Source organism: Chanodichthys erythropterus, chromosome 3 (genome assembly GCF_024489055.1).
Source record: "Chanodichthys erythropterus isolate Z2021 chromosome 3, ASM2448905v1, whole genome shotgun sequence".
NCBI lineage: Eukaryota > Metazoa > Chordata > Actinopteri > Cypriniformes > Xenocyprididae > Chanodichthys > Chanodichthys erythropterus.
Genome location: NC_090223.1, coordinates 38,286,796 through 38,358,884, shown reverse-complemented (window position 1 = coordinate 38,358,884; position 72,089 = coordinate 38,286,796). Strand labels below are relative to the sequence as shown.

At 42.2% G+C, this 72,089-nt stretch overlaps 2 long non-coding RNA genes and 2 gene segments (V, D, J or C); 3 read left to right on the top strand and 1 right to left on the bottom strand.

Annotated features, from left to right (window-relative positions):
- The first annotated feature begins 21,942 nt into the window (after nt 1-21,942).
- LOC137013802 (uncharacterized) lies at nt 21,943-22,680 on the top strand. The gene is made up of 3 exons (XR_010893765.1): nt 21,943-21,979; nt 22,127-22,217; nt 22,643-22,680. It is a non-coding gene; the product is annotated as an uncharacterized lncRNA (long non-coding RNA).
- A 20,416-nt stretch (nt 22,681-43,096) lies between these two features.
- Nucleotides 43,097-43,710, top strand: LOC137004568 (immunoglobulin heavy variable 3-30-3-like). The segment is given in 2 exon segments: nt 43,097-43,139; nt 43,301-43,710. Coding segments are annotated over 2 exon segments (453 nt in total).
- A 1,096-nt stretch (nt 43,711-44,806) lies between these two features.
- LOC137004562 (immunoglobulin heavy variable 3-21-like) lies at nt 44,807-45,263 on the top strand. The segment is given in 2 exon segments: nt 44,807-44,864; nt 44,953-45,263. Coding segments are annotated over 2 exon segments (369 nt in total).
- A 25,960-nt stretch (nt 45,264-71,223) lies between these two features.
- LOC137012079 (uncharacterized) lies at nt 71,224-71,497 on the bottom strand. The gene is made up of 2 exons (XR_010893537.1): nt 71,461-71,497; nt 71,224-71,314 (listed from the first exon to the last, which is right to left on the bottom strand). It is a non-coding gene; the product is annotated as an uncharacterized lncRNA (long non-coding RNA).
- Between the last annotated feature and the right edge of the window lie 592 nt (nt 71,498-72,089).

Here is a 72,089-nt window from a genome sequence, read left to right as displayed (position 1 = left end):
TCAGGCAGTATTAAGATGGCCTCGTCCATCATCAGTAAAGGAACTACAACGCTTCCTGGGGTTTGCCAATTTCTACCGCAGATTCATACGTAACTTCAGTCTGACAGCAGCTCCACTCACCTCCATGCTAAAGCGGGCAAACGCACAACTGGCCTGGTCACCTGTATCTATCGCCACATTTCAGAAACTAAAGGATCTGTTTACCACTGCACCCATTCTGCATCACCCAGACCCAGAGCGAGAGTTCATTGTTGAGGTTGACGCCTCTAGTACAGGCATAGGGGCGATCCTCTCCCAGAGACAAGGCAACCCTCTCAAGTTATTTCCGTGCGCCTATTACTCTCGCAAACTCACTCCACCTGAACAGAACTATGACGTCGGAGATCGCGAGATACTGGCCATGAAGGCCGCTATGGAGCAGTGGCGGCATTGGTTGGAGGGGAGTAAATATCCATTCACAGTGCTCAACGATCACCGCAATCTTGAATACCTGAAAACTGCCAAACGTCTCAACCATCGCCAGGCTAGGTGGGCATTATTCTTCACTCGTTTCCAGTTCACAGTCACATACCGACCCGGGTCCAAGAACACTAAGGCCGACGCTCTATCTCGACAGTTCGAATCCTGTGCCGACCCATTACCCAACGAACCAATTATACCTACCTCGATCATTGTCGCACCCATCCAGTGGGACATCATGTCCGAGATCACCGAAGCCCAGAGGGCTGAACCTCCACCTAATGACTGCCCAGCAACACATACATACGTACCAGCCCCTCTCCGCCAACGGGTAATCCAGGAAGTGCATACCGCACCCAGCGCCGGGCATCCAGGAATCGCTGCGACCATCCACCTTGTGTCCAACCAGTTCTGGTGGCCATCTCTCGCCTCGGATATCACCGCTTACATCCATAACTGCATCATCTGTCAAACCACCAAGTCATCCCGTCAATCACCTGCCTGCCTATTACAACCACTCCCCATTCCACAGCGTCCCTGGTCCCACATCGCCGTCGATTTCATTACGGACCTGCCCAATTCACAAGGACATACTACTATACTCACTGTTGTTGACCGCTTCTCCAAGTCCTGCCGGTTTATTCCTTTACCAAAACTCCCCACAGCTTTGGAGACCGCTGAACATCTTTGCAATTTCGTATTCCGCTTTTATGGCTTACCAGAGGACATTGTGTCGGACCGGGGACCTCAGTTTACATCACGACTATGGGCAGCTTTCTTCCAAAGACTCAACGTTAATATCAGTTTGACATCCGGTTACCATCCAGAGGCCAATGGGCAAGCGGAGAGACTCAACCAGGAACTTATACGCTATCTACGGTCATACTGCCATCAGAACCAGGCGGACTGGAGTCGCTACCTGTTCTGGGCTGAGTATGCACAAAATTCCCTACACAAACCTGCCACCGGCATCTCCCCTTTCAAATGTGTCCTGGGATTCCAGCCACCTCTCTTCCCTTGGTCTGGAGAGCCCACCGATCTACCCGCCGTCGACCACTGGCTGCAACGGAGTGAGGAGGTATGGAACGAGGCACACGTACATCTGCAGCGGGCCATAAGACGATCCAAGGAACAGGCGGATCGCAACCGTCGTCAACAACCTCACTACGAACCCGGCCAATGGGTATGGCTCTCCACAAGGGATCTCCGTCTGCACCTCCCCTGCAAGAAACTAAGTCCCAGGTACGTGGGTCCATTCAGAGTCACACGACAGATCACTCCAGTATCATACCGTTTAGCACTTCCACCAGAATACCGTATCTCACCCACTTTCCATGTGTCTCTGCTCAAGCCCGCAGGTGGTCCGAGAGGAGAGGAGGTCCTAGAGGAGACCCGTGATCAGAGGCCCCCTCCAGTCATCATCAAGGGCGAGGAGGTTTACCAGGTTCAGGAGCTCTTGGACTCCAGACGCCGGGGCAGAATGTTGCAGTACTTAGTGGACTGGGAGGAGTTCGGCCCGGAGGAATGATCATGGATCAACTCCGACGACATACTGGACCCCAATCTCATTGCTGAATTCCACAGGACTCATCCGGAGCGTCCGGCCCCTCGTCCTCGAGGTAGACCCCGGCGTCGACCACCTCCTCGCTTCAGGAGCTGCTCGCAGGGAGGGGGCTCTGTCACAGAAACGGTCTCTGTGGCTCCCTCCGATCACCACCTGAGGGCACCATCTCCGGAGTACATTTCCCATACCCCGTACCTGGGCTGATTAGCCACGCCCACACTTCCACCTGCTGCTTATTCCCAGGACTATAAATGACTCTCAGCACCATTCATTATTCGCGAAGTCTTGATTTGCTATGCATTCATTTCTGAGCGTTTTCCCCTGTGTTTTGATTCTCTCGTGTATGACCTTGGACTGCCCTGGACCTCCGCTCTCTGTCTGCCGCCTGCCTTGTGACTATTCTGCCTGGACTTTGATTACCCTTGTTTTGTCTGCCGCCAGCCCTGATCTGTTGCCTGTTACCGTTTCTGACTCTGCCTTGCCTACTATATTGCTGTTGCTGTTTTCTGACCCCTGCCTGTACGACTACGATATTCAAATAAAGCTGCGAATGGATCTTCCCGAGTCTGCCTCGTTACATAAGTGGAAGGAGGAGTTCATGCAAAACTGATGGGTTTTTTTTTCCCTTCTTAAGCTGCAATTGTAAGATGTCTGTATTCACTGACAGCACAGATCCAATTACTGAGGCGGAAAATCAATTGACAATGACAATATTAATTCACTCACTCTTGCTAATATTATTTTCACATGGTCTGTAAATAATGCCATACATCAGTGGGATTACATTTCATTTACTGTTGTCTGCTTTAGATTCTGGAAATGTCTCAGGTTGTGGTAAAAAGACCTGGTGAATCTTTTCGGTTGGTCTGTACCGCCTCTGATTTTTTTATTCTGTGCTGCAGCTGTTGTGAGAGAAATCCCTGCAAAAGGACTGGAGTGCATTGCATTCATCCATGTAACCAGTTCTCAAATCTTCTATTCCCAGTCAGTCTGGGGAAGGTTCACAGTGTCCAGAGATGACTCCAGAGGTCAGCTGTACCTACAGATGGACAGCCTTAATAATGAAGACACTGCTGTGTATCATTGTGCTATAGCACAGTGACTGAGTTCAGGGTCAAAGCAATACAAAAAACACTTCCTCACTCAAGTATATTGCTGATGCTGGACAACTCAACTCTAGTGTTTATGAAACAACCAGTTCTGGTTCTCGAAACTGATTGGTCAAACAGACTGAAAGTGCTGATATACAAACCATGATCATTGAGGCGTTTCACCATTTTTATCACCCTGCTTGGTTGCGTGTGAGTCTGTGCATTAGTGCTGCAGATGTTTCTGACTCTTTCTGCAGGTTATATTATTACACCAGTAGGTGGCGACAAGTGACTGTCTTCATGAGTGAGTGACTGATTCATTCAAAAACTGATTCCCTCAGCAACAAAACAGCTAGTTTGAGACATGCACACAATGGTTCTGCTATGGTGTTAACTATATTTGGTAACACTTTAGAATGATCCTTCATTAATGAATAACTACACAGGAACAAACGAGTAATGCATTATTAGCACTCTAGTAACTACTATTATAAAACTCTGATTAATGAATTAAGTAATAGTGCTCAGTTGAAGGAGGTAGTTCACTATTAGCTAATCAGTAACTACTGTTTTTTATCATTCCTCCCAGAGAACTACTAAGAACTACTATATACAGTTTCATAATTAACATGAATGATGCATAATGTATAATTAATTCTAAAATGAAGATCATGGTAATGCACTAGTAATGACTGAAGTATTACCAAAAACGAATTATTTGGATCAGTATTCTAAAGTGAAAAACATGATAACTCTCTAGTAACTACTGAAGTCATTGTAAACATTTTTATTTTTTTGTACATTTTTGTACCGTTTTGTACAGTATAATTCCTTATGATGTTTTTGGTAACACTTAAGTAATTACTAGTGGATTACCATGATCTTCACTTTAGAATACTGATCCAAATAAGTAGTAGTTCCTTTAGAAGGATGTAGTAACTCTTGAGTTATTACTATCCAGTACTTTACAAAAACCTCAAAAGTTTACAATGACTTCAGTAGTTACTAGAGAGTTATCATGTTTTTCACCTTAGAATACTGATCCAAATACGAATGACTAATTCCTTCTGAAGGATTTGGTAATTCCTGAGTCATTGCTAGTGCGTTACCATGACCTTCCATGAACTTTAGAATTAATTATACATTATGCATCATTTATGTTAATTATGAACCTGTATATAGTAGTTTTTAGTAGTTCTCTGTATAAATAAACAGTAGTTACTGATTAGCTAATAGTGAACTACTTCCTTCAGCTGATCACTATTACTTACTAATTCATTAATCAGAGTTTATTGTTAGTTAATAGTAGTCACTAGAGTGTTAATAATGCATTATTAATTTGTTCCTGTGTAGTTATTTATTAATGCAGGATCAGTATTCTAAAGTGTTACCCTATATTTTCTCTAATCTGTAAGTTATTAACTTGTTTAATAAACTTTTGTGTACAAGTAAAAACAAACAAACAAAAAATGAAAGTAAAATATGTTTTTTCCTATACATCAGCATGGCTGAGATTAGGCCTAATATGTATATTAGATGTTTTCTTTGGATAAAATGTGTCAGTAGCAAGATATTTACACAATAAATATGAATAAACTTGTATCTTGCTTCTCTTTGAGACATTATTTTATAAATCAAGAATACGTCAGACAAATAAATTTGCATCATTATCATACAAACTATTGACGGATACATTTTTACGTCAATGCAAATCTCCACCCTTCTCTCGTGTAAACAGGAGCACAGAGACATAATAAAGGCTCTTAGTGTTTTACAGAGCCACAGTGCAGTGAAAATACAACCAGAATCATGGACTGCATTTCCATACTGCTGGTTTTGGCAACTGCACCCTGTGAGTATATCTTCAGCTCAACACAAAAAACTAATAAATCAAGTTCAATTTGAATTACTAAAAATGCTTTAATGATTGTAGGTCTTTTCTGTATTGAGCTGAATCAGCCTCCTGTCATGGTAGTAAAACCAGGAGAAACATTTACCATCGCCTGTAAGATCACTGGATATTCAGCTTTAGGCGGTGGCTACACAAACTGGATCAGACATTCAAGTGGAAAACCGATGGAATGGATTGGATGGTTCCACACTTCCAGTAGCAATGGTGTCATAGATTCACTGAAAAATAAGATTAGTTTCTCATCTGAATCCTCCAGCAACGCAGTCATTTTAACAGGACAAAACTTCAACACTGAAGACACAGCTGTGTATTATTGTGCTCGCCATACACTGTGCCACAAACTGCCACAGGACCTGCACAAAAACCTCTCTTAATGAAGACATTTTCAATAAAAAGGTTTATTTGTTGACATAATATTAGACCCTTCAGACTTTTAGTAGAGCTTATGAAAAAATACCAAAGTTTGTATGCCAAGATGGATAGATAGACTGACAGACAAATATTTTGCACATGTAGGTCAGGTGCACTCTAAAAAATGCTGGGTTAAAAACAACCCAAGTTGGGTTGAAAATGGACAAACCCAGCGGTAGGGTTAAATGTTTTCCCAACCTGCTGGGTAGTTTTATTTAACTCAACTATTGTTTAAAATTAATTAAAATAAACCCAAAGTATGTTTTGGAAATGAACATTTATTAATGTTCAATGAATAATTATTAAACAATAAACATTTATTAAATTGCTTATTAATAAATTTATATTAATAAACTATTAAACTATTAAATTTATATTAATAAAATATTAAAGCTTATTAATAAACATTCACCTTTTGTCTATTATAATTGCATCTGGTTTTTAATTTCCCAACTATTTTGGGTTCATTTTAAGCTAGCCATATAGCAATTTTTAAACAATAGTTGGTTTAAATAAAACTACTCAGCAGGTTGGGCAAACATTTAACCCAACCGCTGGGTTTGTCCATTTTCAACCCAACTTGGGTTGTTTTTAACCCAGCATTTTTTAGAGTGTGATGTATTAGCGTGTGTAAATCAGTTATCTTTAAAGGGATAGTTCACCCAAAAATGAAAATTTGATGTTTATCTGCTTACCCCCAGCGCATACAAGATGTAGGAGAATTTGTTTCTTCAGTAGAACACAAATGATGATTTTTAACTCCAACCGTTGCCGTCTGTCAGTCGTATAATGCATGTCAATGGTAACAAAATCTATGAGAGTAAAAAAACATGCACAGACAAATCCAAATTAAACCCTGCAGTTCGTGATGACACATTGATATCCTAAGACACAAAACGATTGGATTGTACGAGAAACCAGACAGTATTTATATAATTTTTTACCTCTAATATGCAACTATGCCCAACTGCCTTGAGCATGTGCACGGCATCCGGTGCATGAGGTGTGTATGTGCTCTGCTGTAGTTTAAACATGGTGCCTGTAGTACAACAGTTGTTATACAAATGGAAGAAAACCACTAAAAAACATGGTTTTATTACATCAAAACTTCATTTTATTTTGTTACTTTTCATAAGGGCAGCTTTACAAATAAAAAGGACACATACATCAGTTGGATGTGGAAAAACCATAGGCACAGCTGATGGTTTAAGTCATACGTGATCCTCTCTTGAATATGTAAAAATGATCGCTACAGGTTCAGAAGTTGGGAATACGTGGAAAGTCACCACTCCCGAATGAGTTCACACAAGAGAGTGTAATCTTTTAGTTTTAAGACGGTTTGAACAATCCGGATAAGCGCAAGAAAGTACCATTTTGATTAGCCGTTGTACCAACAATGTTTGTGCACTGTGTAAACAATGAGTGACGTTTACACACAAGAGATCACTTCCAGCGCTTGCATAAACTACGGCAGAGCGCATACACACCTCACGCACCGGATGCCGTGCACGCGCTCAAGGCAGTTGGACATAGTGGTGTATTAGATATAAAAAATTATATAAATACTGTTCAGTTTCTCGCACAAACTGATTGTTTCATGTCTTAGGACATCAATGTGTCATCACGAACTTCAGGGTTTAATTTGGATTTGTCTGTGCATGTTTTTTTTTACTCTCACAGATTTGTTACCATTGACATGCATTATAAGACTGACAGACGGCAATTTGTTTGACTACATTAATGATAAATTTAAAGCTATTTATTTTGCCATTTTGGAGTATTTTTATTTTCTTTGTATGGAAAAAGCAGCCACCTTTTCTGTTCAACAGAAGACAGTAAGTCATTTCGGACGACATGAGAGTAAATGATGACAAAATGTTAATTTTTGCTGAACTATCCCTATAATATTCAATACTCAATGCAAATTCTTCAGTATTTATACACCCAGCCCATTCTTGGCTCTGTATATTTCTTGTGCTCCCACAAAGTAGAGAAGAAGAACCACTCATAAAATTAACATTTCAATAAAGCATGTTAAAGCTTATATAAAGCTTCTGTTCCTTGGTGATGTTTTTAATATATATATAAAAAAAAGCTAGGTCTCTAGAGTCTCTCTTTGTCACGGTGCACACAAGAACAAGATGGTAAGATCCAAGTGCAGCGATGTTTATTACAGGAAACTCCAAGCATGTAATCCAGAGCACAGGCAAAGGTTAAACTCCACAAAAACAGTCCAATACAGAAAGCCAGAGAAAACAAAAGTGCACGTAACAAAATACAACAAACCACAACCAAGGACAGACACAACTGAGTATAAGTAGACAGACACTAATGATGAAACAAAAAACAGCTGAGTGCAATGAGTGGGATAATGAGTCCAGGGGTTAGTATGGGAATTGTAGTCCAAGGGGTGAAAACAAGAGTCCAGGATGGAGTGCCCTCTAGTGGCTGACTAGGGCACTCTCACTAGTGATCATGACACTCTTAACAAAATAACACTGCAGAGTCTAAAGACACAGCTGTAGTAGTAGGATTCTGTCATTACTAAAACACAGTCCTGTACCCACTCTCACCAGAACACATCACTGTTGATCTGTTTGAAGAAACTCAGAAGTTACACGCACCTGCCAACTGTAACAACATTAAAAACTGTTATATCAGGAGGTGGTACTATTGTCCCTGAAATGAACCTCAATGGCCTCAAGCTCCACAGACTCCACAGTTTTTGCTAATTCAGGATTTCAATGCAAATGATCTGATGTCCGTTCCATATTTAAACAACTACACTGTTGAGTGGAGGACTCATCACCAGTTCAGCCTTGACATAAATCATGTTCACTTCATATCTCTTGCTGTTGCTGGCCGCAGTGTCTGGTAAATATATTTATAGGACAAAATAAACTCTTTTCTTAGTATAAATAAATACATGATCCTGATTATTTGTACATTTCATGTTTATCCACAGGTATTGACTCTCAGGTTGTGCTCACACAGTCTGAACAGTCAGTAGTTGTGACTCCAGGTGGTTCCCACAAACTGACCTGTGCCTGCAGTGGATTCACTCTTAGAAGCACTTACATGTATTGGATCCGTCAGGCACCTGGAAAAGGACTTGAATGGATTATTTATTATTATTCAGATTCTGATAAGAGCTCAGCTCAGTCAGTGCAGGGCAGGTTCACAGCATCTAAGGACAGCTCTAATTTCTATCTGCACATGAATCAGCTGAAGACTGAAGACACTGCGGTGTATTACTGTGCAAGAGAGACACTGTGGAAACACTAATACAGACAGCTGTTCAAAAACTCAGGTGGGCATGGTTGAGTTAAACAAGCTGAAAAAGGGGAAGAGCCTCTGAAGTGACATAAGGACAGTCTACAGTGTTTTGAATGTACATACATTAAATACAAAAACCTGTTAATATTAAAATGATTCCTTATTTAGAATCATATTTGCTCAACTCAGTAAATCTAAAGTAAAGTCAGTTTCCCACAGTATGTCTCAGTATGTAGCAGATCTGTTCAGTCTAAAACATATATTTTCTTATATTAATAATGGAATGGATTCTTTGTTCTATTAATCCTTCTGCCACAAAACTTCACTACCTCTACTAATAAATGCATTGTCAAGATGGAGCTCATTTTAACAAAACAAACAAACAAACAAACAAAAAAACAAGTAATTATTAAAATAATTCAAATATTAAACTTAACATGCACCATGATGCAACAAGTGCACCTGTAATGCAGCATCCTTTAAATACATCCTGATTAGCTGCAGATCCAGAAGGCAGATACATGTGGAACCACAACCAGTTCTTGAAACTCCTTATGCCCACAACTGACACACTAATACCTGTTATACTAATCCAGAAAGAGAGGAAACAACAACAATATACTAAAAACAAATATTCACTCTAAACTGGAAATTTGTTTAGAAATTAGACATCTAAAAAAATGAACCATCAACGAGGTGCTGGTGAATTTCCAAAAACAACTGTTTTTGTAGATTGTTAACCACAGACCACACTCTGTGATCTGGATGCACCTCAGAAACACTAAATCAATAGCAAATAACACACCATGAATAAATTACAGAACAAAGGCATACACTGATAAAGTAATGTATCTTGTATCACTCTATGGAAGTAAAATAATGCCAAATGTTTTTGAAATAAAAAGCTTGTTGAATTGCACTATTTGAAAAAAATATGCATTACATTAGCTGTACTTGCATTTAGATGCACTGTATTTTTAAGGCTTGCATTTTTATGGGCTGAAATTCAACATGGTCGTATATTTAGGCTGTGAATATTTCAATTAAAAATATTTCACACACATTTTCATTATTAAAAATTCAATAATTCATATTCACATTTTAGATTTCACTTCCAAAATATTCATTCTGTTTAAAAATACAACCTATAAAATTCAACTAGCAATTTTCAGTCCATTTTATTTCGCTTTACAAATTCGCTTCCACAAATTCAGTGGCTCAAATTCGGCAGAAAATTCAACATTTCACATCCGGGAACTGCAGGAAGAGCAGTAGAGTGCCGATGCATCATCTCTATCTGCTGTTGGTCTTCTTCACCAGCAGGTGCCGCTAGCGGCTGTTTAAGACGAGATCACGGCTAGTAAGTCATCATTCATTCATAAAAACAGATTTACAGAAATGGAGCAAGCGGTAAGTGAATGTGTGATGATTATCAGGGCCAGTATAAATGCAGAAAAGCTGATAAAGACACAAAAGCTGCATTTATGTTTAATTCAGTGTATTTACGCTTACTTTCCCAGTGTAGCTACAGCTTTCTCTCCAGTGAACAAGATAACGTTATTGCCCGATGCTGGTGTACAGATCAAACGTTAAATCTGAGATAGACATATATTTCTCTCTGTTGTTTAGTTTCCTTAACTTTGTATCGCAGCGCTGTGTTGTAATACTAGGGCTTCCCTCATCCGTCATAGCTGCCATCAGGACATATAAACTCTTAACACAGCTTAATGGACTCGTACAGTGATATAAAAGACCAAACTCGCACCTCATTTGTGATGTAGGTTAGACTATATAGGCTCCAAGAAAGCAGATACTGGCATAAAGTTGATTTGACGCTGAACGTTTGATTATGATATTCGCAAATTTAGGGACCGTCTCTAAAGTTACGACATTCTGTATTCACGTTTCTACCTTCTACCAAACTCTTGTAGACACACATGCACATATACATATTCAAACACACCCCACTCAAAGTACATGCATATATACTATTTCTTTTTTTTTCTTTTTTACACGTTCATCACACAATTTTTTTTTTACTTTGTTCATTTTTTATTTTACCTGATCATAGATTATCCTGCTTATACAAATTTTAAATTAAATTTAGAAATAAAATTAACTAAGTAGAACTAATTGTGTGATGAATGTGTAAAAAAAAGAAAAAGTATATGTGCATGTACTTTGAGTTGAGTGTGTTTGAATATGTGTGTGTGTGTGTGTGTGTGTGTGTGTGTGTGTGTGTGTGTGTGTGTGTGTGAGAGAGAGAGAGAGAGAGAGAAGGGTGCATCACTCTTCGACCTGGCACCTATAGATGAACACTTCACAGGTAGTTTTGGTGATTGTAAATCATTCTCATCAAATGCTATTGAGCTTTAAATTATGGCATTTTTTTGTATGATCCAATACAGTAGTGAAATACATAGCAATCTTTACATATTACTTGACAGATTATTTGGAAACACTTTACAGTAAGGTTCATAATGTATTAACTAATGTGAACTATCCATGAGCAACACATTTGTTGTTGTATTTGTTAATCTTTGTTAACGTTAATAAAAATACAGCAGTTCATTGTTCATGTTACTTCACTGTGTATTAACTAAAGTTGACAAATACAACTCTTGATTTTAATAATGTATTAGTAAATGCTGGAATTAACATTAACAAAGATTAGTAAGTGCTGTAGAAGTGCAGTTCATTGTTCGTTCATATCAACTATTTAATATAAAGTGTTACCTTTTATTTTAATAAACATCAAAAATCTAAAAGGTTTGCGTTATACCTGACACCTAGATGAACAATTTACAGTTGGTTTTGTGACTAAGTCATTCTCTTTAAATGCTATTGAAGGTAGAAACGTGAATATATAATGTTGTAACTTTAGAGACAGTCCCTAAATTTGCGAATATCATAATCAAACGTTCAGCGTCAAATCAACTTTATGCCAGTATCTGCTTTCTTGGAGCCTATATAGTCTAACCTACATCACAAATGAGGTGCGAGTTTGGTCTTTTATATCACTGTACGAGTCCATTAAGCTGTGTTAAGAGTTTATATGTCCTGATGGCAGCTATGACGGATGAGGGAAGCCCTATTATTACAACACAGCGCTGCGATACAAAGTTAAGGAAACTAAACAACAGAGAGAAATATATGTCTATCTCAGATTTAACGTTTGATCTATACACCAGCATCGGGCAATAACGTTATCTTGTTCACTGTAGAGAAAGCTGTAGCTACACAGGGAAAGTAAGCGTAAATACACTGAATTAAACATAAATGCAGCTTTTGTGTCTTTATCAGCTTTTCTGCATTTATACTGGCCCTGATAATCATCACACATTCACTTACCGCTTGCTCTAATTCTGTAAATCCGTTTTTATGAATGAATGACTTACTAGCGTTGCTTTGGTCTTCCTAAACAGCCGCTAGCGGCACCTGCTGGTGAAGAAGACTAACAGCAGATAGAGATGATGCATCGGCACTCTACTGCTCTTCCTGCAGTTCCCGGATGTGAAATGTTGAATTTTCTGCCGAATTTGAGCCACTGAATTTGTGGAAGCGAATTTGTAAAGTGAAATAAAATGGACTGAAAATTGCTAGTCGAATTTTATAGGTTGTATTTTTAAACAGAATAAATATCTTGGAAGTGAAATTTGAAATGTGAATATGAATTATTGAATTTTTAATAATGAAAATGTGTGTGATATATTTTTAATTGAAATATTCACAGCTTAAATATACGACTGTGTTGAATTTCATCCCATAAAAATGCAAGCCTTAAAAATACAGTGCATCTAAATGCAAGTACGGCTAATGTAATGCATATTTTTTTTTCAGTTAGAGCAATTCAACAAGCTTTTTATTTCAAAAACATTTGGCATTAATTTACTTCCATATCACTCTTTCTTATCCTAAAACAAGTTTTGAAGTCAGGCTAAAAACAATAGTCTCTATTTCAGCAGTTGTCTGTAATTCGTCTGATGGGGCTCTCAACAGATGAACACTAATAACCCCCATAAATCACATTAAAATCAGATTGCTTCACATTAAATAAATAATTCACCAAAAATATAACCAAAAAGCAAAACATTGTGTCATACTTCACTGAACAATAAAATGCAGTCTCTTTCCAAACCTATATGATTTTTTCCCCCCCCGTAATTACTACATTAATGATACATTTAATGCTATTTATTTTGTCATTTTGGAGTCTTTTTATTTTCTTTGTATGGAAAAAGCAGCCTTTCTGTTCCACAGAAGATAGTAAGTCATACGGGGCAACATGAGAGTGAGTAAATGATGACAAAATGTTCAATTTAATAATTCACCCTATACACAGGTGGTATGTACACATGTACCAATATGCAAATTCTCCAGTATTTATACCCAGCTCATCCTTGGCTCTGTATATTTCTTGTGTTCCCACGATGCAGAGAAGAAGAACCACTCATAAAATCATGTTTTATCCGTCTGTACTCCTAATGATGTCTGTCATGCCTTGTGAGTCCAATTCTTCAAGGTTTTTTGAGCAGAATTAAACTGTTCACCATTGATACAATCATAACCAAAAGTTCCTTTTCAAAATTAACGTTTTTGTGCTTAATTTGCAGATGTGTGCAGGACTGTTGAACACAGCCAACCAAGCTCACTTTCAGTAAAACCTGGAGAATCTTTGACCATTTCCTGTAAAGTATCAGGTTATGATCTCAGTGATGGCTCCAAGGCACCTTCCTGGATTAGACAAGCTCAGGGGAAGATCCTTGAGTTCATTGGCATGATCCATGCTGGTGGTAGCACAGACTACAAGGATTCACTGAAAAATAAGTTCACCATCTCCAGAGACACATCTACAAGCACAGTATATCTTAAAGGACAAAACCTGCAATTTGAGGACACGGCTGTGTATTATTGTGTTCGGTATACGGGCACTGTGATGAATTCCAGTTTAAAGCTTGTGCAAAAAAACATGTGCACAAACACTGAACATGCATGATTAAATAATTATTAAGTAAAGTCATGTACTTATAATTATAAATTATATATATATAAAAAAATACACATCAGATACACATCAAACAAATAACTAAATAAATATCAGAGTTCAAAATACAAAGATTTGAATTTATTACTCTCTATGCCTTATGTGGATCCATACATATATCTGATTCAGTAATATGATGCCCATATTTAAATACAATACACCTCTAACTGAATATTTAAGTGGATTATGCAAATTCATCTTCCTCTTGAACCTTCATAATCAGTTCTCTATCAGTGTGCAGCTCAATAATTCAGTACAACAATATGGAGCGTAAAGTTTTGGGATTTACAGTACTGTTACTGGCTTCTCAATGTATGATTCAAGTCTTTATCGCTCAGAATATAATGGTTTATTTTTATCTGAATTTACACATATTTATCCTGTTTTATTTTGCAGATTGTTGGTGTCAGACACTGACTGAGTCTGAAGCTGTAGTCATCAAACCTGGAGAATCCCATAAACTGACATGTACTGCCTCTGGTTTGGACTTTGATAATAATGGATGGCTTGGATCAGACAGAAGTCTGGAAAAGAGCTGGAATGGCTGGCATGGATCAAATATGATGGCAAGGAAATGTATTACGCCCAGTCTGTCCAAGGACGGTTCACCATCTCCAGAGACAACAGTAGGAAGCAGGTGTATCTGCAGATGAACAGCCTGAAGAATGAAGACACTGCTGTGTATTATTGTGCCCGAGAGACACAGTGACTGAAATGACTGCAGCGCTGTGCACAAAATCTGCCATTTCAATAAAGTTAATAAACATTTCAATAAAGTTGGTTATTCTGTTGCTTGATGTTTTCAACATTAAACTAATAAGGTCTCTAGAGTCTGTGTTAAAATAACACTGCAGAGGTTAAAGACACAGCTGTAGTAATAGGATTCTGTCATTACTAAAACACAGTCCTGTACCCACTCTCACCAGAACACATCACTGTTGATCTGTTTGAAGAAACTCAGAAGTTACACGCACCTGCCAACTGTAACAAAAAAATAAAAACTGTTACATCAAGACATGGTACTATTGTCTCTGAAATGAACCTCAATGGACTCAAGATCCAGACACTTTACAGTTTTTGCTAATTCAGGGTTTCAATGCAAATGATCTGATGTCCGTTCCATATTTAAACAACTACACTGTTGAGTGGAGGACTCATCACCAGTTCAGCCTTGACATAAATCATGTTCACTTCATATCTCTTGCTGTTGCTGGCTGCAGTGTTTGGTAAATATATTTATAGGACAAAATATACACTTTTCTTAGTGTAAATAAATACATGATCCTGATTATTTGTACATTTCATGTTTATCCACAGGTATTGACTCTCAGGTTGTGCTCACACAGTCTGAACAGTCAGTAGTTGTGACTCCAGGTGGTTCCCACAAACTGACCTGTGCCTGCAGTGGATTCACTCTTAGAAGCACTTACATGTATTGGATCCGTCAGGCACCTGGAAAACGACTTGAATGGATTATTTATTATTATTCAGATTCTGATAAGAGCTCAGCTCAGTCAGTGCAGGGCAGGTTCACAGCATCTAAGGACAGCTCTAATTTCTATCTGCACATGAATCAGCTGAAGACTGAAGACACTGCAGTGTATTACTGTGCAAGAGAGACACTGTGGAAACACTAATACAGACAGCTGATCAAAAACTCAGGTGGGCATGGTTGAGTTACACAAGCTGAAAAAGGGAAGAGCCTCTGAAGTGACATAAGGACAGTCTACAGTGTTTTGAATGTACATACATTAAATATAAAAACCTATTATTAAAATGATTCCTTATTTTGAATCAAATTTGCTCAACACAGTAAATCTAAACTGACTAGTCTGTTTCCCACAGATCTGTTCAGTCTAAAGCATATATTTTCTTATATAATGACTGGTGTCTTTTTCCCCCTAATAATCCTTCTACCACAAAACGTCGTTACCTACTAATAACAATACATTGTCAAGATGGAGCTTATTATAACAAAACAACAACAAAAAACCCTGGAAGAAATTATTAAAATAATTCAAATATTAAACATAATATGCACCATAATGCACCAAGTGCACCTGTAATGCAGCATCCTTTAAATACATCCTGATAAGCTGCAAATTCTGAAGGCAGATACATGTGGAACCACAACCAGCTCTTGACACTCCTTGTGCCCACAACTGACACACTAATATCTGTTATACTAATCCAGAAAGAGAGGAAACAACAACAATATACTAAAACAGGAAATTCTAAACAGGAAATTAGTTTAGAAATTAGACATGTAAAAAAATGAACCATCAACGAGGTGCTGGTGAATTTCCAAGAACAACTGATCTTTCCACCATAGATTGTCACCATCAACCACAGGCTAGACTCAGTGATCTGGATGCATTCCTGGTACTGTTTTCAGATTACTGCATTAAACTACAGTGTAAGTCTACAAACCTCCAACTATGCAAATAATTTTGTGGGAAGGGCAGCGTCTCCCAGACTCCTGAAAGATTGAGTTATAAGCTGAACTTTCAGTCAGTGCATGTGTCCAGTGACTAAAACAGCTGCAGTGTAACCTATAACTGTTTTACTGCCTTTTAGTTTGAGTTGTTGTTGTTGTAATGGAGATGCTGCTGTATGGACTCCTGATGATTAGTGCATGTGAGAATTCTAATTAGCAGATTATTATTGTTATTTCATTTTTTCTAATCCACCTAACATTAATGCCGTTTTTTTTCTTTCTTTTCCTCCAGCTGTTAGTGGTCAGTCTTTGACCTCCTCAGGTTCTGTGATAAAAACACCAGGAGAATCAGTCTCTCTGTCCTGCAGTGTGTCTGGATTCTCAATGAGCAGCTGGTACAGCTGGATCCGTCAGAAACCAGGGAGAGGACTGAAGTGGATTGGATATATAGTGGCACAACTGCATATTATGCTCAGTCTCTTCAAGGCCAGTTCTCCATCACAAAAGACACCAGCAAAAACATGCTGTATTTAGAGGTGAAAAGCCTGAAGACTGAAGACACAGCTGTTTATTACTGTGCTAGAGAGTCACAGTTACACAAAAGACTGCAGGGCTGAACAAAAACTATTCATGTGATTTCTGAGGTCTTGAGAAGACCTCATAAGCATACTGCAATCTTTAAGTCATAAAGCTTGTTAAATCTCTGAGTGTTTTAGTAATTGATTTAATCTGAATAAACTAATATTAATCTGAATAAACTAAACTTTTTTTCACAACAAGGACATATAATTTTACAGAACAAAATGTCTAGATTGCTAGAATAAACACATTCACAAATTAAAATGTAATTGAGCTCTTGTGTGATCTTTCAGCACTAAGTTAAAGGAATATCTTTGAATGATGATCTTTTGAACAAGTTTTCAGTCAAACAGTGCAGAATCATTGATGAATCAATGGTGATAGCTTTGGAAATGTCTGTAACACTTTATTCCCATTTAGACATTCTGTGTAACATTGCACCTACATGTCAACTAACTCTCATTGGAGTATTAGTAGACTTTCTACTTAATATCTGCTAACACTTTATTGTGATGGTTTCTCAACAGACATACTGACTATAAGTAACTCTGTAACATGTCAACTTATTCTGCTAACCATAACCCCTTATTCAAGTACCCCTACAACTACTAATACTCTAATGAGAGTTTTATCTTCATGTTTTCTCTCACAGAATGTAAGAAGGGCTTTTGAAAACCTGTTGACAATCAGACTTATTCATGTGTACTGTTGTAAATGTTAATGTTGAACTGTTCATTTTTCAGTCTGTTGCTGTCAGACACTGACTGAGTCTGAGTCAGTGGTCATTAAACCTGGAGGATCTCACAGACTTACCTGTACAGCCTCTGGATTTAGTGGCCAGAACTTGGCCTGGATCAGACAGGCTGCAATGGCATATATATATATATATATATATATATATATATATATATATATATATATATATTATTATATATATATATATATATATACAGCATTGTCATGGAAACGGAGTGGATCCAATTGCCAGGAGGCGGAGTTGGGAAATGAGAGCCACCTGAGAGCCATCACTACCCAGCCAGCAATGACACGTGGGGCCCAGATGGGTTAACTACAGGTTCCATGGGTACTGTGTGGGCATGGGCTTTGGCTGGGTGAAATCAGCGGGTCCCATGTAGGTTTTGTAGTACGAGTCCCACATAGGAAGCCCATATGAGCTGATTACATGGGCCCCATAAGGGACAGGCATGGGCCAAGTGGGCATGGGTTTGATCTGGGAATGCACATATGGGTCCTGCATAGAATTTTTATGGGCCAAGTGGGCATGGGTTTGAACTGGGAACACATATATGGGTCTTGAATGACATATTTATGGGTCAAGTGGGCATGGGTTTGATCTGGGAACACATATATGGGTCTTGAATGGCATATTTATGGGCCAAGTGGGCATGTGTTTGAACTGGGAATGCACATATGGGTCCTGCATAGATTTTTATGGGCCAAGTGGGCATGGGTTTGAACTGGGAACACATATATGGGTCTTGAATGACATATTTATGGGTCAAGTGGGCATGGGTTTGATCTGGGAACACATATATGGGTCTTGAATGGCATATTTATGGGCCAAGTGGGCATGTGTTTGAACTGGGAATGCACATATGGGTCCTGCATAGATTTTTATGGGCCAAGTGGGCATGGGTTTGAACTGGGAACACATATATGGGTCTTGAATGACATATTTATGGGTCAAGTGGGCATGGGTTTGATCTGGGAACACATATATGGGTCTTGAATGGCATATTTATGGGCCAAGTGGGCATGTGTTTGAACTGGGAATGCACATATGGGTCCTGCATAGAATTTTTATGGGCCAAGTGGGCATGGGTTTGAACTGGGAACACATATATGGGTCTTGCATAACATATTTATGGGCCAAGTGGGCATGGGTTTGATCTGGGAACACATATATGGGTCTTGAATGGCATATTTATGGGTCAAGTGGGCATGGGTTTGATCTGGGAACACATATATGGGTCTTGAATGGCATATTTATGGGTAAAGTGGGCATGGGTTTGAAATGGGAATGCACATATGGGTCCTGTATAGAATTTTTATGGGTCAAGTTGGCATGGGTTTGAACTGGGAAAACATATATGGGTCTTATATATATTTATACAACAGTTCTGTCTGGTTCTCGAATCTGATTGGCTGATAGCCATGCGATATTTCAGCGATAACAGCACTCCTCCTATCTTTTCACCGTTTGTATCACTCCGCTTGAAGTGGCCGTCATGGCGGCTGACCAAATCAACCGCAATTTTTACAAATACTACTTGTTGTACCACAAACTGTAGTTTTAATAGTTTTTAGGCGAGAATGTAGTTGTTTAGACCTGAAATATGTGACTCATATTTAATAACAGCGCCTATTTTACAACTTGTTTTGACGTTTTCGGAGATGTGAGCTCCAGGGCGTCAGCGGCCGTTCAGTGCTTCTGTAACTGCCGAGAACAGCTTAATCTCGGCCAGTGCTTCGTGGATTTGCCGCTGGCTCTTATAGTGGTTAAACATGAGACATTATTCAATTTGAGTACATAGAACAGGCAATCTTTGGTCTTTATTAATCTATTATTTGTTCCAGAGCAAGTCGAATTGTGCTATGTTAAATTTGATAATAAACGACGTTATGTTACATCATTATATATAGGCTAGCATATTGGCTTCAACTAGACGGGACATATCAGACGAAGACTCTTCTCTGCTCTTCAAATACGTAAAACATTAAACTTTATAAACATAGGGTTTTTTGAGTAAAGAACACGCTTTACAATTTTTTTTTTCAAACATCAGATCTTTATTTACCTTTGCATTGCATAGAGGAGATGTCCAAACTGCGTGCACACTTCATTCACGAGGGGAGGCGGATTAATGTAATGCGGTTTGATTGACAGTTTGAGGATCCAATGGAGTTAAGAGGTTTTGTCACAAGCTCTTTAAAATCCTTTTCATTCGTTAAATATTTGTAAAACCCACATACAAGCGTAAATGTTTTTTGTTTTGTTTTTTTGTAAATAACTAGTGCTTTGTTTGACTGAACTGTACAATTGTGCTTATTTGTTGTTCAATAAATATTATTTTATATAAATATGTCCATTAGTAAGTAATATGGATTGAGTGAAAGTTACATTAATACGCCATTAGATGGCAGCAACACTTTACAGGAGGAATGAGTCAGTGAAGCACAAGAGACTTTTAAATTGAAAGGAACTTTTGCAAAGGAAGTTGTTTATAGCGCTGTGGTGTTATACAAAGATCGCTTTCCTCAGAGGACATTCAAACGGACTTTTATAATGGATATAATATTATGGACATCGACTTGAAGAATGAATGTAATGCAATATATCAGACAGGTAATAGCCTACTCTCTCTCTCTCTAATACTGTATAAAATTCAATGTGTTTCAATGAAGCGACTCGACGTTCCTTCGTTACTAGTTCTAAAGTGACGTTTTAGAGTTAGTAACGGAGGCTTGGTCCAACTGACAATTTGAGATATGAATCCGTGGCGGAAGGAAGTAGTGCTGCACAAAAGAGGGTTTTAAAGACACTCCGTTGTTGTTCTTATTTATTTACACACTCATGTCGTCACTTGGCTAAAGTTGGTTTTATATTCGCACATTCAGACTTCCGTATTCAATAGCCTTGTTAATCACACTACATTGGACATTCAGTGGACATTCACAAGTAAATATGCCATTAAAACAATACTTGCCTATTTTGATCGGCTGTGAAAAATGTTGTAAGTTGACAATCGTTGGTTGTCAATATCATGTCGCTGCTTAAAATTCGCAAACATTCCCATACGGTAAAAAAATATATTTTATCTGGCCAAAATATATTTTAAATATATGGTAAATATATGTGGCAAACAGTGAAGTTCAATGAAATATATTTTTGAAACTGAAATATATATTTTGTTTCAACCTTCATATACTTAAAATATATTTAAACATGTATTTCAGGGGCAGGAAAAATATATTTATATATAAAAATATATTTCAGGGTGCAAGAAAATACATTTCCAATCTTACAGTTGACAATGTAAATGTGCGTGGAAGAAAGCCTTGCGAACAAAACTATCCATTATGTTTGAAGAATTTTAAACACTTACAGAAAAACATGAATTTACACATTTTCCACATTGACACTTTTTTTCACATATCTTCCCAAAAAATACAGATCTGTGTAATTATGGCACCTCACAAATGTGTGTTTTAGTCTATTACTTACTTACTTATTTATTTATTTATTTATTTGTAATTCATTGTCAGTGTAATATAGCGTTTAGATCTACATCAAATACAATAGATTAATAAAATCGCTAGATGTACGATGTTAACTGTGACGTAATTTGAATGGGAAACCACAAGCAGCGCTCACGGACTTTTGGAGTACTGCGCATGCGCGTCATTTTGAACTGTAACGGTCGTCAGTCAACCGGGAGTTCTCGGAGTAAAAGGTAAGAGCTAACGTTATAACTTTATTTTTAATCGTCATTTTTCACATATGTAATGTTCATTGCTACTTTGAATGTATAATGTTTTATTGTCAAGGGTTTTTTTTACTTTATTTGTCAAATTAATGCCCCGTTCGTTTATTTGCTCACATGAGACGCATTTGATATTTTCAGATTTCCGTTTTAAAGTTAGTTGTTTTTAATTTGGACACTAGTGAAAACTAACGTTACACACAAAAAATGTTTAATATTTTTTTTTTTTTTTTTTAATTTCAGCTGTAGAGTGTTTGGGAGACCGTGCTGCCTGCTGTTGTCGATCTATGATGCTCCTGTCACTGATAGTGGCCTGTAACGTAAGGTTTTTTTGTTCTGTTTTTTTGGCTAAATTTAATGTTATACTAAACTTGTTAATTAGGCACACGTTATTTTCTCGTTATTAAAATTCAGGCATATGCTGGTTTGGCATTAATGGCATTTCATACGCTCAATTTTTCTACTATTATTATTATCATTATTAATATAGCCTTACTATAATATAATTTTTATTCACTTTCTGCTGAATGACAAGCTGTTTTCGATTATCCAGTTGAGCCAGTGATTCAGTAAGTTGCTTGTAACAGAAGATGCTTATTTGTCACGACTTACAGGTTTACATGTGTCATTCATTACTGTAAAAAAATCTACTTTTTATTTTCAGTAGCAGAAGCAGAGACGGTTTGTGCAACAGCAACAAGGTGAGAATGATGGGACACTTTAAGAAGTAGATTTTTTTTTTTTTTTTAATTAAGCACTGCTAAGCAAATAATATTATTTTATTTGTGTAATTTATGAATTGATATGTTCTCTGCACTTGTGTTAATATCTGTTTCTGTCTGGAACAGGTGCGGGTCAAAACCCATCTGTCAAGACGCTTGTCCACTTGCTGTCCGCCCCACCAGCCCAACGATTGTGCTGGAGAACCACAAGTCACAGGTACTGGATAATGTTCATAGTCAAGTCATCTTCATTTTTGTGGCACTTTATACAAAACAGCTTCACAGTAATAAACATGAAATAGTCAACATGACCCTAGTTGAAGTGAAACACTAGGTGTGTGTTAGAAAAATACTAATATTTTAAAGTCTGTACATCCAAATGATTCCTCAAGCTTTAAAACACATCACAAATTACAACATGTTGACTTTGAGCCCATATTGGACAGTTGGCAAATCTGTAATGTAACAAATTTAACATAACAGTATTTTCCAAAAACACACCTATTGTTTCACTTTAGAAGAAGTTGATTAATCAACTGAGGTCATGTGGATTACAGTCTTGTTCACTTTGGTTTTTGACCTTCTTGCGTGAACACACAGAGATGGATTATTTTTCTAAATATCTCTGTTTGTATTCCACAGAAAAAGAGAATGTCATAATCAACTGGAACAGCATGAGGGCAAGTATCCCTTTGTTAAGTTTGCTTAACTGAGTGACTTTGTGATATTCCACTATCCCTTCATTTGTAAAAGTGAAAATGCAATGCAGAAGTGTAAAGAAAGGCTAATTCGACCTCTCCTCAATCATCAGTTTCTTTACTATACTGTCTAAAAATATGCCCATTAAATATCTTTAAAATCCAGTATACCTGTATTTGTTTTAGTTCCAGTGTAAACAAAAATATCAGGAAATCCAAAACTAGTTAGAGGACAAAGTGCATGCCCTCTGTACCTGTACTGATGTTCAGTTATTGTGTTTTGTCTTTTGTATGAGTACAGTGGTAGAGACAGAGAAGAAGTGCCTTTGATGAGGAAACCATGGCAGCCATACGGTAAGTTAATACTTAGTGAAAGGAAAATTTACTAGAAACATTAAGTTCTAAAAAAATTACTGATTTTTGTCTCACAGTCAAGAAGAGATTTCCAAATGTGTCCAAAGAGGCTTTGAGGATTTGACGTGGGGAAACTGAGACTTCTTGAAAGCAAAAAAGTTATATTTGTTTGAATATTGTAATTTTTTGAACATTGTAAAGTATGTTCCTTGCTGATTTTTATTCAAATGTTCACGTGTTATAGACAACAAATAAGAGTTTTTCAAATGTGACATGTGAATGTATTTTCTTGGGTTGAAATATATGTAGGGCAAAATATATTTTTAAATGCTTTTGTAAAATATATTTTGAAAATATATTTTTAAAAAATATACAAAAAAAATGGCCAAAAAATACATTTTAGGAAAATATATTTTTTAAAAATATACAAAAAATGGCCAAAAAATATATTTTTAGACAATATATTTATATGTGAAAATATATTTATAGCGAATATATTTTTTGGCCATTTTTTTAATATTTTGAAATATATTTAAAAATATATTTGAAAATAATTTTTTTTACCATATGGGTTAATTTATTGCACATTTATTGGAAAGTTTGAATTTATCATAAGTCCGAATGTGCGAATATAAAACCAACTTTACCGAAGTCGTGCCGTCGAACTGTTGTATAAACGCAATATCACACTCGTAGCCGTGCGATATGGCTGTATATCAGCACGCAGTGATTACCTACGGACGAATCACAGCGTGCTGATATACAGCCATATCGCACGGCTACGAGTGTGATATTGCTCATATATCTATGGGTAAAAAAGAACATTGACAACACAAACGCCATGACTGTTTTGGATGTATTTTTTGGAGAGATGTTTTGTTTTCTTTTTTCAGGCATTTTTAAAAAAATATATACTTTTTATTCATTTACCGGTACGTTTTAAAATTTTAATTGTTAAAGATTATGTTTGTTGTTCAATGTATTATATAATGAGTGTATTTTGTGTATTTCAGAGATTTTTTTTAAATATATTTTTTAGTTTACCGTATGTTGTGACATTGTTTTTTAAAGATAATTTTTGTTGTTCAATTTAATATATTTCTTGCAGTTCAAAGCATCAAGTGTCTTGTATTTATCTTGTACTTACATTCATTCTACATTTTTAATTTTTCTTAGATTGTTTCCTTAAATTAATGGTTGGGCTTACCTTGCATGAATTGCCCAGTTAGGACCAACATAAGATCCTTACAGAGCCCACTTTAAGCCCATATGGGCATTCACGGTTGAATCCTGGTGCAAACCAGGGGCCCAAATGGGTCTGACACAAATTGCCCGTTTAAGACCCACATAAGACCTTTACAGATCCCACTTAAAACCCACCTGGGCATCCATGGCTGGCCCCCATGTGGATCCCGGGTGCAAACCCACTTTAAACCCCTTTGGGCAGGTGGGGCCCAAATGGGTCTGTCATGAATTGCCCGGTTAAGACCCACATAAGACCCTTACAGATCCCACTTAAAACCCACCTGGGCATCCACGGCTGGCCCCCATGTGGATCCCGGGTGCAAGCCCACTTTAAACCCCTTTGGGCAGGTGGGGCCCAAATGGGTTTGGAATGAATTGCCCAGTTAGGACCCACATAAGCCTCTTACAGATCCCATTTAAAGCCCATCTGTGTAGCCATGTTGCAAAGCCCACTTTGGACCCCTTTGGGCAGGTGGGGCCCAAATGGGTCTGACATGAATTGCCCAATTAAGACCCATGTAGTACCCTTACAGGTCCCACTTTTAGTACGTCTGGGCTTCCACGGCTTGCCCCAATGTGGATCCCGGGTGCAAGCCCATAATGGGGCCCACATTTGCTGCCCATGAAGCCCTCATCTGGGCCCCACATGTCATTGCTGGCTGGGTAGAGGAGGATATAAGCACAGCAGAAAGAAGCTTAAGGGGAGACTAGATCTCCCAAGACCAGACTAACCCTTTCTCTGGTTCCTTTCTCTGGTTCCTTTCTCCTCCAGGCTCCAGTGACTGTTAAGGAAACCTGACTGCAGTTCGTCAACAAATTGCCACACGTTCACTTCTGCACTGAAGCACCAGTTTCCCGGCTCCTGGGAACACCCGCACTAATTTCAAGTTTTGTCACTCAATAAAGGCCCCTTCGGGGTAATTTCACCACGCATTGAGTCTGGCCCTCTTTTCTCCCGCCACAATATATATATATATTAAAAAGTCTACACTTCCCTGTTAAAACAGCTGGTTTTTGTGATGTGAAAAATGAAACAAAGATAAATGAATTAGAACTTTTGCACTTTTAATGTAATGTAAAAAGTACAACAAATGCAATTCCACTGAAAACCAAAGTGACAGATTTCAGAGAGAGAACATTAAAATAACCTAGTTATAATTGGTTATGTTGCTGTGTTTAGAATGACCTAATCATCAAGCTCATGTGAAAAAATACACATCTGTCTTCACATGAAATGATGTTGACTAACTCTAAATCTGAGCAGTTTTTGTGAGATTTTTCTGACGTTCTTGGTTACATGCTACTAAAAGAGCCATGGGGCACAAAGAGCTTACGAAGCATCAATGGGATCTCATTGTTGAAATTTACAGCTCAGGTGAGGGCTAAAAAAATTACCAAGGCATTAGATATCTATCATGAAGCACTGTGAAGACAGTCATCAACAAGTGGAAAAATAATGGCACAACAGTGACATTATCAAAAACAAGCGTCCCTCCAGAATTGATAAGACGACAAAGATAAAAACTGGTCAGAGAGGCTGTTATGTCTGACCAAGATTGAACTTTTTGGCTGCGACAAATTCCTAATTAGGGTAGGAGCACAACAGCAAATGTATGAGGGTGAGACAGAGACAGCAGAGAAGCAGCCCATCTCCAGTGCCAGAAATTGCTTTACAAAAGTACAGCAAAATATACTTGCTCCCAAGCTAACATAAAAAGGAGAAAAGGTCCAATTCAAAAATAAAATGGCACCCACCTCCCTACTAACCCCCCAATAAAGAAATAAGCAAATAAGTCATTAAGCTAATAAACTACAAATATGTAATCATAGAAGTTCACACTCAATTCCCCCTTTTTAAGTCCCAACAGTAGAGAGGTGAAACAAAGGGAAAAAATCCACCTGAGCAGATAAAAACACAATGAGGTTAAGTTACAAATGCCAATGCAGCATTAAAGTACACATGAAATCAAAATTGACCTTTTTATTTTGTTAGCTCAAATTGCTAGTTTTGTGGTGAACAATTCATCCGTGCAAGTCAATCCACACAAAAAAATTGTTTGGCTTCGTAATATTTAATCAAAATCTGAAAATGCTCCTCCCCTCTGCAACGGTGCCCCTTCTCCGATTACATCAGTTTTGCGGCTTGGGTTGAAATCGCTTAAACCACTCCCCTCCAACTGTTCGTCTGCTATGAGCGAGAGATGGAGAGGAGGAGCGCTAAAGTAAAGCTCTGCCCTCTATTCAATATTCCGTTTCACTTGGAAATACGTCACAACACTGGAGAAAAGTTGTTTGCAACTTCCGGTTCACGCGGACTTTAACGCAGCATATAAGCAAAGACTATAGAATAACACAAGACGTGTCACGTATTGTTTTGAATTTGTTTGAAAGTGTAACACGCAATATGGCGGAATAAGTCCCGCCTTCAAAATAAGAGCCAATCGCTGGTAAAGTCATCGCGTCACTGCAGCGGCCGTTAGAAGCAGAGATTGTACATAATGAGGAGATAAGAGTGTAACAAGGTTAGTAGATATGGGAAGGAGGAGGCGGGAACCGTCGAACATTCAACGTAACTTTAATTCAAACATAAACAAACAACAAAACGAAAGTAATGCCGGCAGACCCTCGCGGACGTCTGCCGGCCACACAAACATAATAAAACATAAAATAAAGTCCAGGCCTGGTCCTCTCTCGTCCTCCACGGTAGTCGCTCCTCCTTTTATGCTCCCGGAGCTCCTCCGTGAGGGACTCAAGGCCGGTGCGCCTCCCAGGTGAAGCTCATTAACACTCGCGTCACCGGCCTCGCGCCGTTCCCTCACGGCTCTCGCCTGCCCTGGTCGCCACATACCCCCATCGCCCCTCGCAGGCCGGGGGGTACTCCCGAGACTGCGCTCTACTCCCCCCCGGGGCCTGTCTCGGCGGCCGCAGCACCTGGGGGTAAGGACAGACGAGACGAGAGAAAGTAGACGGAAGCAAGGGGAGCGACAGGACGAGAGAGGGGAGAGAGGAAAAAGAAAAAAAAATTCTTGGTCCGGTTCCCCGACACACTGCCGCTTGGTCCTCAGCCTGCCGAGAGGCTCTTCTTCGCGGTGCCATGCGGTGGCACTGGACGCTCGGTGGACGGCCCGATCCTCGACCGCCTCCTGGCGGCCGGCGATGGCTCCTCCGACTGAGGGCAGCCGGCAGCGAGTCCCCCGTTCCCTGCTCCTCCCCTTTATGGCGGACGGCAGCAGGCTCCGGCCCACGGCGAACGGCGGCGACTCCTCCGCTCCCTCTTGGACGGCAGCCACCCCACCTCGTCCCAGGGGCACGGCCTCGAGCTCTCCGTCCCACCTTTCACTAGGCTCCAGTACCACCGCCTCGGGCAGCCTCTCGCGGTCTTCACTCCCGCGCTGCCCGAACTCCGCAGCACCGCGATCCCCCTCAGCAGCGAGGGCTCTCCGACAGCATGTCCCTCCTTCCTCCCGGGTTTCGGCACCAGTGTAATACAACTAATGTTCTTATGTGTAGGAAGGAAGGGGACAGGGTCGGCGTTCAACTGCTGACTGAGCTTTATTTCAAGAATTAGAAACGTCCAACAAAAACTGTGCAAGGCACAACAGCAAATAAAATAATCCACAAAGGGCTTCACTCCAGTCACGGCATATACAATCCACAAAGGGCTTCACTCCTGGTCACGGCTGTACAATCCACAATGGGCTTCACTCCAGTTAGTCGTGCACCAGCTGCTCAGTCAGCAGTTCCCCTCTCTCTCGCCGACTCCTGCTTCTCGCGGCGTTTTAACCTGTCTCCGCGCCAATTACTGAAATGAGAAACAGGTGTTCGTGATTTACATTTAACTCGCTCACTCACCAAAGATCTCCCGATGCTCTCTCCCGCCGCAGACCTCGCTGAACCACGCCCCCCTCGCCACAAAGAGGGTCTGTATCTCTTACCATTGGAGAAAGCGTAACGGCTAACTTAATCACGTGTGACGGTGCGGAAGTCACACCTCTCAGCCTATCGTGTTATGGCAGTGACGTCAGTCGCAACATTCCCTGTGCCTTCTCTTAAAAAATACATTTTTATCAAGCTAAAATCTACATATAGTTCCCATTCAGTCGGTCACGTTCGACGTACGTCGGACAGACCGACGAATAGGAATCTCGCTAGAGAGGCCAATCTACTTCGAGTGTAACTAAAACGAGCCAATGCACATTGGCATGCAATCATATGCATCAGCTGCTCGCCTCGCAGCGCGGGTATATAATGAGCAGCAGGTGCGTTGCATCTTCAGCTTTTCGCTTCGGAGCCGAACGGTGTTTGTTCCTGTTCTCTGCAAGCGAGTGTCTGCTAGAAGACGAGTCAAGCTTTTTGGTTGAACTTCTGTTTTTTTTCCGAGTGCGGGCGAACAGCACAGCAGCGGGGTCGAAGTCCTCTCTTTTTCTGTTTTTGTTTTGTTTGCCGTTTTTGAGCAAATAGCTGTTTGACAGCGTCAGAAGGCTGTTCTCACGGCCGGTACGGTGCGCTTTTGAGCGCTGAAAAGCCGTTTTTACGGCTGGTAAGAGTGAGCACCTTCAAAGAGAGAGAAAGCACACGACAGGCTGCACACAATCCCTGTCTGTGTTGCGGTGGCCGTTCCCCTGCGTGCTTCAGCACTTCTAAAAGAGTAAAGTCCCTGAAAGAGCTTACACAAGTAGATTCGCGTCTTTTTAAAGACGACATCCTACTTGTGTTTCTGGATGTGGTCGTTCCTGTCCTCACTGACGGTCACGATCACCGTTTCACATGTCTGGGCGCGTGATGAAATGATGATCGTGGGTGTTCATGTTTTCATATGAGAACATGATCACGTCGACACGCCGGTCGTGACTCTTCTTTCTCCGGGAAGCTTGAGTCCCCTCTGTTGTTGGCCAGCTGCCGCTTGTGTGTAAAAGCACAGCCGCGGGTCTGCCCGACACTCTGGGAGACCGTGGAGATCAACGAGAGCAAACCTCTCGCTCCTCTGCGTGTCGTGTGCCGTCGAGCTGCCGGGCTGCAGCGCGGGTTGTCACGGCAACCCAGCGCTCGCTCGGCGCTCTAGATGTGCGGTTCCCTTGCATAATCTCCATTGTAGCGCCCTCTCTGGTGCACCAGAAGAGGTCTACTTTGCTGATATGGCTTGGGTGACATGAGGTTGAGGGGTTCCTTCGGGGAACCAACCCCCTAGGGCCCCTCCCTCTCTAGCGCATTGCAAGCTGTGCAGTTTCTGGATTGGATTGCTGGTCCTTTTCAATAGGGGAACCTAGCATTTCATTCAGAGCTCCAGCTGAGGGACAGACGTCGATTGCAGCATCGGAGAGAGTGCTGTTATGCTCTGGAAATGAGGGTGACGCTGCCCACTGTAATGGTGTGTGCTTATGCTGACTCAGATTCTGAGTTTACAGCCATGCTTTCCTGGGTCTTCCAGATGTGCATGGAAAACTTGGCAGTATGGGGGTATATTGGTGCCATAAATATGGAATGCCAAAGGTGCCAATCTGCATAAGTTTTTCCTCTCTCACTACCCTCTTGGATGGGGTGGCTGTACACAGACCACACCCACCCTGCATGTGAGGCCAAGGCACTCTTTTTGCATGAGGGTAGTTCTGTGCTGGGGTTGAGCTGCGCTTGTTGACTAACCGTGATCAAAGTCACGGCGCAGGCCCTCAGCCAGACGATGTCCACCTCAGTGGTCCAGAAGTGCCCCTTGGCTTACCTTGTGAGGTGTGAGAGGTTGTCAAGCTAAATGCTTTCTCAATGCTCCCATCTTACGAGGTGGTCTTTTCGGTGACACTGTCGAGGACTGAGCCCAGCGGTTCTCTTCAGTTAGTAGCGGATCGGGGAGCTTCCCATGACAAACCATTGAGTTCCTCTTGGGCCGCCCCTCAGTCTGCTCGTCGCCAAGGGTGTCGTCCCCTGCAAGAAACTCCGGCCCAGCAGGCTCTGCTGTATCCATTGCGGGGAGATGACGCCTCCCGTTTCTGCAGCTGTTTAACTGGTTGGTGAGAATCACCCCTGAGACGGGCGACCCAGAGATGGGTGGGGCTGCTCTTCCACCCCTGGAGGAGGGCCAGGTGGTAAATCCTTTATTGGGTTTGTTTCTGTTCCGCCACTGACCCAAGAGGCAGCGGTACCCAAATTTAAAAGAGCAGTTCCTCCATTTCCAGGTCTGAAGAGGGTTTGGAGAGCAGTGGGAGGAGAAAAACCTCACCACTCTCATCCCCCCTCTTCTGTCGCCAGCGGACAGCAGCGGGCAGCCAAAGCCTCGACTGCTCCCTCTGTCCATCCGTGGAGCCAGGTAAGTGTTGCCTAGCACACTGTGACGCCGCTTCGGGCCGCCTCACAAGGAGAGCCCCCCGAGCCGCGTCCCTGTGTTCCACCTCGCTGCCCTGCTGCGGGTACACCGGTGGTCCCTTTGGTGCTGCTTGTACGGTCTCTGCGAGCCGGGTTAGCGCTCCCCAGTCCGTCTCGCTGGCTCCTTCGGACCATCAGGGTCGGCTTTGCGATTCAGTTCGCCCGGCTTCCCCCCCCAAGTTCAGGGACGTCCTCTTCACTACAGTGAAAGATGCCGATCCCCCTGTCCTGCGTGCGGAGATCGCAGTCCTACTGGCGAAGGACGCGATAGAGCCGGTCCCTCCAGCCGATTTGAGGTCGGGGTTCTACAGCCCCTACTTCATTGTACCCAAGAAAAGCGGCGGGTTACGACCGATCTTGGACCTGCGAGTTTTGAATCGGAGCCTCCACAAGCTACCATTCAAAATGCTCACGCAGAAATGCATTTTCGAGTGCATCCGTCCCCGAGATTGGTTTGCAGCGATTGACCTGAAGGACGCGTACTTCCATGTTTCAATTCTTCCGCGACACAGGCCATTCCTGAGATTCGCGTTCGAAGGTCGAGCATATCAGTACAGAGTCCTACCCTTTGGGCTGGCCCTGTCTCCCCGCGTCTTCACGAAAGTCGTGGAGGGAGCCCTTGTTCCCATGAGAGAACAGGGTGTTCGCATTCTCAACTATCTCGACGACTGGCTCATTCTAGCACAGTCCCGGGATCAGTTGTGCAAACACAGGGATTTGGTGCTCAGACACCTCAGCCAGTTGGGGCTTCAGGTCAACTGGGAAAAGAGCAAACTCGCCCCGGTGCAGAGGATCTCTTTTCTCTGTATGGAGTTGGATTCGGTCGAGCAGATAGCACGCCTCACAGAGGAACGTGCTCGGTCGGTGTTGAACTGCCTGAATACATTCAATGGCAGGACAGCGGTCCCACTGAAGTTCTTTCAGAGGCTCCTGGGGCATATGGCGGCTGCTGCGGCTGTAACACCGCTCGGTCTGCTTCATATGAGACCGCTTCAGCACTGGCTTCACGGCCGAGTCCCGAGATGGGCGTGGCAGCGCGGCACGTTCCGGGTGCCAATCACTCAGGAGTGCCGCCGAACCTTCAGTCCGTGGTCGGACCCCTTGTTTCTTCGGGCAGGAGTGCCCCTAGAACAGGTGTCCCGGCATGCTGTGGTGTTCACAGATGCTTCTGCCACCGGCTGGGGTGCCACGTACAACGGGCATGCAGTCTCAGGGGTTTGGACGGGACCCCATCTGCATTGGCACATCAATTGCCTCAAGTTGCTGGCAATACGCCTTGCTCTGAGCCGCCTCAAAGGCCTGCTTCAGGGCAAGCATGTACTGGTCCGTACGGACAACACTGCGACCGTTGCGTACATCAACCGTCAAGGTGGTCTACGCTCCCGTCGCATGTCGCAACTCGCCCGCCATCTCCTCCTGTGGAGTCGGAAGCATCTGAGGTCGCTTCGCGCCATTCATGTCCCCGGTGTGCTCAACCGTGTGGCCGACAAGCTATCACGAGCTGCGCTGCCAGGAGAGTGGCGACTCCACCCCCAGGTGGTTCAGCTGATCTGGAGAGAATTCGGAGAGGCTCAGGTAGACCTGTTTGCCTCACCAGAAACCTCCCACTGCCAGTTGTTTTACTCTCTGACCGAGGGGACACTCGGGACAGATGCACTGGCTCACAGCTGGCCCCGGGGCCTGCGCAAATATGCGTTTCCCCCAGTGAGCCTAATTGCACAGACCCTGTGCAAAGTCAGGGAGGACGAGGAGCAGGTCTTGTTAGTTGCGCCTTACTGGCCCAACCGGACCTGGTTCCCAGAACTCTCACTCCTCGCGACAGCCCCTCCCTGGCCCATCCCTCTGAGGAAAGACCTTCTTTCTCAGAGACGGGGCACTCTTTGGCACCCACGTTCAGACCTCTGGAAACTCCATGTCTGGTCCCTGGATGGGACGCGGAGGTTCTAGGTGACTTACCCCCTGAGGTACTTAACACCATCACTTCGGCAATTGCACTGTTTACGAGACGTGCTTATGCCTCGAAGTGGAACCTGTTCGTCGAGTGGTGCTCTTCTCGCCGAGAAGACCCCCGAAGATGCTCGATCGGAGTCGTGCTTTCCTTCTTGCAGCAAGGGTTGGAGCGTAGGCTGTCCCCCTCCACCTTCAAAGTCCATACTGCTGCCATATCTGCTTACCACAACCACATAGATGGCAAATCTGTTGGTCAGCACGACCTGGTCATCAGGTTCCTTAGGGGGGCGAGACGGTTAAATCCTCCTCGTCCCCCCTCCATACCCTCTTGGAACCTTACTCTGGTGCTCAGAGCACTCCAGATTGCTCCCTTTGAGCCTTTGCTGTCAGCAGACTTAAAGATTCTGTCTATGAAGACTTTGCTGCTGGTGGCATTGGCCTCCATCAAGAGGGTAGGGGACCTGCAGTCATTTTCGGTCGACGAATCGTGCCTAGAGTTCGGGCCGGGTGACAGCCACGTGGTACTGAGACCCCGGCCTGGCTATGTGCCCAAGGTTCCTACCACTCCCTTCAGGGACCAGGTAGTGAGCCTGCAAGCGCTGCCCTCGGAGGAGGCAGACCCAGCCCTGGCTTTGCTCTGTCCAGTTCGCGCCTTGCGACTCTACATAGACAGAACTCGAAGCTTCAGGACCTCAGACCAGCTCTTTGTCTGTTACGGAGGCCAGCAGAAGGGAAAGGCTGTCTCCAAGCAGAGGATGGCCCACTGGATAGTGGATGCCATCGCCCTGGCTTACCAAGCTCAGGGCGTGCCCTGCCCGCTCAGATTGCATGCCCACTCCACGAGAGGTGTGGCATCCTCCTGGGCGCTGGCTCGTGGCGCCGCGCTAACAGACATTTGTAGAGCTGCGGGCTGGGCGACACCTAACACGTTCGCTAGATTCTATAGCCTTCGTGTCGAGCCGGTCTCCTCCCGTGTTCTTGCCTCAGGTCAGAGGCACGGAGAGGCCCCGGCTTAGTGTCGGCTAGCTGCGCTACATGCGCGTTCTATTCTCCAGAGAGTCCCTACGGGCAGACCCTGTTGAGTCCTCCGGTTACCCTTCGGCAGCCGACGTGGCGGAGCATCTGGCGCCAGGCCTATACTCCGTTGTATCCTTGAGAACCGGATTTAGGCTGGGTTCCATATGTGTGACCCTACGGGGATCCCATATGGCTTTTTCCACGGCTGCTCCTAAACGAAGCCTGTGTCTTTCCCTCTGGGAGAACCCATCTCTCACCGAGTGGAGTCACCCCAGTTCTTCCATATGTTGTACAACCTACAAGGTTAGTCCATATGTACTTATTCATATAACTCCTTCGGGGAAGGATATGGCTTCCGCAGCGTTCCTTATCGCATGTAAGGCTATGCTTTCCCAGCGTTATCCAATTGTCGCACTGAGTGGGTTTTGGGAACAACAGTGATCGACCCTCTCTGTGTGAGCCTGGTCCCACCATCCTTTGGCAAGGGGGTTCAGGTGGCTCACGACAGAGCGCTGGAATCGCAGCTCCTGTGGCGCTTTGGTAGGGATTCCTATTCGTCAGTCTGTCCGACGTACGTCGAACGTGACCGACTGAATGGTAACGTCTCGGTTACATAGGTAACCCTCGTTCCCTGAAGGAGGGAACGGAGACGTACGTCCCGTCGTCACAGGTCGTTGTCCTGCTGATGCTGCCGCCTGCTGGGTTCGGCTCCTCAGCGAAAACCTGAAGATGCAACGCACCTGCTGCTAATTATATACCCGCGCTGCGAGGCGAGCAGCTGATGCATATGATTGCATGCCAATGTGCATTGGCTCGTTTTAGTTACACTCGAAGTAGATTGGCCTCTCTAGCGAGATTCCTATTCGTCGGTCTGTCCGACGTACGTCTCCGTTCCCTCCTTCAGGGAACGAGGGTTACCTATGTAACCGAGACGTTCCTAACCAAAGTATTGTTTAGTGTAAAACATTCTGAAGATTGGTAAACAGGCTGTCGATTAATTAAATGATTAGCTATTTCCCCACAAAAGCTGTTTAATCAGCATAGTAAAGCCTCTCATCCATTGACTTCCATTCAAAAACAGCCTCTGGTGTCCGAGGGCGGAGCGTTCCAGTGGCTTCCAGTGGCTTTGGTTAGAAGCACCGGTTTTGATAGAAACAGTCAGATGCGTCATGATTCAAGCATTTGGAAAAAAAAAATATGAGACTGTTATTGTCAGATTTCATTGGTGATTTCAAATATGAAATTTAATCGAAAGCTTGGCAAACAGCTTTGGAAAATTTGATGTTTCCCCATTCAAAGAGATAGGAGTTGCACTTGCATGCCCAAGAGGCGTTTCAAAGATGGTCGCCGAGTGAAATGACTTAAAGGGACTTTGATAGAAGTCTGGAGTTGAAGATAAGGAAACTGTCACTGTACATTGTCAAGCCACGAGCAATATAGCAAGTGTTGCAGTTTAAAGGAAGAGAGAGAGAGCGAGAGAGAGAGAGAGAGAGAGAGAGAGAGAGGCACCTCTTGGGCACCTAAACAAATATTTATGGCTCTGGATGTCAAAACTGGTCAAAACTGTAAAAGGTTTGGTGCATAGACAACATAGCACATCAGCAAAAGAACACCATTCTGGTAAAGCGAAGGTGGCAGCGTCATGCTTTAGGGCTTTCTTGAACTGGAACGTCTCGGTTACAAAGGTAACCCTCGTTCCCTGAAGGAGGGAACGGAGACGTACGTCGGACAGACCGACGAATAGGAATCTCGCTAGAGAGGCCAATCTACTTCGAGTGTAACTAAACGAGCCAATGCACATTGGCATGCAATCATATGCATCAGCTGCTCGCCTCGCAGCGCGGGTATATAATGAGCAGCAGGTGCGTTGCATCTTCAGGTTTTCGCTGAGGAGCCGAACCGGATAGGCGGCAGCATCAGCGGGGTACAGCGACTGTGGCGACGGGACGTACGTCTCCGTTCCCTCCTTCAGGGAACGAGGGTTACCTTTGTAACCGAGACGTTCCCATTCAGTCGGTCACGTTCGACGTATGTCGGACAGACCGACGAATAGGAATCCCTACCAAAGCGCCACAGGAGCTGCCCCCTTCCAGCGCTCTGTTGTAAGCCACCTGAACCCCCTTGCCTGAGGATGGTGGGACAGGGCTAACACAGAGAGAGTCGATCACTGCTGTTCCCCAAAACCCATTCAGTGAGACTATTGGATAACGCTGGGAAAGCGTACCCTTCGCTGGGAAAGGAACGCTGCGGAAGCCACATCCTTCCCCGAAGGAGTTATGTGGAGAAGTACATATGGACTAACCCTATAGGGCTGTGCTACATATGGAAGAGCTGGGGCGACTCCAACCCGATGAAGGGTAGGTTCTCCCAGAGGGAAAGACACGGGCTTCGTTTAGGAGCAACCGTGGAACCAACCATATGGGATCCCCGTAGGGTCACACATATGGAACCCAGCCTAAACCCGGTTCTCAAGGATACAACGGAGTATAGGCCTGGCGCCAGACGCTCCGCCACGTCGGCTGCCGAAGGGATATCGGAGGACTCGACAGGGTCTGCCTTGTAGGGACTCTCTGGAGAAAAGAAGCGCATGTAGCGCAGCAAGCCGACACTAAGCCGGGGCCTCTCCGTGCCTCTGACCTGTGGCGAGAACATGGGAGGAGACCGGCTCGACACGAAGGCTATAGTATCTAGCGAACGTGTTAGGTGTCGCCCAGCCCGCAGCTCTACAAATGTCTGTCAGCGAGGCGCCACGAGCCAGCGCCCAGGAGGATGCGACACCTCTCGTGGAGTGAGCATGCAACCTGAGCGGGCAGGGCACACCCTGAGCTTGGTAAGCCAGGGCGATGGTATCCACTATCCAGTGGGCCATCCTCTGCTTGGAGACAGCCTTTCCCTTCTGCTGGCCTCCATAACAGACAAGAGCTGGTCTGAGGTCCTGAGGCTTTAGGTTCTGTCTATGTACAGTCGCAAAGCGCGGACTGGACAGAGTAAAGCCAGGGCTGGGTCTGCCTCCTCCGAGGGCAGCGCTTGCAGGCTCACCACCTGGTCCCTGAAGGGAGTGGTAGGAACCTTGGGCACATAGCCAGGCCGGGGTCTTAGTACCACGTGGCTATCACCCGGCCCGAACTCCAGGCACGATTCGTCGACCGAAAATGACTGCAGGTCCCCTACCCTCTTGATGGAGGCCAATGCCACCAGCAGCAAAGTCTTCATAGACAGAATCTTTAAGTCTGCTGACAGCAAAGGCTCAAAGGGAGCAATCTGAAGTGCTCTCAGCACCAGAGTGAGGTCCCAAGAGGGTATGGAGAGGGGACGAGAAGGATTTAACCGTCTCGCCCCCTAAGGAACCTGATGACCAGGTCGTGCTGACCAACAGATTTGCCATCTAAGTGGTCGTGGTAAGCGGATATAGCAGCAGTATGGACTTTGAGGGTGGAGGGGGGACAGCCTACGCTCCAACCCTACTGCAAGAAGGAAAGCACGACTCTGATCGAGCATCTTCGGGGGTCTTCCCGGTGAGAAGAGCACCACTCGACGAACAGGTTCCACTTTGGAGGCGTAAGCACGTCTCGTAGACAGTGCACGTGCCGAAGTGATGGTGTTAAGTACCTCAGGGGGTAAGTCACCTAGAACCTCCGCATCCCGTCCAAGGGACCAGACATGGAGTTTCCAGAGGACTGGACGCGGGTGCCAAAGAGTGCCCCGTCTCTGAGAAAGAAGGTCTTTCCTCAGAGGGATGGGCCAGGGAGGGGCTGTCGCGAGGAGTGAGAGTTCTGGGAACCAGGTCCGGTTGGGCCAGTAAGGCGCAACTAACAAGACCTGCTCCTCGTACTCCCTGACTTTGCACAGGGTCTGTGCAAGTAGGCTCACTGGGGGAAACGCATATTTGCGCAGGCCCCGGGGCCAGCTGTGAGCCAGTGCATCTGTCCCGAGTGTCCCCTCGGTCAGAGAGTAAAACAACTGGCAGTGGGAGGTTTCTGGTGAGGCAAACAGGTCTACCTGAGCCTCTCCGAATTCTCTCCAGATCAGCTGAACCACCTGGGGGTGGAGTCGCCACTCTCCTGGCAGCGCAGCTCGTGATAGCTCGTCGGCCACATGGTTGAGCACACCGGAGACATGAATGGCGCGAAGCGACCTCAGATGCTTCCGACTCCACAGGAGGAGATGGTGGGCGAGTTGTGACATGCGACGGGAGCGTAGACCACCTTGACGGTTGATGTACGCAACGGTCGCAGTGTTGTCCATACGGACCAGTACATGCTTGCCCTGAAGCAGGCCTTTGAGGCGGCTCAGAGCAAGGCGTACTGCCAGCAACTCGAAGCAATTGATGTGCCAATGCAGATGGGGTCCCGTCCAAACCCCTGAGACTGCATGCCCGTATTACGTGGCACCCCAGCCGGTGGCAGAAGCATCTGTGAACACCACAGCATGCCGGGACACCTGTTCTAGGGGCACTCCTGCCCGAAGAAACAAGGGGTCCGACCACGGACTGAAGGTTCGGCGGCACTCCTGAGTGATTGGCACCCGGAATGTGCCGCGCTGCCACGCCCATCTCGGGACTCGGCCGTGAAGCCAGTGCTGAAGCGGTCTCATATGAAGCAGACCGAGCGGTGTTACAGCCGCAGCAGCCGCCATATGCCCCAGGAGCCTCTGAAAGAACTTCAGTGGGACCGCTGTCCTGCCATTGAATGTATTCAGGCAGTTCAACACTGACCGAGCACGTTCCTCTGTGAGGCGTGCTATCTGCTCGACCGAATCCAACTCCATACCGAGAAAAGAGATCCTCTGCACCGGGGCGAGTTTGCTCTTTTCCCAGTTGACCTGAAGCCCCAACTGGCTGAGGTGTCTGAGCACCAAATCCCTGTGTTTGCACAACTGATCCCGGGACTGTGCTAGAATGAGCCAGTCGTCGAGATAGTTGAGAATGCGAACACCCTGTTCTCTCATGGGAACAAGGGCTCCCTCCACGACTTTCGTGAAGACGCGGGGAGACAGGGCCAGCCCGAAGGGTAGGACTCTGTACTGATATGCTCGACCTTCGAACGCGAATCTCAGGAATGGCCTGTGTCGCGGAAGAATTGAAACATGGAAGTACGCGTCCTTCAGGTCAATCGCTGCAAACCAATCTCGGGGACGGATGCACTCGAAAATGCGTTTCTGCGTGAGCATTTTGAATGGTAGCTTGTGGAGGCTCCGATTCAAAACTCGCAGGTCCAAGATCGGTCGTAACCCGCCGCTTTTCTTGGGTACAATGAAGTAGGGGCTGTAGAACCCCGACCTCAAATCGGCTGGAGGGACCGGCTCTATCGCGTCCTTCGCCAGTAGGACTGCGATCTCCGCACGCAGGACAGGGGCATCGGCATCTTTCACTGTAGTGAAGAGGACGTCCCTGAACTTGGGGGGGGGAAGCCGGGCGAACTGAATCGCAAAGCCGACCCTGATGGTCCGAAGGAGCCAGCGAGACGGACTGGGGAGCGCTAACCCGGCTCGTAGAGACCGTACAAGCAGGACCAAAGGGACCACCGGTGTACCCGCAGCAGGGCAGCGAGGTGGAACACAGGGACGCGGCTCGGGGGGCTCTCCTTGTGAGGCGGCCCGAAGCGGCGTCACAGTGTGCTAGGCAACACTTACCTGGCTCCACGGATGGACAGAGGGAGCAGTCGAGGCTTTGGCTGCCCGCTGCTCGCTGCTGTCCGCTGGCGACAGAAGAGGGGGATGAGAGTGGTGAGGTTTTTCTCCTCCCACTGCTCTCCAAACCCTCTTCAGACCTGGAAATGGAGGAACTGCTCTTTAAAATTTGGGTACCGCTGCCTCTTGGGTCAGTGGCGGAACAGAAACAAACCCAATAAAGGATTTACCACCTGGCCCTCCTCCAGGGGTGGAAGAGCAGCCCCACCCATCTCTGGGTCGCCCGTCTCAGGGGTGATTCTCACCAACCAGTTAAACAGCTGCAGAGACGGGAGGCGTCATCTCCCCGCAATGGATACAGCAGAGCCTGCTGGGCCGGAGTTTCTTGCAGGGGACGACACCCTTGGCGACGAGCAGACTGAGGGGCGGCCCAAGAGGAACTCAATGGTTTGTCATGGGAAGCTCCCCTATCCGCTACTAACTGAGGAGAACCGCTGGGCTCAGTCCTCGACAGTGTCACCGAAAAGGCCACCTCGTAAGATGGGAGCATTGAGAAGCATTTAGCTTGACAACCTCTCACACCTCACAAGGTAAGCCAGGGGGCACTTCTGGACCACGGAGGTGGACATCGTCTGGCTGAGGGCCTGCGCCGTGACTTTGATCACGGTTAGTCAACAAGCGCAGCTCAACCCCAGCACAGAACTACCCTCATGCAAAAAGAGTGCCTTGGCCTCACATGCAGGGTGGGCGTGGTCTGTGTACAGCCACCCCATCCAAGAGGGTAGTGAGAGAGGAAAAACTTATGCAGATTGGCACCTTTGGCATTCCATATTTATGGCACCAATATACCCCCATACTGCCAAGTTTTCCACGCACATCTGGAAGACCCAGGAAAGCATGGCTGTAAACTCTGAATCTGAGTCAGCATAAGCACACACCATTACAGTGGGCAGCGTCACCCTCATTTCCAGAGCATAACAGCACTCTCTCCGATGCTGCAATCGACGTCTGTCCCTCAGCTGGAGCTCTGAATGAAATGCTAGGTTCCCCTATGAAAAGGACCAGCAATCCAATCCAGAAACTGCACAGCTTGCAATGCGCTAGAGAGGGAGGGGCCCTAGGGGGTTGGTTCCCCGAAGGAACCCCTCAACCTCATGTCACCCAAGCCATATCAGCAAAGTAGACCTCTTCTGGTGCACCAGAGAGGGCGCTACAATGGAGATTACGCAAGGGAACCGCGCATCTAGAGCGCCGAGCGAGCGCTGGGTTGCCGTGACAACCCGCGCTGCAGCCCGGCAGCTCGACGGCACACGACACGCAGAGGAGCGAGAGGTTTGCTCTCGCTGATCTCCGCGGTCTCCCAGAGTGTCGGGCAGAGCCGCGGCTGTGCTTTTACACACAAGCGGCAGCTGGCCAACAACAGAGGGGACTCAAGCTTCCCGGAGAAAGAAGAGTCACGACCGGCGTGTCGACGTGATCATGTTCTCATATGAAAACATGAACACCCACGAACATCATTTCAGCACGCGCCCAGACATGCGAAACGGTGATCGTGGCCGTCAGTGAGGACAGGAACGATCGCATCCAGAAACACAAGTAGGATGTCGTCTTTAAAAAGACGCGAATCTACTTGTGTAAGCTCTTTCAGGGACTTTACTCTTTTAGAAGTGCTGAAGCACGCAGGGGAACGGCCACCGCAACACAGACAGGGATTGTGTGCAGCCTGTCATGTGCTTTCTCTCTCTTTGAAGGCGCTCACTCTTACCAGCCGTAAAAACGGCTTTTCAGCGCTCAAAAGCGCACCGTACCGGCCGTGAGAACAGCCTTCTGACGCTGTCAAACAGCTATTTGCTCAAAAACGGCAAACGAAACAGAAAAAGAGAGGACTTCGACCCCGCTGCTGTGCTGTTCGCCCGCACTCGGAAAAAAAGAGAAGTTCAACCAAAAAGCTTGACTCATCTTCTAGCAGACACTCGCTTGCAGAGAACAGGAACAAACACCGTTCGGCTCCGAAGCGAAAAGCTGAAGATGCAACGCACCTGCTGCTCATTATATACCCGCGCTGCGAGGCGAGCAGCTGATGCATATGATTGCATGCCAATGTGCATTGGCTCGTTTAGTTACACTCGAAGTAGATTGGCCTCTCTAGCGAGATTCCTATTCGTCGGTCTGTCCGACGTACGTCGAACGTGACCGACTGAATGGGAACTGGGGCTTTAGTGAAGGTGCTGGAGTGAATCATGAATAGCTAAAAAAAAAAAGGCTAAAAAAAGAAGAAATTTCACCTTTCTGCATGACAGTGATTGAAAACACACATCTAGTTCAACTAAAGAATAGCTTCAGCAAAGAAAGGTGAATGTTTTCCAGACCTGAATCCTATAGAAAATCTTTGGAGAGGACCTGTTGACGCTTTGCACAGGAGATCACAATTTAACACATCTGGAATGTTTTTGCAAAGAAGAGAAGAAAAATATTTAAGCTGATAAAGTCCTATCCTATCATATCCTATCCCTGTCTGCTGTAATAAAATCAAAGGGTGCTTTAACTAAATATTAGTTTAGGTGTGTGTACACTTATAAATTTAGTTATTCCGATTTATTTATTTGTTTATTTTATGAAATGTGTCACGTTGGTTTTCGGTGGCATTGCATAGGCTGTACCTTTTACATTAAAGGTGCAAAATTTGTAATATGATTGATCTTTGTTTCATTTTGTACATCACAAAACAAAACAAAAACAAAAACAGCTGTTTTAACAGGTTTGTAGACTTTTGTGCATTACATGACAGCTATTACATGATTTGGATGAGGAATGGAGATGAAGGGTCAGTCTGTATTGTTATATAGATTTTTACATCAATGCAAATCTCCACCCTTCTCTCATGTAAACAGGAGCACACAGACATAATAAAGGCTCTTAGTGTTTTACAGAGCCACAGTGCAGTGAAAATACAACCAGAATCATGGACTGCATTTCCATACTGCTGGTTTTGGCAACTGCACCCTGTGAGTATCTTCAGCTCAACACAAAAAACTAATAAATCAAGTTCAATTTGAATTACTAAAAATGCTTTAATGATTGTAGGTCTTTTCTGTATTGAGCTGAATCAGCCTCCTGTCATGGTAGTAAAACCAGGAGAAACATTTACCATCGCCTGTAAGATCACTGGATATTCAGCTTCAGGCGGTGGCTACACAAACTGGATCAGACATTCAAGTGGAAAACCGATGGAATGGACTGGCTGGTTCCACACTTCCGCAATGGTGTCATAGATTCACTGAAAAATAAGATCAGTTTCTCATCTGAATCCTCCAGCAACGCAGTCATTTTAACAGGACAAAACTTCAACACTGAAGACACAGCTGTGTATTATTGTGCTCGCAATACACTGTGCCACAAACTGCCACAGGACCTTCACAAAAACCTCTCTTAATGAAGACATTTTCAATAAAAAGGTTTATTTGTTGACATAATATTAGACTTTTCTGAGTTAATTTTTGCAGTATATAATATCATATGACAAAATACCAAATTTTGTATGTCAAATAAATAAATGTTTTGAATACTGAATAGGTCAGGTGATGTTTTAGCCTTTGTAAATCAGTTATCTTTAAGTGTCTTTACAATAAAATCATCTGCTAAATGGCAAGTAATAAAATATAAAATAATTCAGAAGGGGGCACCCTTTCTCATTAAATTAGTAACTGGTGATTGTGATGAACCAGTTTTGTTTGAACACACCTACTCTGTTACTCCACATGCATGAGTAAATATATCAATGCAAACCCAACTGCCATATTTCCTATTTAAACAACTAGCAAATGAGTGTTCAATCTGAAGAGGAGAAACAATGTTCTCCCTAAAACTCTTTCTGCTGTTGGCAACTGCACACAGTGAGTGTTTTCATATTTTACAATTCTGAAGGAGTTAAGGGGGTTTTATTTAGGCAGTTTTAGGGTGTTAAACTGTAAAACCCATTCCCATTTTATCACTATTTTGATTGTTTGTAAAGTCCCCCCCGCACCCCCCTCTCTCTCTCTCTCTCTCTTTGCAGGTATTGACTCTCAGGTTGTGCTCACACAGTCTGAACAGTCAGTAGTTGTGACTCCAGGTGGTTCCCGCAAACTGACCTGTGCCTGCAGTGGATTCACTCTTAGTAGCTATAGGATGCACTGGATCCGTCAGGCACCTGGAAAAGGACTTGAATGGATCTTGCACTATTATACAGACTCTGACAAAGGCTCAGCTCAGTCAGTGCAGGGCAGGTTCACAGCATCTAAGGACAGCTCTAATTTCTATCTGCACATGAATCAGCTGAAGACTGAAGACACTGCAGTGTATTACTGTGCAAGAGAGACACTGGAAACACTAATAAAGACAGCTGTTCAAAAACTCATCATGAGAAATGTAGTGGACATAGTTTATTTACACAAGCTGAAAAAGGGGAAGAGCCTCTTGAAGTGACATAGGCCAGTCAGTGTTTTGAATGAACATACATTAAATACAAAAACCTGTTGATATTACAATGATTCCTTATTTTAAATCATATTTGCTCAACTCAGTAAAGCTATACTGACTAGTCTGTTTCCCAAAGTATGTCTTAGTATAAAAAGTTGATCTGTTCGGTCTATACATTCTTTGATATTAATAATGGACTGGATTCTTTTTCTAATAACCTTTAAACTTCATTACCTCTAATACATGCTTCACTACTGAGCTTATTTTAAAAAGAAAGAAAGAAAGAAAGAAAGAATATATATATTCTTATATATATATATATATAAATATACATATTTATTCATGTGCTTGCGCGTACCTCAAAATGCAGCATATCAGATCATATAAGTATGGTATTTATTTGGATGTTTACATTTGATTCTGAATGAGTTTCATAGTAGCTAGGCTGCAGCTAACGGAGCTAAAGCTAACATTACACACTGTTGGAGAGATTTATAAAGAATGAAGTTGTGTTTATGAATTATACAGACTGCAAGTGTTTAATAATGAAAATAGCGACGGCTCTTGTCTCCGTGAATACAGTAAGAAATGAGGGTCAGCTGTTCGAGTTAACAGCCTGGGGTCAGCTTCCTTTGCTGTTCGAGTTAACATAACAGTGGAATTTGCACCGCAGCGCCCCCACACCTTGATGCTCATGACAAGAATAGCATGTATAATTATCTTTATTGAAGTGAATTAGGTTTAAATCGCCGTCATGCATGAATGAATGATATTTTTGTAATTTTACACATAATAATCCACAATGATCACATTACACAAAACTGAAATTGCACGTCAAAATAACACATTGTCAATATTTTTTGAGACCCCCAAAAATTTCACAAATCACATTTTCAGGGGAGCCCATGTCTTATTAGGCTAAGGGGAGCTGAGCTCCCCCCGTAGTTCGCACCCTGATAAGGACAAAGAAAATGTAAATGTACCTTTAGAGGGCAGTCTATGCAAACCTACTTCTTGTCTCTTTTAAAAGCCCCCACTCTATTCATCTACAGACACAAAACTTGTTTGTGACTTTCCTGCATCAGGTTCCTCTTTTCATAACATGGCAATGGATATTGTGTCTAAACTGGGATTTATCTTCATGTTTGCTCTCACAGAATGTAAGAAGGGCTTTTGAAAACCTGTTGACAATCAGACTTATTCATGTGTACTGTTGTAAATGTTAATGTTGAACTGTTCATTTTTCAGTCTGTTGGTGTCAGACACTGACTGAGTCTGAGTCAGCGGTCATTAAACCTGGAGGATCTCACAGACTTACCTGTACAGCCTCTGGATTTAGCAGTGACCAGAGCTTGTCTTGGATCAGACAGGCAGCAGGAGGAGGTCTGGAGTGGCTGGCATACATCTCATCTAGCAGTAGTTATATATACTACTCTCAGTCTGTTCAGGGACGGTTCACCATCTCCAGAGACAACAGCAAGAAACAGATGTATCTGCAGATGAATAATATGAAGAATGAAGACACTGCTGTATATTATTGTGCAAGAGAGCCACAGTGACAAATACAACTACAGTACTGCACAAAATCTGAAAACAACCATATAAACAGCTCTATATAAAATGTTATCATTCTACGCTCCTGTCACGGTGTGGTTGCATCAAAGAGAGTTGAGGCAGGATCTAGATGCAGCAGTCAACTTTAATTAACAATGAATCAAAATAACAAACACTCAGGATAACAGGGGAATATAAAATGCAGGAGAGAAACAACCACTAACCAAAGACATACTAATAGGCATAAGAATGGACACAAGAGGTAATTAACAGGCACACATAAATAGGGGAATATTTGAAATGACAGCCATTTGTATGGTGTTCAAAACCATAGACATAATTGAGTGAACTCAATCAATCCGATAATGCACCCCAATAACAAGTGTCAACCAATGGACACTCAACGGCTAGAGAATACCACTGTGAGGGTCGTGCCAAATGAACCACCGCATCTCACCAAAAGATGGTGCACCGCAGCTGAATCATCCATCCATTGTCCAAACCACTGGTCCAATGTGGCTGCAGTGTAATATCATATACAGGTATAAATACCTTTTATTAATGGATTAATAAACTGTTTAATTAAGGTTTATACATGCTAGTTTCCATGACAGAGTTCAAGATAAACATTTTCATTACTCCTGGAGCTGCCAGTTTGCTAAGTTTCAAATGTTTTTTATACAACATGCACAATATGCAAAAGTGACTAAGGACGACTACTAAGGAAGACAGGAAATAAACACAGGAACTAGGAGCAAAACTAAACCAAAACAGAACATGAACCTGACAATTCCCTATTGTTTTTATAGATGCTGAATATTAGACACTTAAATATTATATATTATTTGAGAGCAATGATGGACAGCAAAATTTATAGCATGTGGGTCACTAATTATGCTAAATGTTCATTTTCAAAGTATTGGTTAAAACTGTCTAAATCCAGTCAAGTCACTCCGATCATTTGCTTTAAACAGCGAATTCTGTCATCATCTACTCACATCCTGTGGGACAAAATGTCAAACATGCTTCATACAAAGGAAATAGAAGGTCATATCAATTTTGCTATTAAACAATAAAGTATGTAGGGTTGATGTTTGAACCTTTGTACCCTTTCTAATCAAATGTTGAACCTCTAGACTAGTGGTTCTCAAACCTGTCCTGGAGTTGCCTACCAACGGCCCTGCACATTCCCTATATCTGATACACCCGTTTCAGGTCTTGCAGTCTCTACTAATGAGCTCATGAGTTGAATAAGGTGTGACAGATGAGGGAAACATACAAAATGTTCTAGACTCTCGTCTTACAACTATATAAATAACTATTAAGTAGTTGTTTTCCTCTCTGGTCATGTCTAATCTCTTGGAAATCTATTTCTAACTGACTATAGACACAATCTATATAGACAATATGGACAGACTTTCAGAGCATGTAACTTATGACAAAAACTATCAAAACTGAACCAAGAAATTGAGATACTTTAAATCACTTGAAAAAAAGTGATTTGAATCACATGAAAAAAAAAGTGGTTAAATTGTTAAGTTCCTGTGTAACTCTTCTGCATCATCATATCAGTTACAGTTCTGTGGTGAAAAGACCAGGAGAATCAGTCACTCTGTCCTGCAGTGCGTCTGGATTCTCAATGAGCAGCAACTGGATGCACTGGATCCGTCAGAAACCAGGGAGAGGACTGGAGTGGATCGAGTTTATATATGGCTCAAGTGTATATATTGCTCAGTCTCTACAAGGCCAGTTCTCCATCACAAAAGACACCAGCAAAAACATGCTGTATTTAGAGGTGAAAAGCCTGAAGACTGAAGACACAGCTGTTTATTACTGTGCAAGAAGCTCACATTACACAAAAGACTGCAGGACTGAACAAAAACTATTCATGCATGAGATCACTGAAGCAAATTTACTGCAAACATCTTCAAGATTCAAAATATTCATTGTTTTAAATGTTACATTTTCTGTAACATTTCCTCATAAACTTTCAAAATCATTGTGTATAAAGGTGCCCATAAACAGGATAATTTTCGTTTAAATAAATGTACAAATAAATGGCCAAATAAACTGAATTCAACTGAACAGTGTGTAGCTAGTCTTTTAAAGTGAATAAGCATTTTCAAGATTTCACTCAGGATTTTCCTATTGGGTTTTTTCTTAAAGAGACAAACAATGGTCAAAGAGACAAAAAAAATGGTCCTCAGAATTACCTGTTTTTTTAATGAGCATAATATGTCTGTATGGACAGTAGGAAAATTCAGAATAAGTCAAACTGAAGGCTCATAAATGAAAGGAGCAGCAGACACTTCATCTGAGACCCTTTGATTTCTGTCTATCAGTGACTTAGCAGACTGTATGAATGTGACTTTGTTGTGAGCAAGCAGTTGCAGCCAAAGATATTAGTTCCCCCTGCATCCTCTGACTATGATCAGACTGGTGATTTTGTGTTCGAGAGATCTGTGACCTGCTGTTTTGAGAATCGGTGTGACATCGGGTCAATAATGAATGAATGAAGAGTAAGTGAACAGGCCTACTAAACAAATATTCAAATAAAAACACAACTAGATTAAAAATCCTTACACCTGCGAACCTCTATATATGCAAATGATTCAGTAGGGAGGATCAGAGTCACTCAGACACTCACAGGACTGTGTTATAAACTCAATCCTCAGTCAGTGTTTATGTTCTGCTGCAGTGTAGATAAATATCTTCTTATTCTCTTCATTTGACAGTTTTATGGTGATAATGGAAATGTTACTTTATGGAGTTCTCCTGATGATTATTTCAAGTGAGAATAATTTCACTCCAGATTATTGTTGTCATTTCATTTTTTTCTAATTCATCTAACATAATTTTTTCTCTGTTTTTCAGCTGTTAGTGGTCAGTCTTTGACCTCCTCAGATTCTGTGGTGAAAAGACCAGGAGAATCAGTAACTCTGTCCTGCAGTGCGTCTGGATTCTCAATGAGCAGCTACTGGATGGGCTGGATCCGTCAGAAACCAGGGAGAGGACTGGAGTGGATTGGGAGTATATATGGCTCAACTATATATTATGCTCAGTCTCTACAGGGCCAGTTCTCCATCACAAAAGACACCAGCAAAAACATGCTGTATTTAGAGGTGAAAAGCCTGAAGACTGAAGACACAGCTGTTTATTACTGTGCAAGACACTCACAGTTACACAACAGACTGCAGGGCTGAACAAAAACTATTAATGCACTGAAAACTGAAAACTATTAATATCACTGAAGCAATTATTGCAAATTTCCCCACATTTCAACACATTACTTGTTTAGAAATGTTGTTTAAAACATTTGAATACTCCTGTATAAACAACTTTCAGGTGAATTAGTACACTGCAATGGCAAATAATATTATTTACAATATGCAAGATGAATCTAGATATAGATTTTTTTTTTTCTTTTGGTCTGACCTTCCTTTTATTGATATAAAATCTGCTGGAGGATGGGCTATGCAAATTTCAGTGTTTTGTCACTGAGATTTTTAACAAACACTTGTGCAAAAATGGTCCTCAGAATGGTCCTCACAATCACTACCATTACGTTCCTTGTGAGAGACGTGCGCGCTCCAGTAACTTTCCACACTTCACAGAGTATGGAATTATGTTTCTGCCACAATTCGGCGTGCGCAAGATCATATTTTGAGCGTGCAAAAGGGCATTCCTAAATAGCATGAAGTATTTTGATAATTACTTTACTGTTATTACATTGCATTTCTGCATTTATTTCATATGTTTTATTTTAAAAATATCCAGAGGCAAGTTTTATACCTTGCTTACACTCTTAACTATTTAAAAGGGCAAAAGTCTGTCCATCTAATTACATAAACTGCAGTTCAGTAAGAAGTTACTTACCAGTTAACTGAGGTGCAGGAAACACTGGGACATGTCATTACGTAATAATACAATATGATTTTCATAAAAAAATAAAAAAATAAATAAAAATAATAATTTATTTCGAGTGTTAGACATTTGAATTTGAAAATAAATAGTATCAAAGACTTTATATAGTCCTAAAGGGACTTTGGTGGTGTTCAAGCCATTAAACAAAAGCCTCTTCCACCATGTATTTTTCCTCTTCCGCTGTCAGTAAAGCAGGGAGTTTTGTGATTGGTTGTCAAGCCAGCCAATCAGAATTTAACAGCCTCATCTCTGATTGGCTGGATTGTGGCACATTGTAGCGCTCTGTTGTATTGAGCACGTGAGCCATCGGTGATTGAGAGCACTCAGTGTGGGTATCAGGAGAGCAAGCGAGACGTTTCACACGCAAAAGAGAATATCTGTGCACATCCAAATAAACTTCTTTTAAATGTAAAATTGATTTTCGTTCGCTCAAAATACTTTTTTATTTGCGAGACGAACATTTCTCCGCAAAACTCAGTTCACGTGCGTGCAAAATGCCCTTTTGCGCGCACAAAATATGATCTTGCGCACGTGGAATTGTGGCAGAAACGTAATTCCATACACAGGCGCCGCATGCAATGTTTTTGTCAGGAGTAACAACTGCAGATTATGAGTTACCTGCGGTGAGTCTGACATAATGAATCCACTAACACGACACAGTGAATGCCGGTGGTAAACAAACACTCTTGTTCCAATACTCGTGCAAGAGTTTTGGGAGGCGTTCCCTTGAAATGAGCTGTGAAGGAGGGGGGTTGTTCTTACGCATGCGCTCATTTCAAAAACTCACTAACAGTCTTTGGTTTCTCAGTTGTCGAAAACATCCTCTATAGCACCTTTAATCAACTTTTTTTTTTTTTAATCAACTTTATTTTTAAACACTTCAGTCTCTCTTTTTTTATTTTAACAGTGTGCAAAGGTCAGACGCTGACTGAGTCTGAGTCAGTCGTTCTCAAACCTGGGAACGAACATAAACTGACCTGTACTTTTTCAGGATTAAGCATTGGCATTGCAGAAATTTCATGGATAAGACAGGCTGAAGGCAAAGGGCTCGAGTGGATCTCATATATTTCTGCTCCAAGCGGCGGTATCAAATATTACTCTAAAACTGTTGGCGGACACTTCACTATAACCAGAGACAACAGTAAAATGCAGGTGTATCTGCATATGACAAACCTGCAGGCTGAGGACACTGTCTGAAAAACACTGTAACACAAGAGGTGCAGTACATAAACTTATGTTCTCTGGAGATATTCACTGTTCATGCCTTACTTTATCAAAAAAAAAAAAAAAAAATCAGGTAATTAAAAAAAAAAAACTGACTTTCACTCATCAACATTAGCATTAAAGCATGTGAAAAAAAATATTCATCCATCTCATCTCTAAACACCTAAAACATGTTACTCCAATTATTAGTGCACTTCATTTTTCATCAATTATCATGAGCTAGAAAAGACGAAGCAATAAGATGGTTTCAGAGGTTAAGGGCACAGAAAATGTAAATGTGCCTTTAGAGGGCAGTCTATGCAAACCTACTTCTTGTCTCTTTTAAAAGCCCCCACTCTATTCATCTACAGACACAAAACTTGACTTTCCTGCATCAGGTTCCTCTTTTCATAACATGGCAATGGATATTGTGTCTAAACTGGGTTTTATCTTCATGTTTGCTCTCACAGAATGTAAGAAGGGCTTTTGAAAACCTGTTGACAATCAGACTTATTCATGTGTACTGTTGTAAATGTTAATGTTGAACTGTTCATTTTTCAGTCTGTTGGTGTCAGACACTGACTGAGTCTGAGTCAGCGGTCATTAAACCTGGAGGATCTCACAGACTTACCTGTACAGCCTCTGGATTTAGCAGTGACCAATACTTGGCTTGGATCAGACAGGCAGCAGGAGGAGGTCTGGAGTGGCTGGCATACATCTCACCTGGCAGTAGTGATATATACTACTCTCAGTCTGTTCAGGGACGGTTCACCATCTCCAGAGACAACAGCAAGAAACAGATGTATCTGCAGATGAATAATATGAAGAATGAAGACTCTGCTGTATATTATTGTGCAAGAGAGTCACAGTGACAAATACAACTACAGTACTGCACAAAATCTGAATGCAAAAAAACAGACATTTGTCTGTCTGTATATATATATAATTATATAAAATTCACTGGAGCTTTAAAATGTAACAATTTATTTTTTTCTTTTTTTTTACATTAATTAATTTTCTCACAAATCACAAATATTATCTGAACAATTGCAGTAAAATTGTATTATGTGTTAGTTTAAAACACAATAATGTGGAAAAATAATTTCATATGTACATGTCTTTATTAATGAAAAAATGCCAATTAGAACATTCATACTCATTTATGAATTTTTAGGTTAAAAAATCTTGAGTCTTGGGTTATGACTGTAACCATGCTTTCCTGAACGGGATGGTGACTATTGTTGTGCTGTATTGTGTACTGTATTGTGAGGATAAAAGAAAAATCTTGGATTTCATCAAAAATATCTAAATTTGCATTCCAAAGATTAACGAAGTTCGTACAGAAAGAACAGAAAGACAGAAAGTAAATTTTTAATGGAGAAAATCTATAGACTGAGGACAGAGCTGTGTATTACTGTGCCAGATGACCACAGAGCCAGCACTTTTCGAATTATCAAGGTCACGCCGCGATGCCTTCGGGCCTTAGTCATGTGGAAAAAGCCTTGGTTCCTGTCCCAAGGGCCCATGTTGGCAGCTCCTTGTCATCATGTAATGCTAACGATGGACGCTTCCCTCACGGGTTGAGGAGCAGTCATGAGTGGTCGCTCAGCTCGGGGTCTGTGGGAGGACCATCTACTTTCCTGGCACATAAATCGGCTGGAAATGATGGCAGTATTTTGAGCTCTCAATCACTTCCTCCCAGACCATGAGGGGCCATCACGTGTTGGTCCGTACAGACAACACATCGATGGTCTCCTATATCAACCATCAGGGGGGTCTGAGTTCACGTCACCTATGCAAGTTGGCCCATCGGATCCTCCTGTGGGCCCTTCCTGGGTCCCAGAATCAGGGAGCAGACATACTGTCGAGGCAGGGGCCAAGGCCTGGGGAATGGAGACTCCACCCCGAGGTAATGGAGCTCCTTTGGCAAAACTTTGGTCGTGCAGAAGTAGACCTATTTGCATCTCGGGAGACGACTCATTGTCAGTTATGGTTCTCCCTATGGTACAGACGTGGCCGAGGCGGCGTCTGTATACATTTCCCCCTATCGCTCTGCTCCCAGGAGTTCTGGAGAAGGTTCGCAGGGATGGGGTTCGGCTGTTGCTCATAGCCCCATTCTGGCACACCAGAATTTGTTTATTGGACCTAGTGTCTTCTAGTGGTCCCCCTATGGAGATTCCAGTCAGACAAGACCTCCTGTCACAGGCAGGAGGCACGATTTTGCACCCTCATCCGGAGTTTTGGAAGCTGTGGGCGTGGCCCCTCAGGGGGCTCACCTCATAGATTCAGGTGTCTCCATTGAGGTGGTTCTGTGGGGAAGAATCCCTTGGTCACTTGATTTCTCCGTGGTACACTGAGGCTGAGGCCTGCTCAGTGCACTAGAAAGCCAGCTTGGGATCTAGCCATAAGTGCTAGAGGGTCTGACCCTGGATCCTTTTGACCCTTGGAAGAGGTTCCTGAAAAGTTCCTCGGTCTCGAAACCATCTTTTTGCTGGCCATTTCGTCTCTTAAGAGAATTGGAGACTTACAGGCTCTTTCAGTTTCTCCATCATGTCTGGAATTTGCTCCAGGCATGGTTTAAGCTTTTCTTCATCCGAGACCGGATTATATGCCCAAGGTTCCTACTAATGTTGCAGGTCCTAGTGTTTCTGGATCATCACTGACTGAAGCACAGGCTTTACTCTTCAGCACAATGGTAACCTCAAAAAACTCAGATAACAGAAACAGAACATTAAACACTAACAGAGCTCTCTAGATCTCAGCATCTTCACTTATTACAAACCACTCTGACTTTATTTCTTTCATACAAATCTTCTTACTGAGGTGTTTTATCAACATTTATAAATATCACTGTTACGGAGGTAAGCGCTTGCTTTAGTTGGGCTCCTGACCCTTGACATTTTAACTTTTAATTTTTGTCCAGTTGCTGTAACAGTGTGTTTCTAAAGCACATTTATTACAAAAAAATATTGTGAGGAAAAAAATATGATCAAATCTGATGATTTGGTTACTCATTGTTGATGATTTAATCATCATAAAATTGCTTTATTCACAGAATGTTGTATTTCTTTCATCTTGTTGTAGTCCAATGATAATGCATAAAATCCTGCTCATGCTTCGATTTTTTGAAAGTTTTTATCATTGTGCAGAAATTATTCAAACAGCATCATGTAGACTCACACAGACATCAAGATTTTGCATATGAACCTCAACAATGGTGGCAACATTTTCAGATAAACAGATCAGTTCTGAGCATCACAAAACAAGCTACTAAATCACAAAAAAGATTTTTGTTTATTGTCACCATTGTTGAGGTTCATACACTGATTCATGAATTAAATAATAAAAGCTGTAAAAAACTAACCATTAATTAATGCAAAACTAACAGTTAATGCACTCAGAGTTTAGTCACAGGAGAGAACCAGTGAATCACGATCACTAAACAACCAAATTCTTCTGATCAGTCTTTCTTTTGCATTTTTTGCTATAACAAGCGTGTTTTAGAAACACAGCTAAAGCAGCCAGAGAAGCAGCCCACTTTTTTTTCTTTTTTTTTTTACCAATTTTAATTAAATAAAAATACATTATTTTATTTATATTTTTGATGTCTTGCTGAAAAGTAATCAGGGTGTCAACAAATTTTGCTCAGTATTGTAAATGACAAGTGTTCCCTTTCGTGGGAACTATCGACGCTACGTCAGTGACGTGATGGGAATCCTCTGCATTTTTGTGTTCGTGAAGCACTATTGTATCCAACCAATGAGAGAACGTGACGTCAGAGGCGGGTGACGTCGCGGACCGGAACCTATAAAGCATGCCCAGAAACAAAGAACGCTAGCTTCTGTTGTCTTCAGTAAGCGCTATTTGTCTGTCTTATTTACTGTTGTCTGTCTACCATCTCGCCAGAAAGTGATCTCTTTGTCTGAGGACAAGAGTTTCTAACAAGAGAAATAAGACACATAAAAGACATATATATATATATATATATATATATATATATATATATATATATAAAGAAAACGACAGAGAAAAGCCAGCGTTTCACTAAGTGTGCACCTCCTTGCCCACGATTCATCGTGGAGGGAGATACACACGAGATGTGTGTGAAATGCCTGGGAGTTGAGCACGCACAGGCAGCTCTTGAGGGGGCTGTCTGTGTGCACTGTGAGCGGCTCACTCTCAGGGCGCTGCGCTCACGCCGGGCGCTCTTTGAGGAGGGCGCCGCGGCGAGTGTTCCCCGCGGGTCTGGTCCCGCTGCTGCCGAGGCACAGTGAAGGCTGCACTCGTGGGGTTCACAAATGGATCTAGCAGAGGGGGGAGAGACGGGCTTTGCCTTATCGCTCCCCTTACCTGCTAGATCTAGTGTCTCTCCTTTGGTGGTGGAAGCACGCGCTGCGGTTTCTTCCCCTCAAAGGGAGGCACCGGCACTGAATATATCTTCCTTCGAGGAGGTTGATGTTGAAGGTGTCGAGGGTGGTGATGAGGGACCGTCATCCTCATCTCCAGCCCATGAGGAGCTTATGGAGGTAGTGACCCGGGCAGTAGAGAAACTAAATATAAGCTGGCCCGCGGAGGAAAGCGTTCCTAAAGTTAAAAGCAAGTTGGATGAACGCTTCCTCCCAGCTAGGTCACTACCCCAGCGTCGGGGACTGCCGTTCTTGGGGGGGACTACCGAGGTGACTACCGAGGTGTCGAGGTCGTGGAATAGACCTGTGCAGTACCGTGTCTTCAGCCCACAGACATCAATGTACAGCAATATTCCTGGGCTGAAGCAACACGGTTATGGGGCGATGCCTCGGGTTGAAGAGACGCTTGCGAGCTATCTCTCGCCCGAGTCTGCATCGTCCCTGAAATCCCCGACGTTGCCCACCAGACCTTTAAAGCAAACATCGAATCTGGTGGGCAAGGCTTATTCGGCAGCGGGTCAGGCTGCGGCATGTCTGCACACTATGTCAATACTGCAGGCATACCAAGCTGATCTGCTGGGGGAGATTGACGAAAGTGGGGAGGTAACCTTCGAAACCATTCAGGAGTTGAGGAAGGCCACAGATTTAGCTCTCCGTGCCACCAAGGAGACGGCCAAGTCAGTAGGCCGCTCTATGGCAGCCCTGGTGGCCACGGAGAGACATCTGTGGCTCAACCTCTTTGATATTAAGGAGAAGGATAAACACATCCTTATATATAATACTGTCGTCGACAGGTTCGAGGAGGCGAAAAAGCAGAAAGCGGCACAGGTCCCAGCAAAAGGCTAGTGTGGCCACCCGTGCTCCCCCGCGGAAAGCTTGGGGACCGGAGCGTGCTGCACAGCTAAAGCCTTCCAGGGGTAGGGCGGATCTGAGGACTTTATTTCTTCCAAAAACAAATCCTGACGCTCATGGGCCAAGGTTTCTGAGGGCAGCCCCCTCCGAAGGGGTTCGATGATTAATTTCTATCGTTCCCCATCGGTGCCCTCAAGGGACTGTTCTGCCAACCCTGCCACCCAGTGTGCGACAGGGCGCAGCAGTCCCTGTCGATCCTCCGAGGAGGGTCGGCCAGCACGTGATTCGCTTATCTGCCGGTGCGCCGCGTCAGATAAACGAGCTCAAAAGTGCTCAAAAAACACCACAGACCACTCTCGAGAGGCTGGTTCCCTTAGTAGAATTTTTGGGGGAATGGAAACTTCTTCCGAATATTTAGAAATAGGTGCTGCTCATGGTAGAACAGGGTTACAGAATTCAGTTCGGTTCTCGTCCGCCCAGGTTCAGTGGAGTGATTCACACAGTGGTAGCTCCAGAGCAGTCTCTGGTAATGGAACAAGAGGTTACGACGCTTTTGCAAAAAGGGGCTATAGAACGGGTTCCCTCTCCCAGCAAAATGTCGGGCTTTTACAGCCGCTACTTCATTGTTCCAATGCGGGCGCAATTGACTCCCGCTCGTGTGACTTCCATTCTCGGGGCCGTGAATGGGGTGAAGTTAGGCCGGTCACTCACTGTAAAACAGTTTCAGAGACTGTTGGGTCTGATGGAAGCTGCGTCCAACGTTGTTACTTTTGGCCTTCTGCACATGAGACCCTTACAGTGGTGGCTCAGGACCAAGGGGTTTTCTCCGAGGGGAAATCCTTTTCGCATGATCAAAGTCACGCGGCGGTGCCTTCGTGCTCTGGTCATGTGGAAAAAGCCTTGGTTCCTGTCCCAGGGACCCGTGTTGGGAACTTCATGTCGTCGCGTAATGCTTATGACAGATGCGTCCCTCACGGGCTGGGGAGCGATCATGAGTGGTCGCTCAGCTCAAGGTCACTGGGAGGTACACCAGCTCTCCTGGCACATAAATCGGCTGGAGATGCTGGCAGTGTTTCAGGCTCTGAAGCACTTCCTCCCCGACCTGAGGGGCCACCATGTGTTGGTTCAGACAGACAACACTACGGTGGTCTCCTACATAAATCACCAAGGGGGACTGCGGTCTCGTCCACTATGCAAACTGGTCAGTCACATCCTCCTGTGGACCCAAGGGAAATTACTCTTGCTAAAGGCGGCGTATATTCCGGGGTATTTGAATATGGGGGCGGACGCTCTGTCGAGGCAGAGCGCGAGTCCGGGGGAATGGAAGCTTCACTCAGAGGTAGTGGAGCTCATATGGAAAACATTCGGTCGAGCGGAAGTCGATCTCTTTGCACAGAGGAGTCAACTCAATGCCCTCTGTGGTACTCTCTGAGGCACCCAGCTCCTCTGGGGTTGGATGCCATGATACAGACGTGGCCGAGGCGACGTCTTGTATGCTTTTCCCCCAGTCTCTCTGCTCCCGGGAGTTCTGGACAAAGTCCGTCAGGAAGGGGTAGACCTGATATTGGTGGCTCCTTTCTGGCCAACAAGAATATGGTTTGCGGACCTAGTATCGCTTCTTCACGGCTCTCCTCTGGAGCTTCCAGTCAGACAGGATCTCCTGTCCCAAGCGGGCGGCATGATTTTACATCCCCATCCAGAAATGTGGAAACTGTGGGCCTGGCCTCTGAGGGGGCAAAGCTCATAGAATCTGGTCTTCCAACCGAGGTTGTGGAGACCATCCTTCTGTCCAGAGCTCCATCTACAAGGAAGCTTTATATGTATAAGTGGAAGGTTTTCGCTACATGGTGTAGTCATCATAGGGTGGACCCGGTCCACTCATCTGTCAGCTATGTGCTTCAATTCCTTCAAGAAAAGCTTTCAGAAGGCTTAACTCACCCCACATTAAAAGTGTATGTGGCTGCTATTTCAGCCTATCATGTTCCTATGGGTGGTGTCTCGGTAGGTCGAGACCCCTTAGTTGTTCGCTTCCTTCGTGGCGCACTGAGGCTGAGGCCTTCAGTACGCCCAAAATCTCTGACCTGGGACTTAGCCATTGTGTTACAAGGGTTGGCTGAGGCGCCCTTTGGACCTTTGGAAAATGTGTCAGATAAAATGCTCACATTGAAGACTGTGTTTTTATTGGCCATCTCATCCTTGAAAAGGATAGGTGACCTTCAAGCGCTTTCGGTTTCACCATCATGTTTAGAGTTTGCACCAGGCATGGTTAAGGCCTTTCTACATACAAGGCCTGGCTACATTCCTAAGGTCCCCACTAGGGTCCCAGGTCCTATCGTTTTGGAGGCTTTTTATCCCCCTCCGTTCACTAATCCGGATCAGGAAAAACTTAATCTGCTGTGTCCTATGAGGGCATTGGACGCTTATGTTCACAGAGCTGCCCTGTGGAGAAAATCAGACCAACTATTTGTATGTTATGGGTCCCCGAGTCCCATTTAAGATTTTATAAGATTTTATAATCTTAATGTGAGTAGTACTCCGGGTGCTTTGGTGTTACAAAATAGCAGCCAGGCACTCGGAGGCACGGTGTAGTGGGGACAGCGTTCCCATCACGTCACTGACGTAGCGTCGATAGTTCCCACGAAAGGGAACGTCTTGGGTTACGAGTGTAACCCTTGTTCCCTGAGTAAGGGAACGAGACGCTACGTCACGTTGCCGTACCTCCAGCATGCCTGGAGCGCTTACTTCAGACATATCACAGAAGCTAGCATTATTTGTTTCTGGGCATGCTTTATAGGTTCCGGTCCGCGACGTTGCCCGCCTCTGACGTCACGTTCTCTCATTGGTTGGATACAATAGTGCTTCACGAACACAAAAATGCAGAGGATTCCCATCACGTCACTGACGTAGCGTCTCGTTCCCTTACTCGGGGAACAAGGGTTACACTCGTAACCCAAGACGTTTTTCCTATATGCAAAACTGCTCAGTTTTTCCACCCCTCGTTGTGTTTTAAAGGGAACCGTTTGTGTTGTTTATCTCCCAGTAGAGGAGAGAGCTGAAATCAGCATAAATCATGTACTCTACATCTTTACTGCTGCCTTTGGCAGCAATGACCTGTGAGTGTCTTTAACAGCAAGTAATATAAAACAGATATTTGTATGTATAATTTAATCAATTGTGTATTGTTGTTCTCTCTTGACAGGTTTGGAATGTAATATTGTCCTCACTCAGCCAGACTCTATAGTTCTGCAGCTGGGACAATCATTTACTCTAACGTGTGAGGTGTCTGGATATTCTGTTACTGACGATAGCTACGCGACAGCCTGGATACGACATCCTGCAGGAAAAGCTCTGGAGTGGATTGTGCACATATGGGGAGGTGGAAACATATACAAAAAAGACTCACTGACAAACAAGTTCAGTATCTCCAAAAGTGACTCCAGCAACACAGTGACTCTTAATGGGAAAAATCTACAGACTGAGGACACAGCTGTGTATTACTGTGCCAGACGACCACAACATGAGAAAACAGCACAAGCACTGTACATGAACTACATTAGTCAACATATCTGTTTCTACAAAAAAAAAAAAAAATCTTATTTGTGATTATATAACCACCATTATATTATCACTCATGTATATGACACATCATTTACTCACTCACCCTCACATCATTCCAAACCTGTGTGACTTTCTTTCTTCCGAGGAACAGAAGAATATCCTCTACCGCACGCATTATGATAAATCTATAAAAAAAAATATTTGACTCTTTTTCTTTTCTTAGAATGGTTTAACTTAAAGTGCTGTAAAAAAAAATTTGGAAAAAAATATTATTTTAAGGTACTTTATGATACGTTGCCATATGGCAACAATAGTGGAAAAACTTAAAATAAGTGTAAGTGTATATAGTTCATATTTTTCCTCAGAAATGTTGTTTGTATTGAATCAATTAGTGCTATTATAAGTTTTAGCAGTAATTATAAACAATACCTTATACTTATTTTCCAACATCTTGTGTTTTTCCATTCTCTTTTGCTGAATAATGCTTTATATTCTTTAAATTTCACAATTTTTCTGTATGAAACTTCAAAAAGCATTTTTTTTTTTCCAAAGGTGAGACACATGTAGACATCACATTTGGTGCTCTTCACACTTACAATACACTTACAGCCACTTGCACCTGCCTTTTTGAGACACCATGGTAGGACAGTGGTTGGTCTGGGCCAGTATACATGGCTGTGATGGCAGATCTCTGATGTTGATTTAATCCATAATACAAATGCCATGGCAGTCCTTAACATACGACTAATCAACATTATATCACTAGCATTAATGTTTTTATTGTTATAGCTTAACAGACTGCAGCTGATCTTTGCTAGCTTGCTAACCTATTATAATAATGCCATTCCATTATTGCACAGTGTTGCCATATGGCAACACAGACATTTTCTCGATTTACCAAAGAATAATTTCATAACTTTTTTTGAGTGGTGAATATGTCATCATACCTTACCTGTGATGATGTTAACATTTTTTTTTGTGAATGTGACATGGGCAGGTCCTTGTTTGTTACTGACGTTTTAGTTTGCTTTCAGCAACTACCGACAAGAGATGGCAGTCTGTCAGATATCGCGTCACAGAAAAAAAATGCATGTCATGTGACTTAACCAAAGCACATCATTGGCTAAATTAAGGTCTTCTCTTACCAATAAAAAAAAACTAGAATGTTCTCTTAAAGAGACAGTGGCAAGGAAATGAACATAAAGAGTATGTTGCCATATGGCAACACTATGCGGTAGAGGGTTAAACTTGTTTTCTTTGTATGAGAAAAACAAAAAAACAAACAAAACAAAAAAATTTATTATTATATAAAATATCCATTTTGTGTTTCTCAGAAGAAAGACATACAGGACTAGAACAACATCAAAGGTGAGTCTTTTTTTTTACTATTATTACTAAACCACTCATTTAAACTTATTTTATTTATTTAAAGGTGCCCTAGAATTGAAAATTGAATTTACCTCAGCATAGTTGTAGCGATTTGTACAGTTATTAATCAATTTATGGGTGGAATATGAATATAATAAATCATAAAGCTTTATGAATTATTATGCATATACCGACCCAAGGGGGAATTAAACATATATTGTGAATTAACTACAACGAATTATAATCAATTACATATATGCTTAGTTCTGGTTTAATAATTATTTAGAGAAACTGTTATTTTGTCCCGCAAACTGCAGCTCCTCAGAATGTTATTAAAAGGAAGGTCTTTTCTCTGGCCACGAGAAAGACTTCCTATTCTAGCATCCAAACGTAAAGCAAGGATATAAGATCGAAACGTTAAAGTGACCGGGTTCTTGTTGAAATTAGCAAAAAGAACAATCAAGCATGAATAATGTGTTTAATATATGCAAACTACGACTACAGAGGTTATATGTCTAAATACAGAATATACAAATATATACAAAAAGGGAACATAGAGACAGGAAAGGAAGGAAAGAGAGAAGGCAAATAGCAAAACTTAACAGTCCTTGAAAGCCAGCACAGAAATCAGTTTCATTATCTAAGATTCAGAAACGGTACTTGCGTCAGTTTGCTTGCTTTTCAGTTCAGTGCTGCTGCAGTTCATTGGCTCTTTTCCTTTTCCGCGGGAGGGTTTGAACTGAGGACGTGAAAGTTAGTTTCGCCGGAGAGATGGTGGTCCCGTGATGAGCGCGATGGAAGCATGTCGCCGTGACGTCCGGGAGAGACGTGCGTGAGTGGGCGATGGACGATTCAGGGCCATCGGGAGAACACACCGGAGAATCCTGGTGTTCCTCTTTTATGACAGATGAGCCAACACACCTATAGCCAATGACATTGGTGCAAAATTGGCGGGCAAGCTCTTTCTTTGTCTTGTCTCCAAGCTGAACTATCAGATCAGATTTCGAGATGGAGTACTTCCTTCACAGTATCATTAAACACATAGAAAAATGCATTTGTCAGCTATGTGACATATCTGAGTGAATGAGACGTGGAGATAGCTTTAAAATGAATCTAAACTTGACATATAAACAAAACATGTAGAAGAAGTTATGGTCTACATGCAAATTTCCATCATTAAACTAACACTAGCATAAATACAGTCACTTAAACTACGTCTAAACACTAGGAAGCATACATGCACTTAAAATATGATGGGTACACTTTGGCACAGTCACATTTTAAGAGTAGCTGTACATACAATCTCTAAGCATGTTTGGGTGTTTTTTGTGTGTCTGTGTGTGTGTGGAATGTGATCTGGCACAGTCTACAGGAGGGGCCCTTTGATGTCCCAAGAGCTGGAGGTGGTCATCCCTGTTTAGTTTCGGCCAGGCCACAAAGTTGTCAAGTGGGCTCGTCTTTTGCAGACCGGTCGGAGCCGAGATGAGATTTTACATGTAACAGTCTGTTATGTAACAGTCGGGATCATTAATATGTACGCACCCAACTTTTGCCTATGCCAGCCCATGTTCAAGGCATTAGACAAGGGCAGCCAGTATTAACATCTGGATCTGTGCACAGCTGAATCATCAGACGTTGTGCAGGTAAGCAATCAAGGACAATAGCGAAAAATGGCAGATGGAGCAATAATAACTGACATGATCCATGATATCATGATATTTTTTGTGATATTTGTAAATTGTCTTTCTAATTGTTTTGTTAGCATGTTGCTAATGTACTGTTATATGTGGTTAAAGTTACCATCGTTTCTTACTGTATTCATGGAGACTAGAGCCATGTTGTTATTTTCATTATTAAACACTTGCAGTCTGTATAATTCACAAACACAACTTTATAACATTCTTTATAAATCTCTCCAACAGTGTGTAATGTTAGCTTTAGCCACAGAGCACTATCAAACTCATTCAGAATCAAATGTAAACATCCAAATAAATACCATACTCACATGATCCGATAGGCTGCATGACGAACACTTTGTAAAGATCCATTTTGAGGGTTATATTAGCTGTGTGAATTTGTTAATGCAGTGTATTATAGAGTTGTGAGCTTGGGCGTGGGGAGTGCGAGCATTTAAAGGCGCTGAATTGGTGCATATTTAATTATGCCCCAAAATAGGCAATTAAAAAAATGAATTAGAAAAAAAATCTATGGGGTATTTTGAGGTGAAACTTCACAGATACATTCAGGGGACACCTTATATTACATCTTGTGAAAAAGGGTTCTAGGGTACTTTAATTAGTTGGGTCTTGGCACACATTTTAATAAAAAGTTTTTTGTAACAAGTAAATACGTTCGTTAAATTAAGAAGTAACACATAAGACACTTTTTTTGGCCACCTGCTGGCATATTTATGTAATATGAAGAAATTGTCACTGAATGAATCAGTGAATGAATCTGAACGAATCATTTTGATGAACAAACTGAAAATGAACGAATCTCTTGAAAGAATCAAAAGCCGTTTTTCCACCACTACTGCATGTGCAAAAAGTCGGCGGGCAATATGCTAATGTTTTGTTGTGACGTCACAATGAAACGGCTTAATATTCGTTTTACAAATGCATTATGAGAATATTGAATTCATGCAGGCAAAGTGATCGTGTTTGTCTTGTCCTATTTTTTTGTAAACTAAATAAACAAAATCAGGAAATCTCTCATATAATCTTTTCTTTTCCCAAAAATGTAAGGATATATACTTTTCAAGAACAAAAAAGTTGAATTCATGCTAGAATAAAAAACAAAAATTAAGAAAAATAAATAAAAAGCAACTGAGTTTTACGGCATTCTGATGTGTGATTTTTAACAACTGATAAGTTACATGTTATATCCACATTCTTGAATATATTTAAATAAAGATCTTTTGAACAGGTTTTCAGCCAGTGCAGAAATCATGAAGAAGAAACACTTTTTTTTTTTTTTTTTGACAATTCATAATTAGCTACCTGAACTATTAAATAAGAATAAACAATACATTGAAAGGCATACTGTTACAGATCCCGTGTTCCCCTGGACTCTATTTCCCAAGATCCTCCTGTTCTCCACACCTGCACTCACTTCCCTCGTCAGCTCCTCATCGTCACTCATCACCTGCACCTGGACTCTATTGTCAGCACTCCCCATATATTGCACTCACTCCCTTCACTCCTCGTCCGTTCTCTGTTGTGTTACCGTGTATGTTTGGTGTTCTTGCCCTATGTTTATTAAAGTGTACTACTTCATTGTGGAAATCCGTATCTGCCTCGTCTCTGCACCACCTACACGTAACACATACATGGTTACAGAGGTTATTAAGGACACAGACAATTTTAAATGTACCTTTAGAGGGCAGTCTATGCAAACTTCTTGTCTCTTTTAAAAGCCCCCACTGTATTCATCTACAGACACAAAACTTGACTTTCCTGCATCAGGTTCCTCTTTTCATAACATGGCAATGGATATTGTGTCTAAACTGGGTTTTATCTTCATGTTTGCTCTCATAGAATGTAAGAAGGGCTTTTGAAAATCAGACTTATTCATGTGTACTGTTGTAAATGTTAATGTTGAACTGTTCATTTGTCAATTGTTCCAGTCCGTGTCAGGCTACTTTGGGTGTCTTGTTCATCATATTTATTTTCACATAAAAGCAACAGAATTAGTAGTCTAAGCCACTATTTGTGCCACTAAATGTGAGAACAATGACCCAATGGTGGAAAAGGGCTGATCTGTGTTTACCTGTATGCATTCAACTACAGCACACTGAAGCTCTACAACTTTGCTACAGTCCTTTATTCACTTTCACATGAATGTAACACAACGTCACATCTGTTTAATGGAACTCAGAGGAGGTTGTACTCATGGCTTCTTTGAAAAATACTCACATTTATTTGTGTCGCAGAAGGACAATATTATATCCGTATTAAGATGTGGAACTATTGTCCTTTAAATGAACCTCAATGACCTCAAGATCTAGTTTTGCTAATACAGGATTTCAATGCAAATGATCTGATGTCCGTTCCATATTTAAACAACTACACTGTTGAGTGGAGGACTCATCACCAGTTCAGCCTTGACATAAATCATGTTCACTTCATATCTCTTGCTGTTGCTGGCCGCAGTGTCTTGTAAGTATATTAGGACAAAATAAACTATTTTCTTAGTGTAAATAAATACATGATCCAGATTATTTGTACATTTCATGTTTATCCACAGGTATTGACTCTCAGGTTGTGCTCACACAGTCTGAACAGTCAGTAGTTGTGACTCCAGGTGGTTCCCACAAACTGACCTGTGCCTGCAGTGGATTTTCTGTTAGTGGCACTAGCATGTATTGGATCCGTCAGGCACCTGGAAAAGGACTTGAATGGATTATTTATTATTATTCAGATTCTGATAAGAGCTCAGCTCAGTCAGTGCAGGGCAGGTTCACAGCATCTAAGGACAGCTCTAATTTCTATCTGCACATGAATCAGCTGAAGACTGAAGACACTGCGGTGTATTACTGTGCAAGAGAGACACTGTGGAAACACTAATACAGACAGCTGTTCAAAAACTCATCATGAGGTGGACATGGTTGAGCTGATAAAGGGGAAGATGATATAAAGTGGAATAAGTGATAAGGCCGATTAGACTGTCCTCCTCCAACGACCCTATAGGTCTTTTTTCAAGCACCTTGTTACAACCTATATTTACGTTTTAAAGTCATGCACCCTCTAGCTGACGTAAAAATAATGACAAGTCTGTAGTCATAAAATGTCAGGATCTCAGAGACTTAGGTTAGGTGAAGAATCCTAAAAAGCGACCTGCTCTTAATAAGAATCACAAGCTGAAGTGTTATAAAGTACATGAAGACTGGGTTTTTATAGGCCTTATAGACAGACAGCTTGAGAGTGACTCCTGAAGGACCAGCACCACATCCTCTTGTACCACTGTTTGAAGAATTTATCTTCCAGAATCTGGCAGTAAGGTGTGGGAGTTCACTTTTAGTCCATCTCTTATCCTGAAATGTCCATCTTGCAGAGATGGACTAAATGATCTTCCAAAACTTACTGCCAGATTCTGGAAGATAAATTCTTCAAACAGTGGTACAAGAGGATGTGGTGCTGGTCCTTCAGGAGTCACTCTCAAGCTGTCTGTCTATAAGGCCTATAAAAACCCAGTCTTCATGTACTTTATAACACTTCAGCTTGTGATTCTTATTAAGAGCGGGTCATTTTTTAGGATTCTTCACCTAACCTAAGTCTCTGAGATCCTGACACCTCACACTTCTGAAGACTCCAGGTAGGTTTCAGTACTGGGAAATGGTGGCGCTGGAGACTAAAGGGTTCCTGATGGTTTCACACTTAATTCTTCACCTTAATTCTTAATTATTTTGCAGTTAACGTGTCTTTTCTTCTCCAGCTGTTTTTGTATGACCCCGCTGACCCAATGAGCATTTCACTGTCCAATGGTCATGCTTTAACTTTGCAATTTCTAGTATTACATTAGTATTGCGTCCTTCTCATGTGTATTTAATATTTTTTGACTTTTCAGTCTGAGTTAAATCTCTTTTTTGGCTCATTTTATCTGTAAAAGAAAACCTGCCTAATAATTCTGCACACCTGAATATAGGGCATTTTTCATTTCCAGCCTTCATGAACAATTATATATCACTTATAAATGATTAAAAACAATATTAATAGTAGTTATTAAGATTGATGTGGATTGGAATTGGTAAAATGTGCTTGGAAAAAAAATATGATCAGAAAATCAACTTGCCTAATAATTCTGCACTCCCTGTATATATATTAGTGGTGGGCCGTTAACGGCGTTAACGTGCTGCGTTAACGCGAGACTCTTATAAAAAAAATATCGCCGTTAATCTATTCTCAAAGTTGGGTTGGGAGCTGGTCTATACTATGCAAGCTATGACGACTTTCACCTTGATATTTTAGCGCGGATGTATACCTAGCCGAATTGACCCTTCTCAAAGACCCACCCGCCCCCCTTAGTTACTGTTGTTTTGGTCGACAAGCCGTGGTGCTGTCAGGCCCGTCACGTCACACAGTGATAAATGCATCACGGAGCAGAGGACACTGACAAGACAAAGCAGGTAACTTATGATATTTAACAAAGTCCCAGCTTTAAAACTGTGTAGTTTTTTAAGAAATTCAAACAATAAAACCCGTTTTCTTTAATGTGTCGTGACCATGGTCGTGACAGATTGCTGTAGCACCTCAGCTCAAGAGGCTTGTGAACCGATCATCTCTTACTACGAGTCCATTTATAGCATCAAATAAACATGAATGAACATGAGAATCAGTGTTGTTTCAAACGCGGAAAGATGTCAATATACAAAATATAATATACAAAAGTTTAACTCCACTGAGGTTAATCTAACTCCTATCTGCTTTGTCGGACAAAATGGTGGGTTACTTTTAGTCATTTGCTGCGTCCCAATTCGCCTACTTATAGTACGCCCTAAAATATGTACTCTTTGTACAAAAAGTACTTACTTTTGAGTGTGTAGCAAAAGAGTAGTCAAGCTTTGGGACATACTATCACATCATACAGTCAGGGCCAGTTCTAGACATTTGGAGGCCCTAGGCATAATTTATGTTGGAGGCCCCTGACTCTTCTCCCCTCTTTAATATTGTAATAATGTTACCATTACTCTCCAAATTAATGTAGAAACAACTTAAAGCAACAGCTTAAAAAAATGTATCTGTGGCCTGGCCCAAATAAATGTATCCATATATTTCCTACCTTTTAGACAGGTAGGAAATATATAGTAATTGAATAAATTTATCAAACACTTTATGCAGTCTTCACTGCATAAATTATAAACTAAACATAAGCCTTATTAAAGCAATTGTCTCTGTTGGCTTTGTTCTTTGATGAACATTAATAACAGACATCACAGTAACTGGTTTATTAGGCTGCTGTCACTTTAAGAGCTCCCTCTGATGTGACGCGCATCTCATTTTCTCACAACTCTTTAAGTTCATTTAAGACGTTATTTAACTCTTTTAAGACTACTCTAATGAGGATACTTGACAAAACAGGCATAATTCTGTGTGTTATTGTTTGTTCAAGAGTGAAAGGGAACTTGATATTGCTGCGATAGTCTTGTGTGTCAAATGCAGTGCACGTTATTAAAAAAGTAATTAGTTATAGTTATTAGTTACTTCTCACAAATAGTAAATGAGTTAATAACCGAGTTACATTATTATAAAAGGAACTAATTACCAGGGAAAGTAACTATTGTTTTTTACTTTTAAAAAAATGCCCCCAATATTGAATATGTTAAATAAATGAAATGGACATGCAATTTCTCTGTACTGTATACGTGTTGGTAGCCATTAAATACGTATTTAGTTTAATATTTATGTTTAAATAGGCCTATTATGATGTTATTTTTAAAATGAATCTATTTGATTATGAAAAGTGAACAGCATGAGTAGATGCATCATGCGCAATATATCGGGACACATGGAATGGGTCAGACATGATTTTAAACACTTCATTAAGTTTTGATTTGTAGAAAGCCTTTCTTTAAAGTGAATTTCGTTTTGTAAAAATTGTATCTTAATTTTAATCAATGTTTCATCAACCGATTGCCTGGATTTAATAAATAAGAAGCAAATATAGCAGGCAATATAATAATGACATGGAGGTGCCGGCGCGATCACTGGCGCGTGAACTGGCGCGTCTTATAAATGAACCGAAACTCAGCGGCTGCTTCCCAGCCAGCAATGACATGTGGGGCCCAGATGAGGGCTTCATGGGCGGCAAATGTGGGCCCCATTATGGGCTTGCACCCGGGATCCACATTGGGGCAAGCCGTGGAGGCCCAGACGTACTAAAAGTGGGACCTGTAAGGGTACTGCATGGGTCCTAACTGGGCAATTCATGCCAAACCCATTTGGGCCCCACCTGCCCAAAGGGGTTTAAAGTGGGCTTACACCCGGGATCCACATGGGGGCCAGCCATGGATGCCCAGATGGGTTTTAAGTGGGATCTGTAAGGGTCTTATGTGGGTCCTAACTGGGCAATTCATGCCAAACCCATTTGGGGCCCACCAGTCTGAAGGGGTTTAAAGTGGGCTTGCACCCGGGATACACATTGGGACCAGCCGTGGATGCCCAGATGGGTTTTAAGTTGAAACTGTAAGGGTCTTATGTGGGTCTTAACCAGGCAATTCATGACAGACCCATTTGGGCCCCATCTGCCTAAAGGGGCTTAAAGTGGGCTTGCACCCGGGATCCACATGGGGGCCAGCCATGGATGCCCAGGTGGGTTTTAAGTGGGATCTGTAAGGATCTTATGTGGGTCTTAACCGGGCAATTTGTGTCAGACCCATTTGGGCCCCACCTGCCTAAAGGGGTTTAAAGTGGGCTTGCACCCGGGATCCACATGGGGGCCGGCCATGGATGCCCAGGTGGGTTTTAAGTGGGATCTGTAAGGGTCTTATGTGGGTCTTAACCGGGCAATTTGTGTCAAACCCATTTGGGCCCCACCTGCCTAAAGGGGTTTAAAGTGGGTTTGCACCAGGATTCAACCGTGAATGCCCATATGGGCTTAAAGTGGGCTCTGTAAGGATCTTATGTTGGTCCTAACTGGGCAATTCATGCAAGGTAAGCCCAACCATTCATTTAAGGGAACAATCTAAGAAAAATTAAAAATGAAGAATGAATGTAAGTACAAGATAAATACAAGACACTTGATGCTTTGAACTGCAAGAAATATATTAAATTGAACAACAAAACTTATCTTTAAAAAACAATGTCACAACATACGGTAAACTAAAAAATATATTTTAAAAAAATCTCTGAAAAAAAAACCTTCCAAAAATACAATACAAAATACACTCATTATATAATACATTGAACAACAAACATAATCTTTAACAATTAAAATTTTACAACGTACCGGTAAATAAATAAAAAATATATTTTTTAAAAAAAATGTCTGAAAAAAAAGAAAACAAAACATCTCTCCAAAAAATACATCCAAAACAGTCATGGCGTTTGTGTTGATGTTCTTTTTTACCCATAGATATATGAGCAATATCACACTCGTAGCCGTGCGATATGGCTGTATATCAGCACGCTGTGATTCGTCCGTAGGTAATCACTGCGTGCTGATATACAGCCATATCGCACGGCTACGAGTGTGATATTGCGTTTATACAACAGTTCGACGGCACGACTTCGGTAAAGTTGGTTTTATATTCGCACATTCGGACTTATGATAAATTCAAACTTTCCAATAAATGTGCAATAAATTAACCCATATGGTAAAAAAAAATATTTTCAAATATATTTTTAAATATATTTCAAAATATACAAAAAAATGGCCAAAAAATATATTCGCTATAAATATATTTTCACATATAAATATATTTTCCTAAAATGTATTTTTTGGCCATGTTTTGTATATTTTTTTAAAATATATTTTCAAAATATATTTTACAAAAGCATTTAAAAATATATTTTGCCCTACATATATTTCAACCCAAGAAAATACATTCACGTCACATTTGAAAAACTTTTATTTGTTGTCTATAACACGTGAACATTTGAATAAAAATCAGCAAGGAACATACTTTACAATGTTCAAAAAATTACAATATTCAAACAAATATAACTTTTTTGCTTTCAAGAACACTCACTTTCCCCACGTCAAATCCTCAAAGCCTCTTTGGACACATTTGGAAATCTCTTCTTGACTGTGAGACAAAAATCAGTAATTTTTTTAATACTTAATGTTTCTAGTAAATTTTCCTTTCACTAAGTATTAACTTACCGTATGGCTGCCATGGTTTCCTCATCAAAGGCACTTCTTCTCTGTCTCTACCACTGTACTCATACAAAAGACAAAACACAATAACTGAACATCAGTACAGGTACAGAGGGCATGCACTTTGTCCTCTAACTAGTTTTGGATTTCCTGATATTTTTGTTTACACTGGAACTAAAACAAATACAGGTATACTGGATTTTAAAGATATTTAATGGGCATATTTTTAGACAGTATAGTAAAGAAACTGATGATTGAGGAGAGGTCGAATTAGCCTTTCTTTACACTTCTGCATTGCATTTTCACTTTTACAAATGAAGGGATAGTGAAATATCACAAAGTCACTCAGTTAAGCTAACTTAACAAAGGGATACTTGCCCTCATGCTGTTCCAGTTGATTATGACATTCTCTTTTTCTGTGGAATACAAACAGAGATATTTAGAAAAATAATCCATCTCTGTGTGTTCACGCAAGAAGGTCAAAAACCAAAGTGAACATGACGGTAATCCACATGACCTCAGTTGATTAATCAACTTCTTCTGAAGTGAAACAATAGGTGTGTTTTTGGAAAATACTGTTATGTTAAATTTGTTACATTACAGATTTGCCAACTGTCCAATATGGGCTCAAAGTCAACATGTTGTAATTTGTGATGTGTTTTAAAGCTTGAGGAATCATTTGCATGTACAGACTTTAAAATATTAGTATTTTTCTAACACACACCTAGTGTTTCACTTCAACTAGGGTCATGTTGACTATTTCATGTTTTTTACTGTGAAGCTGTTTTGTATAAAGTGCCACAGAAATGAAGATGACTTGACTATGAACATTATCCAGTACCTGTGACTTGTGGTTCTCCAGCACAATCGTTGGGCTGGTGGGGCGGACAGCAAGTGGACAAGCGTCTTGACAGATGGGTTTTGACCCGCACCTGTTCCAGACAGAAACAGATATTAACACAAGTGCAGAGAACATATCAATTCATAAATTACACAAATAAAATAATATAATTTGCTTAGCAGTGCTTAATTAAAAAAAAAAAAAAATCTACTTCTAAAAGTGTCCCATCATTCTCACCTTGTTGCTGTTGCACAAACCGTCTCTGCTTCTGCTACTGAAAATAAAAAGTAGATTTTTTTACAGTAATGAATGACACATGTAAACCTGTAAGTCGTGACAAATAAGCATCTTCTGTTACAAGCAACTTACTGAATCACTGGCTCAACTGGATAATCGAAAACAGCTTCATTCAGCAGAAAGTGAATAAAAATTATATTATAGTAAGGCTATATTAATAATGATAATAATAATAGTAGAATAATTGAGCGTATGAAATTCCATTAATGCCAAACCAGCATATGCCTGAACTTTAATAACGAGAAAATAACGTGTGCCTAAGTACTTAACAAGTTTAGTAAGACATTAAATTTAGCCAAAAAAAAAAAAAAAAAGGCTTACGTTACAGGCTCCACTATCAGTGACAGGAGCATCATAGATCGACAACAGCAGGCAGCACGGTCTCCCAAACACTCTACAGCTGAAATTTAAAAAAAAATATTAAACATTTTTTGTGTGTAACGTTAGTTTTCACTAGTGTCCAAATTAAAAACAACTAACTTTAAAACGGAAATCTGAAAATATCAAATGCGTCTCATGTGAGCAAATAAACAAACGGGGCATTAATTTTACAATTAAAGTAAAAAAAA